We start from the raw sequence: 71,603 nt of genomic DNA, 5'->3' as shown, positions 1-71,603 counted from the left end.
ATCACACTCCAGACGGTAATAAAGTTTTCCGAGAAGTGAAACATTTTATGTTCGTTGAGTTTACCCGAAAACAGAAAGTATTAACTATCTATCGCTATACCGCTAGTTTCCGTATAGCCTGCATGTTGTTTTGTACCTCCAGGTGCCATGCATGAGCGCAGTACCCTCCTCTTTCCCAGGAAAGCGGCACTGCTCCGTTAATTATCACCGTCTTGCGTTTGGCAAGCGGTCCCGTCGTGTTTACCCACTAAAGCCCGCTACTAAACCGGGGCACAGCGACACGTTCCAAGTTAATTAAGTGTAAGAAATGCCACGCATGCCAAAGCGTTGCCTTGCATACATTTCTACTTCTTAGTGTCACTGACGCCCTCCGTAAAAAAATGTCCCAGTTAACTGAATTATAGCGTTTACATTTAATGTATTAATTTAGCAGATGCTTTTATCCAAAACGACATAAAACAGCAGACAACCAAGAATCAGAAAGGCTTAGTTCTAACATGTTGGTGGTCATTCAGAATCAAGGAACTGTCTGTGCCAGGAACACAGCAAAGTGGCCCTATCTACGATAGCATACCGGGCACGGTGCAACAAATCTCAACTATAGTACAGTGGAGCTAAAGAACGGGCCACATGTTTAAAATTACAAATGAAAACTGTAGGCCTAATTGGTCGTAACGTGCGTAAAATGTTAACCAAATCAGCACGGATTAAGATGATGTTCCAACCATTAACAGAGTTTGGTTTGATCATGTAGAGTTGCAAACACGGGGCTCATAAAATACGTAATTTAGTTTTGGCCTAGCAGCCAGTTATACCTGTCGAAACTTTGTTCTTCCCTCACCCTGGCCCAAGGGGACAGTAAACAGCTCTCTCCTCCTCTGGGTCGTTAGAGAACACCGCAGTTCACCGGGCACGGCCAGACCGCCGTGTGTGACAAGCTCCACTTCAGGCTGGATGATGTAGCCATGCAGCTGTGTGATCTGAGACACAGCTGCTGCATAACATGCCAAATTAATTAATCTTACTCCGAAAAACACACCGCGGGATGCGTAAACGGAACAAATTGGTTATTCTGTAAATGTATTTTTAGAAAATATTTCTTCAACCTTACTAAACATTTTTCACAACTTTTCAACCTTAAATTGTTTTGTTTTTAAAATCATGGACGCCACACAATTAGGCTACGTGTTTTTTTTTTCAATCTTCTGAAACTTTTTCCAACCTTTCAAAAGGTACCTTGAATGTAGCCTACTTTTCAAAAGTACATTAAGTATTTGCAATTCGTTACTTCCCATCTCTGACTTCAGGTGTTTTGTGCAACCGGCCACTGGACTTTCAAGTTTCGGAAGACATACTCCATTGTACTTCGTGTGGACGCACACAATTACTTTGCTAAATCACTAAGACTCTACGGAGACAGAGACTAGGTAATCCATGCATCCTTTATTTCATAATATTAAAACATCCAGTTACCTTCCAGCAACAAAGTCAACATGAATGACATTAATCTGTCCCACGGCACATATAAGGCTTATTTATCCAGTCTGCCGTACTCAAGTGTAGGACCAACACCTCTACAACCACTTCCTGTTTGCCCCACTTCCTGTTTCAAAATTTGCATACTGTGATTCCAGTGTTGAAGTCAAGTAGGCTAGAATACCCCTTAATCACTTAATTATATATGCTTAGAGGAGCTATACATGAGTTATATATGATTATCTTACAAACCAGCTTTAGAGACAGTGGAAATCTATCAACATTTACTGGAAAAAGTCTTGTAAAAATGTCAGTATCAAAACAATCATGGGACTAAAGCAGATTAGTTTCGTCCTTTAAAAAAAGGCTAGAGAAGAGAACCACTACAGATGAAGGGCGTGCATCCATGATGCCGTCCCAGAAGCTATGATGAGAGACTACAGATCCATCTCTTCATGACAACACCCAACCACGACCCGAAAACAGTCATCACCACGGTTACACACAGACCAATCAGACATTTATCACAAGTTGCAGTAGAAACTCGCGACGGAGAGAGCAGAGGGGCGAGTCTCCTCCAGTCCTCCAATGTTATGGACAGTTGGTTTTCATGCTGTGGTTGTTTCGTCCACAACAGCCTTGTTCTTGACATCTGCAGAGTTCTTTGGAGCGAACTGAGATGGGAGCCAAGTCCAAAACATGAGGGGTCAGGGGCCAGCGTAGTGGGGACAGGGTAATGGAGGTCAGAGTAGTGGAGGTCAGAGGTCAGGGTAGTCAAGGGGTTAGGGTAGTGCAGGTCAGGGATAAGCGTGTTGAGGATCAGGAGTCAGGCTAGTCGGGGTCATTTTAGGGGATGTTTCAGGGTAGTCAGGGGTTAGAGTAGTGGGGGGGGGGGGGGCGTAGTGGGGGGTCACCAGAAAGGACTCACAGGGGAGGGGGGAGGGGGCTCACAATCAGATGACAGGTAGTTACAAAATGGCTCAAGGAGAGCTGTAGTGCGACAGCATGGAGTGTAGTACCTGTAGTTAGCAGTAGTTAGCAGTAGCACCCCCAGCACCCCCCGGAAGCTCCAGAGTTCACAGTGATACATGCTCTGACTACGAGCAGCAGAGAGCACCTCCCCAACCTAGTGTGAAATAATGTCTCCAGACATAAGGCTTTCTGTAGTGTGAAATGAAGGATACATAACTAAACCATGTTGCTACACACACACACACAATCTTCATACGGTTTATAGAGCAACACGAGAACATCCACATCAAACCCCTACTTGTTTTCTACTACTGGCATATCAAACAAGCACCAAGCTTTGCAGACTCACTTACAGTATATTGGGAGGTCTGTTTGATTGGATGCCTGGTTGAGTACTGTTAAAATTACAGGAATACCAGTTAACAGCTATAGGAGATCACAAGATGCATTCTGGGCAATGGAGTTTTTACCATGCATGCCTCACACACACACTGGCCTTGAACAACAAAATAGAAATGTTCATCCTCTGAAGAGAAAAAAATGGAATGCCAATACCATAATAAAAAATAACAAAATGTACATCAGAACATAGAAAATGATTACCTGAAAATATCTGCACCGTAAAGATGCATTCGTTTCATTTACCCTGAATGGGAACTTAAGATACAGAAATCAAAATTGAACAAAAACGAGCAAAAAAAAACTTCAATCATGTACTTGAGGTGCAAAACATTGGATTTTTCTTCATCAGGTATAAAATAATTCAAAGTCAATCAACCATGAGCATCACAAAGCCTCTCACTGGGAGAGAGAAGGGGGAGGTGAGGAAGAGAGAGAGGGAGAGACAGAGAGAAAGAGACTGCAACCAGATTGTCGCAGGGAGGTTTCCATAGGCATCTATCTCTCATTCCAGCGCAAGGAATGAGAGATAGAAGAACGACAGAGAGAGAGAGAGAGAGAGAGAGAGAGAGAGACAGAGACAGAGAGAGTGTGTAAAAGAGAAAAAGGTGAGTTTAAATTCAAGAGCAAGTGCAAATACTGAGCGGGTCCAATCTCCTTGGCAAAGAGGGAACCGTCCACATATGAGCGCCTGGGTTTGCGGCTTCTTCAACTGGACCCAGCCTGGATCGGCCTGGGCTGCGTCTCAACAGGCTTAAGTGGTCTCCTCTCCTCCAAACTTCATTCCCACGGCGACACCAGATGAAAGGGTGCGTGGACACAGGCCTTGCAGGTCCAGGTTTCCAGTGGTCCAGGTATCCTCCGTCGGATGAAGGGGAGATGAGGGGGGAGGGGAGGGGAGAGGAGAAGGGGAGATGAGGGGGGAGGGGAGAGGAGAAGGGAGTCGCTTAAGACTGTTGAGACCCGTCCTAGCCTGTAGCTGCAGCAGCTTCAGGAGGTGGGGAGCTCGAAGGAGATGAACTGCTTCAGTCTCTCCAGGTACTGAGCGTAAAGCTCGATATCGTTGTGGCCGGCGCCCTCCACCCAGAGGGGTTCGACAGCGCGAGGGCAACGCTCGTACATGGCCAAGCCGTGGGAGAAGTCGATGACCTCATCCTCCGTACCATGGATCACCAGGACAGGCGACGCCACCTTCGACACCTTGTCGATGCTGGAGAGAGAGAGAGAGAGGGAGAGAGAGGGAGGGAGGAGTTAGACATCACCACCGCAACACAGAGAGAGGGGGAGAAGTAAGATCTTACCATGGTAACCCCGAAAGAGGTTAGACCTTACCAAGGTATTGAGAGAGAGAAAGAGAGAGAGGGTTAGACCATATGAAGGTCAAGGTATAGAAAAGGAGAGAGAGGGAGGGAGGTTGCTGAATCAACTGTCACACTGCAAAGACAAAAGACACACAAAGAGAAAGAAGCAGCAACAGAAGAAGTGAACAAGGAGAAAAGCCTGGGAGAGAGACAGAGAGAGACAGAGACAGACAGAGAGAGACAGAGAGAGACAGAGAGAGACAGAGAGAGAGCAGCAGAGATGTTCCAGCCCCCCAACCAGGAGGCAGGCCCCTGACAGCCCATGTGTTTAAGCCACATTAAGACAAATGTGTCTGACTGCAGGTTAGTGAAATATCTAGCTGGCAACAGACAGAGAGCTCAGGGACCCCGGGAGCCCAGCATGGTAGAACTCCTCCATTAAACAAGCCACATTACGCCACCGCCACACTCCAAACTAACTTCCTGGAGACAAAATGGGTGTGTGTAAATATGATACAGTGTCACTACAGAACTCTTCATTTCACATTCACTGGAAATAGCTTGATTGGAGTGCGATAAACACACTTTGTGATCGCCCTTGTGTCGTCGAGTGGAAGAACTGACACGCTGTGCATACTAACTCAAATCTAACTACCTACCATGCATATTAATGGCCCACCATTCATATACTAATCAACCACCATGCACACTAACAACCTACCCAGCAACTGCCTACCATACATGCTAACTGATTACAAGGCTTATGAACTCACGTGTCCCGCCCAGAACCACGCAGAGAGCTGCTGTTGACATGGAGGTTAGCTAGCAGATTAGCACAGGGAGAGAATGAGGGGCTAATTACTCTGCAGACTCTTATCTTACAGGCTTCAGACAGACTGTGTTCAGGTTGATGGCACACGGCACGGCACGCACGCACACACCACAGTGTCAGTCGAGGGACTGTATTGGAGAACTATCAGAGAGATATCTTGGTTGCCAGGGGGATATGTTGGTTGCCAGGGGGGATATGTTGGTCGCCAGGGCCGGTCCTGGCTCGACCCTTGTCTAAGGGTGAGAAAACACACTCACTGTTGTTGCTTAATATTCCTTCCCATGCAACACTGCAGACTGCTAACCTATGGAGATACAACTCATTAAACATTCAAAATCTAAGTGTCCATATACTACGCTCGCACACACACACACCTCTAGCCTCCTAGCAGCCACTAACCATATGCTTGCGCGCACACACACCATTAGAGACAGAGAGAGAGACAGAGAAACAAAGAGGGAGAGAGAGACAGAGAGAGAGAGAGAGAGACAGACGGAAGGAGGGAGAGACAGAGGCAGAGGTCAGATAACAGTAAGAAAGAGTGAGTGGAGAGAAGCTACACATCACTCAATGAAGCACACGCACGCACGCACGCACGCGCGCGGGGAAGAGAATGCTTTTCTATTTCCACTGCGTTGAAGAAAGCCTGTCTGTGGCCATCATTACTCCAGCCCTCATCAGGGTTTCACTCAGAGTTCAGAAACAGTATGGCATGCATCTCCCCCTCTCTCCCTCCCTCTCTCTCCCTCCCTCCCTCCCTCCCTCCCTCCCTCCCTCCCTCCCTCCCTCCCTCCCTCCCTCTCTCCCTCCCTCTCTCCCTCCCTCTCTCCCTCTCTCTCTCCCTCTCTCTCTCCCTCTCTCTCTCCCTCCCTCTCTCCCTCCCTCTCTCTCTCCCTCTCTCTCTCCCTCTCTCTCTCCCTCTCTCTCTCCCTCTCTCTCTCCGACTCTCTCCCTCTCTCTCCCCCTGTCTCTCTCCCAGCCCACCCCCCTCTCCTCTCTTTACAGGCTCTCTCCCCCCCCTCGGAAAATGATCAACCGATGACCCGTCCCTTCCAACTATTGTTCCATAGAATCTTTAAATTGTAGAATCCTAAAATCCTAGAATGTAGAGCCCATGCTGGGTGAGAATATGCTCTTACCAGGCTAGTCAGCCCCATTCTGAGGGAGGTCGTAAGGCCACTCAGACAGAGAGAGATATAGAGGGGTTGAGACCACACACTTAACAACCTCTCCACCTGCATTCTAGAGCCTCTCTCTCTCCCAGCCTCTCTCAGACTGCTCCCTCCAGCCTCTCTCTCTCCTAGCCTCTCTCAGACTGCTCCCTCCAGCCTCTCTCTCTCCCAGCCTCTCTCAGACTGCTCCCTCCAGCCTCTCTCTTCCAGCCTCTCTCAGCCTGCTCCCTGGAGCCTTTCTCTCTCCCAGCCTCTCTCAGACTGCTCCCTCCAGCCTCTCTCTCCCCCAGCCTCTCTCAGCCTGCTCCCTCCAGCCTCTCTCTCCCCAGCCTCTCTCAGCCTGCTCCCTCCAGCCTCTCTCTCCTCCAGCCTCTCTCTCCCTCCAGCCTCTCTCAGCCTGCTCCCTCCAGCCTCTCTCTCCCTCCAGCCTCTCTCAGCCTGCTCCCTCCAGCCTCTCTCTCCCTCCAGCCTCTCTCTCCCTCCAGCCTCTCTCTCCCTCCAGCCTCTCTCAGTCTGCTCCCTCCAGCCTCTCTCCCTCCCCCAGCCTCTCTCAGCCTGCTGCCTCCAGCCTCTCTCTCCCTCCAGCCTCTCTCAGCCTGCTCCCTCCAGCCTCTCTCTCCCCCAGCCTGCTCCCTCCAGCCTCTCTCTCCCTCCAGCCTCTCTCAGCCTGCTCCCTCCAGCCTCTCTCTCCCCCAGCCTCTCTCAGACTGCTCCCTCCAGCCTCTCCCTCCCCCAGCCTCTCTCAGCCTGCTCCCTCCAGCTTCTCTCTCCCTCCAGCCTCTCTCAGTCTGCTCCCTCCAGCCTCTCTCTCCCTCCAGCCTCTCTCAGCCTGCTCCCTGGGAGAGGGCAGAGGTTCAGCTGCTTAGACTAGCACCTGAGGTCCGCTGAGATGGCCTCCTAAGTACTCCACATCTATCTGGAGACAAATCACACGGACAACAAGAAGAGAGGTCCCCTCTCCCCTGAAGCGAGCGCTGAGAGGGAGCGGGTGGGGGACTGTGGTACAGGGGGGTTATCGCAGAGGCGCAGGGAGGGGGGTGAAGGAGACAGAGGACAACCCGTGGAGATGAGCTGCTCAACTTTATCTCTACAGGCCAGGCTGGGGCTGCGAGAGGGATGGTGATGTCACCACACACACACACACACACACACACGCGTGCAGGAGAGGAAAAGGGAAAAAGAAAGCTGGAAGCAGAGGAGAGGATGGAGGGAGGGAGCGATAGAGGAGCGATGAAAGAAATGAAAACAGACATTCAATACCAAAGAAATCATAAACGGCACAGGGGGGGGAGAGAGAGAGAGAGAGAGAGGGGTAAAAGAGAAAGAAAAACCGGATGTGAGGGTGATAATTGCTGCCTTCCTCTCCAAACAGTCATGATATTCACATGTAATCCCTATAAAGGCTCACCACCATAAGGCCCAGAGACACACACACACACAGACCAGACACATTATTGCAGAAGATCCAGTCATGGCAGCCCTAGCCTAGCCGGCGGTGTGACAGAACACCCAGGACCCAGACAGCAGCCAGAGAGCCCAGGGGAAGAGTGAGCACGTCTGGGTGATCCACACCGTTAGGCTGGGTTAGGCTTGTGCTGGGGCCATAGATACCAGGGGACTGTCCTGTTACAGGCTGGTGCTGGGGCCACAGTTTAGAGAGATAGCATACATCACAAGGGAAGACCCTATCCTGACCCCTCTAACTCTCCATGTCCACTAACTACCCCAACAGCCTGTCTGCACTGCCTCCCTCTCCTTCTGCCTGCCTCCCCCTCTCCTCTGAGTTACTATCCCTGCACCTGACTCTCAGCCCTGCAGGGAGAAGATAACCTTCAAGCAACCCCCCACCACCACCACCACAACCCCCCCCTCCCCCCACCACCACCACCACCACCACAACCCCCCCCTCCCCCCCACCACCACCACAACCCCCCCCTCCCCCCACCACCACAACCCCCCCCTCCCCCCCTCCCCCCCACCACCACCACAACCCCCCCCTCCCCCCACCACCACCACAACCCCCCCCTCCCCCCCCCACCACCACCACAACCCCCCCCTCCCCCCCCCACCACCACCACCACCACCACAACCCCCCCCTCCCCCCCCCCACCACCACCACAACCCCCCCCTCCCCCCACCACCACAACCCCCCCCTCCCCCCCCCTCCCCCCCCCACCACCACCACAACCCCCCCCTCCCCCCCCCACCACCACCACAACCCCCCCCTCCCCCCACCACCACCACAACCCCCCACTCAAACCCTCCGCTCCAGGCAGAGCCCGGTATTTCACCTCCACTACCCATCTCTGGAGCTCACACAGAAGATGAAAACACACCTCCACTGGGCCGGGCTCCAGGCCAGCCCCCCTACCCCTCATCACCCACCTGGGCCGGGCGCCAGGCCCCCTACCCCTCATCACCCACCTGGGGAAGGCGTCGAAGCAGTAGGTCTTGCGCGTGTCGGGGAAGGCGACGCGGAGGCCGGACATGAGGGGAGAGTGCAGGATGACAGCGGCGCACTCGTAGCGCGCGGCCAGGTCCACCGTGGGCACCGTGCCGATGCTCTGACCGTACAGGATGATGTTCTCAGGAGTCACTCCGTACCTGGGGGAGGGAGGGAGGGAGAGGAGGGAGGGGGCGGGGGAGAGGAGGGAGGGAGGGGGCGGGGGAGAGGAGAGGAGGGAGGGAGGGGGCGGGAGAGAGGGAGGGGGCGGGAGAGAGGAGGAGAGGAGGGAGGGAGTGGGAGGAGAGGGGCAGGGGGTTAGCTGATTACATCACAAAAACATGTCTCAGTTATCCAGCCTGTTGTCATGGTGAGATGTGTCTTCATTATCGGCGGATCGTTCAGGCTTAGCACTGCCAACTCAGCGACGCTGAGATAAACCTCAGTTTCCAGCCAATATGACTCCTACCTATAAAACTCAGGACACGACACAAGCATGGCTAATCTGTGTGGCTTGTAAAATATGACGTGCTTGTAAAGCCGTCGCAGTGTGACTGGCCTGCGCTGGAGAGAAGCTCTCGCTAGGCTGCAGCCTGCAGGCACTGCTCAGGTCTGCAGGAGGGCGGAGGGCGGGGGGGGTCAGCACTATAAAAGTCCTTTTTATTAGGCGCTCCACAGCAGCCTGACAGACATCAGTCAGAGTTTACACAGATTTCTTCAATCAGTTCTGCCTTATAAAACACAGAGAGGAAAGAGAGAGAAAAAAAGAGAAAGGAAGAGAGGCAGAGAGACTCCCTCCTGCCTCTCTCTTTCACTTCTCCCTCATCCCACCTCTACCCCCCCTTCTCCTCTCTCTCTCCACTCCTGGCAGCCTCTCCAGTATGAACGTACTGTCTCAGGTATGCAGGGTCTCTCTCAGAATGCAAACGCACCAGCTATGTGACCCAGGCAGTGGCAGAGACTTCACCAGACGCAGCCATAACGGCTAAGCCCCCAGTGAGGGAGGGGACGGAGGGATGACATGTTCCCCAAGCTAGGCTCACCCTGCTGGGAAGAGGGGTTCTGTGAACTGGGGAGCTAAACTGTTAGATCTGGGGATACAGGAGTAGTGTGTGTGCATGTGTGTGAAAGAGATCTCTCGTCTCTTTACTGCTTACTATAAGCAGTACATCAAGGCTTCATAGCACCGTTAAAAGAGTAACTATCTCTAACGTAACAACAACCAAGTAACCAGGCCCTCCATGGACCCTCAAGCCCAGTGTTAAACACACCAGCTGAGGGAGGGAGGGAGGGATTGGAATAATCGTGAGTGTGCCCCCCTCCCTCCCCCCCTTCGGCACGAGCCACAGGGTTTTCTTAGCAGAGTTCCAGATCCAGAGTTCCAGAGCCAGCTCTCTCAGCTTTCCAGCAGAGGAAATCTGGTGGCTCGGCCTTGCTGCGGGCGTCTCTCCCGGTCAGCAGGGTGGCTGGGGGGGGGGGGGACGGGCCCACTTCCCTTTTAATATCCCCTCCAAGAAACACAGCAAGACTGGGCCCCGTTTCATTCCACTCGCTGCTGCTCCACAGAGTCCAGACGGTCAGGGTTTTTCTGGCAGGGCCGGGGGGGCAGGATGAGGCCGCAGTAGAGCTTGGCCACCTGCAGGGGGAGCGTAGGGCTGGAGCGCAGGGCTATACAGCCAGGAGGGGCTTCGGGGGGAGAAGAAGACATGGGGTCTGGTGAGAGCTCCTGTCAGGAGGACAGGAATTCTAAAAGGTCTTTGGAAGTGACTGAAAACAGTATTCCCAACCGGGGGCCATGCAGCCTTCTCCTTACTGGAGAGATTCTCTGAGTGAAGAGAAAAGGAAACAGTGTTTAGTGAAAACACTTGTCCAAACATTCAAGATTCAAACGGAAAGCTACAGAGAGGGAAAGAGGAAGTTGGGTGGGCGAGAGCAAGGAAAGGAGGGGGAGTGAGAGAGGGGGGGGGAGAGAGAGAGAGAGAGAGAGAGAGAGAGAGAGAGAGAGAGAGAGAGAGAGAGAGAGAGAGAGAGAGAGAGAGAGAGAGAGAGAGAGAGAGAGAGAGAGAGAGAGAGAGAGAGAGAGAGAGAGAGAGAGAGAGAGAGAGAGGGGGGGGAGAGGGAGAGAGTTTCCATGCTAACTCAGTGTTCTGGCCTGTATAAACACCCACTGGTTAGCTTCCATGGAAACAAGTGGAGCTAGCACGAAATGTCAGCCTTCGACTCCCTCGCCCCAGCAGCGACACTATGGATGGTCAGTTCTTCCACTTGTTAACAGCCTCTCCGCGGCTGCATGGAGAGGCCAGCGGGTTGAGGACGACATTGAAAGCACGTTAAAGAGTTTTATGGTTAGAAAGAGGAAGGCTAGTGGGATAAAGGCCATATACAGTAGTCTGTTTGGAGAAACTGTCCCCTGGAGCCAAAATAAACATTTGCAGATATTTTCTGGACGAAACTTCCCTCCCTTGAGTCTGCCAGCTCCCCCTGAAACTGAACGCCCCCCTCCCAAAGAACCAAATCCTTCGGATTTGGGACGCTTGAAACCGATCATGCCCTTGCAATCTCACAACAAACAGCCCTCCCATCCACCTCGCCCAACTTCTTCAACTCTGCAGAACTAACAAGTCATAAATGAAAAGCTCCAGGTTTTATGAGGTTCAGGAGGGAGCTGGAAGCTGAGTATTTGTCTAAACCCTCACAGGAGAGGGTTAATAATAGCTCCTATCCATTCTTTCTTACAATAGAACACAATAGATTGAATAACTTCATGAATATGTACAGTACTGTGCGAAAGCCTTAGGCACAAAATACAAATTATAAAAAAGTTAAGCAAAAAATAAATAAATGATGATGATGATGAAATTAAAAGGCTAACATTTCCCAACAGTGCAGTTTTTTACAGCTGCACAAATACCGAAAACAAAAATAAATACTTAAGACAATATTCAAGTGAAAAATATACTGCATGTTGGGCTAGGCCTATATAAAAGAGAAAATATGGACAGAAATATACATGCAGTGTATGTGGCTCTGTATATATGCATGTATATATAGACAGCTTTATAGATACAATATTCCAGTCCAGGCCCTTCATCTCGTCCTCTACCCTGGTGTATCACCCCCCAGGGTTAGCTCTGTGAGGAGGGGCGGGGCCTCTCGGAGAAGGGGGCGGGGCCTCTCTGGGAGCTCAGACTGCATTTCCAGATCAGTGCAGATAAAGAGACGGAGGACCCATTGCCATGCAGAGCAGCGTCTCCTGGGATGGAGACTGTGCGACCAGGGGGCAGCGCCCGCTGGTATTCACCGAGCTCTCTCCCTTCAAATGACTGCATTTGAACTTCTGCTGACATTTAGCGAGACCACGCAAAGACATACCAGCCAGCCCCGCGTGCTTTCATCAGGACGTGTAAGTCATGAGGAATGACGGGAGTTATGCTGCAGTGTTTCAGGTAGAGGATCTCTGCTCTGGCTCATGTCAGAGGAAGAGAAACGAGGGTCTTCATCTCTGACTAGAGAGCAGAAGGACCAGAAGAGGATGTGGGGCCAGGCCAGGCTGGTACTGTTCCGCCGCCTCGGGGAGAAAGGGACGAGGGGGGGGGGATGGTTGCCTGGGGTGTGCCGTTTGAACATGTCCAGCCAGACACATCAAGTCCTCTTCACAAACCTAACCAGACTGATGGGAAACACCGCTAGGTGATAAAGTGGACGGCGTCTACATCTAACGAGTTATGAGCATCCCCCCACACTCTCCTCACTCCTGGATATGGGTCTACTGGACCTAATAATGTCTGTCAGTCTCAGCCTTCTATACACCTCCTCCGCCCTCACCTCAATCATTCTCTCCTACACACTTCCTCCCGCTCTCAAACACACCTCCACACCCTTCTCCAACGCACCTCCATCCTTCTCTTCTATGCCCAGGTGGAGGAGCAGGAAGCCTGGTGCACCAGAGTTCAGGTGATAAGACTAAGTTGGAACACTTCAGTCATTCCAAACAACTGGCACAGAGCAGGACGCCCAGTGAAAGCCCATTCAGGGGTGTTAAGCAGGTTTCTCTGCCCTCCAGCAGAGGCCCCGAGGCAGGGTCACGTCTGGTCCCTGTGCTGGCAGCGAGGGCCAGGGCCTGAGGAGACGGCAGCAACATGACTGCGAGAGGATGATTGATCTGATAATGAGCCTAACAGGACCTGACAGCTGGGAGGGATTAGACCCCGGAACAATGGACATTACAGAAAACTTTTAATTCTCTCAATTATCTTTCATAATACCCAAACCCCTAACGGATATGGCTCAGTGTTCACGCATGCGTACTGGAAGGGAGGAGGGTCAAATTAATTAAGTATGATTGATAAAGCTCAGCCTGGAAGGCTTAGGCCAATGAATAATTTAGTGTAATGTAATTAGCTGAATGTTCGCAGCCAACAGCAGGGGCCAGAGCCAGAATGAACTCTAAATGAGTGGCGTTTGCTTTCACACAACCCTTAGTGGTGCACGCCGCTAGCTCAGCGAGGAAGTCAGCTGAACAGTCAGTCCAGCCCTGCAAACACAGACAGCAAAAAGGGAAGGGTAACCTGAGCCCTGGGAGGCAAACTGGGAACCACCAGTATGAGATACAAAAACAATTCCTAATACAATCCTATGTCACTTAAGGATAAAATGCAAAGTGAAAAATGCTAAACTGAGCCATCAGACATCCTGGTGCAAGAGCCTGCTGGGATGAGGATGTTCCAGCTGTCAGACTGCACTTCTGGGTCTGACCCAACAAGCACTCCATTGATTTAACCATTCTTTTTTTGCCACGTCTGTCGACCAATCAGATCAACGAGCAGGGAAGGGTTTGGCGCTTTACAGGAAGACCTTGATGATTATAAAGAGGCATCGCCTGTATCCGGGCAGACTGGGATGGACTGTGACTGACTGATTGTCCTGATCAGGGATTTCCGCAGTGCTGTACCTTTGGATAGATTAACACCCTGGTTGACCCCTCTCTTGTAACAGCTTGCACCTGCAGGCTGGTAATCTCTTCAATCAGGAGGCCTCACACAAAACCACTGCACAGGCTTACAGAACGCTCCGCATCCCTCGACTAACAGCATTTTTCTAAAATTAAAGATCAGAAATATATTTCCTCTGCCACAGAGGAGAAGCAATCAAGGAACTGTGGAATTCTCCTGGAGGAGTCATGTCAAATAAAGCTCATGATTCACGGCGGGACAACGTCCCTCCAATGGAACCCTCTGGATCCTACAACATTTACATTTAGCAGACGCTCTTATCCAAAGCGACTTACAGTAAGTACAGGGACATTCCCCCCCAAGCAAGTAGGGTGAAGTGCCTTGCCCAAGGACACAACGTCATTTGGCACGGCCAGGAATCACGGCTATGAATCGATCTGGCAACCTTCAGATTACTAGTTCGATTCCCTAACCACTCAGCCGTCTGTCTCCCCACTACGGATGGGCGTAATTAATCAACGATCGATTATCGATCATTAAGAATTTCGTCGATTACATTATTTGTTCATCGATAAAACTAATGCGTGTTCCATTGCGTAGTGTGAGTCTTGAAGGAATGTAATGGATTTCGCTATGTGGCAGGATTTAAACATTTTACCAAACGAAGCCAATGTTTGAAAAAAATATAAAAATAACGCCACAAGCCTACTCAGTTACCGGCGAGTTTCCATGTATTTCAAAAGTAAACATGAAGAGGTCACGGCGAAGTGTAGTGTGAGACCATTTTGACTTAAAAAATACTTTGTTCACTGCCAACACTGCAAAGCTGAGTATAAATACAACTCCTCCACGACTCAAATGATGTAGCGTTACCACTTGAAGAACGTACACGGTACACCCGACCCTGGTTAGGGCGGACGAGGGTCAGTTGTGTTTGAGCACCGGCTTCTAGCTGTTGGCTCCGCTTCTAGGAGTTACAGAAATAGTTGCTGTTCTTGTAGGCCTAATACAGATCTCAATGCGGAAACACGTTGTGTTTTTTCTATTTTCACTGCATTTTGATATAGCCTATAAATAGTGTATATTAATATAAAAATGTTAATGATTAATCGAAAATCGATCGTTAATTCTCTCGACGATCAAGACACTAATCTAATGCCCATCCCTACTCCCTACACTAGATAGCCCGCAATGCTGGGTAGGGCCTTGGCAGGAACACCTGCCAGGCAGAATCCTCACCACTCCTACCCTAAACACGACACAATTTATCTGTCAGGGAAATAGGAATTCAGAGGACAGTTCTTCTTGACAATGTACTCAATTCATTTCCTCTGTGAAGTATTTCACTTCTTTTGAAAAAAACAAAGTCTAATCTATGAAAAAGCCTGGACAGTGACGCTATACACCTTAAATGTCACCTGTCCTATACTCACGTCCTTGGGTTACGTGTACACTGACAAGAGATCAATGTCATCAATACCTCAACATTAATTTGCTATTCAAGAGACTCTTCCCCTAAGGTAGTTGGACGCGTAGAGTATATTGTGCAGTGTGGTTAGGCATTACCTTAACGATCTCTCAACAAAAGTAATTAAAACAATATTGAATAAACATGAAGCTGAACCACAGGCACTCGGCCCCCCTGAGGAGAAATGAAATGATAAACGGTGTTTTCACACTTGGTCAGTCAGTCCTCTCAGAGCGCAGCTTCCAGAAGGTTCTCACAATAATGAAACGTTACATGCTTGATGACCTGGAGGGAGGAACCACTATGACACCCTCTCATTGTGACATTTACACAATCTATCAAACGGAAGATTCATAATGAAACGGAAGGAAAGGACATCCTACCGTATAACAATGCATTAGGTAGACTTCTGGAGAGGCGTAGGAGAGGTTATTATTAGGAGTGAGGGAGAAAACAAGTACGTTCATATTAAATAAAAAATTCTCAAGATCGCTACACTCAGAAAATCTTTCCAAGAACACGGTGACATACATTTACACATACATTTTTGTCTATAGCAGACGCTCTTATCCAGAGAGACTTACAGTAAGTACAGGGACATTCTCCCCGAGGCAAGTAGGGTGAAGTGCCTTGCCCAAGGACACAACGTCATGTGCACCTGCCGGGAATCAAACTGGCAACCTTCAGATTACTAGCCCGATGCTCTACCCACTCAGCCACCTGACTCCCACGACCTGTGACATACACGTCTCAGTCACCTTCACATGAAGCACAGATCAGGACAGCAGCACTTCAGCACTCCCTCACACATCACACACTGTCAGAGAAACAATTACTTTAAACGGAAGAAAAACTGCTTTTTTACACAAACCTTGTGTTTCTAAGATTAAATAACTTATAACACAAGAAGCAGGTAAGCTGCGACATTCAAAACTAGGCAATCATTTGTTAAATGCCTTTCTTGAACACCTTGATATATTCCGTCTTGCCAAATTATACTGTAGACAGCTTCAAAGCAACTGATTGTGGTTGACAGTCTTAAAAACTATCTATAAAAGCAGCATGTGATGGCAAACAACTGGTTACTATAGATTAGCACATGACCGACTATACATTGTTCCAACTTCTGTTTGAAAAACAAAGCTTTGGACAATTATTATTTGTTATTAACCATTTGTTTGAACTTGTGTGGGAATCGGGATTTAATTGAAAGTGTTTTAAAATGCGTATTAAGCAAAGCATATCTGAACAACACCTCTGTTGTACCACAGCAACACAGACTCAAAGTACCTCAGTCACAGTTTACCACATGCAGTGTCTGATGGACGATCATCTCAACTGGAGCAGCTCTCTCTCTCTCTCTCTCTCTCTCTCTCTCTCTCTCTCTCTCTCTCTCTCTCTCTCTCTCTCTCTCTCTCTCTCTCTCTCTCTCTCTCTCTCTCTCTCTCTCTCTCTCTCTCTCTCTCTCTCTCTCTCTCTCTCCTGCATTGACGGAAATAAGCATTTGGAGCATCAGGTGATGAGTCACTACAGGTCAGTGTTGCAGGTACAGTTTAAGATCTCCGAAATTCATACCATGGCAAACTTGGAGCTTGTAATCATGTACAGACAGTGTTAATGGAGAGTAATGTTGTTATAGGGTCCGCATTCCAAACAATAACGCTACATTTAATTTTAAAAATCTAATAAAAGAATAATAAAAAGGTGGACCCGTGTATTAATCAACTTTTCTTCAATTAAAACAGTGCGCTTGTGTGGGGAGTATATGCAGGGGTGCGTGACACTACAGTTGCCATGGAAACACTTCCTCGTGAGGAGGATAGGAACAAAGCTCAAGGCAGCACCATTGTCGATGCTTACGTTTTAAGGCTAGCTGTGCATGTCATTACAGATGTATTGCAGAAATTGAACACAGTTCAACACAATTGAACACCGGGTTTCAAACTCACTTGTTTCTCAGCACCTGCCAAGCTGCCTCGATGTCTGCATATAGGTTTTTCTCTGACGGCTTACCGCTACTGACACCGTAGCCTGAATAATCGTAGGAGAATACATTGCAGTTGATCCTGGACCCAAGGCCGATGTAGAAACTGCACATCTGGCCCAGGTCTACTGCGTTGCCGTGGGAAAATAGCAATGTGTACCGACTGTTGGGGGCACACCGTACGAACATGCATCCAACCCGGTTACCCCTACTGGTCCTGGTGTTAAACACCTCGACAGCATCCAGTTCCCGCTGGGAGTACTGCCAGTCCGCGCGCTCGGTTAAATGTAAACTACTGGTCCCGTTAGCATCGGTGTGCACGGAATACGTGGGCTCCGGGGGGAGAAATGCCAGCTTAGCCGCTATACGACTGGGACATGGAGGGCAACAGAACAGCCAGCATAGTTCGCCAAGGGAAAAACCATTCATTCTCGGGCCTTGTTCGGGCATTGAGGCTCGGAATTACCCGATAGATGATTTCCCTTAGAAAACGACAACAAGCTAATACTACTGGCTATATTGTCCGCCTGTTTTCGGGCAACAAAATGCCTAAAGCAATTCTCGGATGGGTAGTTAGATAGCTAGGACCTATCTAACATCGGCTAACTAGCTTGGCTAGCTAGTTTCCTTTCTTTTGTATAGCTTGATGGCTAGCTAGCTATTAGCATGAGAAATTAAGCTCAAACCCAGACAGCCATTGCATTGGTTCAGTTATTGAATGTGTGCCACGAAAACGCTGGAGCAAAATCCATGCAAAAACTGTCAAGTACAAAACAACGCCGGTTGATCAATTAAGACCTTGTCAAACATAAACGTCAAAGTAGCAAGCTTGCTAGCGCAATGTATTCGGCCATAGCACTGATGCCAAATAAAGGATTTCCGGGAATACCGGATATCCTTGTTCGCTGTTTATCATATTGGTCAATTGTATTGACCCTTGTACATTGTAAACCTTGGCTTGTGCATTTATTCTAATTTGTCACACACACATATATAATATGTTATGTTTTGGGGGATATTTGTAAAGGCTATATATACATAACATTTCTTAAATGATATGTTTTCGTAATGTATTTTCTTTATCTTATTATTACCTACTGTGGCTTTTCTTTTACATTTTGTAAGTTGTTGATAGCTTGTGAAAAAAGTTGTAAGTCTGTGTTCATCACGGTCTCTTTTGGTAAATTTCATTTTAGAATAATAGCACAGCTACATGCAGATTCATCCACTTTGTGTCAGATAGGCGTCACAAATGATGCACTGCAGTGTTTTTTTTGTTTTTGTTTTTTTTTTTTACCGCAAATCAGATTTGTCCTGTTAGCGCGTGGCAATTTTGCGCATTACGAACCACCAAAAGCCTCACACATTACTATACCTTAAAGGGACATTAAAGGAGAGCCAGGTGTGGTTGGGCCATTGAAACACTTAATAGTAGGTAAGAAATCTGTGCATACTGCCCACCATCGTAAAATAACCATGTGGAGTGGATACTGGGCTGGATTTATCATAGCCATGAGGACCAGGCATATTGCTAGTTGGTCTGATGGCTCCAAACTGTTTGTGGAAATGTTATGAAAAGACGTGCCTGGCAGTAGTAGACAATGATTGCTCAGACCCTTTCATGTAGTATGGAGATGAAATAAATCTGTTATGAAGCCTGCTGAGAGCAGAATTCTTTTTTCTTTTTCATTTTTACTTAAAAAAAATGTTTTTCACAAAATTAACGTTTTGCTACCACACCTTTATATGTAAAGGAGATTAACAGAGAGGGACAGCACTTTGAACAAACTTATCAGACTTATTGATGACCTGTAAAGTCCTAAAGTCCTGTGTACCTCTGTTAAAATACCACTATCTCAAGTCTTCCTGCCAGACGAAAGCTAGTTCACGCCACTTACTGTGCTGCATTGGGGGGCTGAACAAACTACCCAGAAGAAGCCTAACCAACTGGAAGATGAGGCAAGAGTGCAAACCTCGTCCAGTTGACATTCTAGGCAGATTCACTCAAGTGTTCAAAGTATTTGAAAGCACACAACCTTGTTTCTTTTGGATCAGAGCTCAATGTGAACCTGCACAATTGCCACTCTATAAATAGTAGTTAAGCTGTGAAAAAATTTGAGACAGAAATCCATCTTTAAATCTGTGAAAAGTTTACAGGCCGGCTTCAGACTGGTGTTGTTTCATTTTGGCCACATAAGCAGCTTCCAGTTAAGAACTTCTGCCCTGAGGATGTTGGAGACACAGAGAGGATCTGGAAACCAATCCCACAGAACAATGTCCTCCATCCAGCCGAGCAGCGTCTGCTGTTTCTCTACTGGTGGACCGTAGGCCGGGACAAAGTTGTCCACAGACACTGATCCAAGACCAGTCAGCTTGTTCACCTCCCTACGCTGATATGGTTGGGATTTGGGAGTAGCAGGCTGATCCTGGGCCTGATCCCAAGCTCAGATACCCTCTAGAGTGGGCGTTTCCTCAGATTGGATCCAGCTTTGTGTGTTTTCCAGGCAGGGCTCACAGAGAGATGCTCTCAGCTCACTGGAGGGTGGGGACGGCTAAGCTACCAGGGAATGGATAGTCTGATCAAAACCATGGGGCTGGATAGCACGCCCTCTCTGGAATGCCTGCTCCAGTACACCTCTGGCTGCCAAAGGCTTCTGAGCAATAATCTGACCCTGGGCTTCTTTCAGTGTATTTGTACCATGAGCCCCTGTGTTTATACATGGATGCGTGGTAGTCGTGGGTTAGTACAAAAATGCATCGGCATTTCAAATGTTCAGTTTAATCCAAGCAAGCCGAATGTATATTTGTTCATGCACAAGTCCTTCTTCTTTAGCTGGACAATTATATTTTTTATATTAGACATTCAAACAACCCACCGTATTTGATACAATCACCCAGACACATGCATGAGCAAAATATAACTGCTAATGGTGCAAAAGAAGTCTCTGTCATTCTAGAATAAAGGTTATCATCGGGTCTTTATCCACAAAAACACATTAACTATCATGGCAGGGTTCTCAAATAACCTTACTCTCGACAGTATTCCTAGACTGAATCTACAATGGATACCACAAAAATGCCTGTGTATCCCTTTCAGTCTGCCAGAAACAATATAATGCTGTAAGAACAAGACTTCTATTTCAAGAGGTCAGCTGTTGTTGAAAGTTTTTATTTAGGGTCAAAGAGTTATAACAAGATTGGAATCTAAACCAACACTCAAAAGGTGTAAATGTGTGTGACAGGGAGGGCTAAGAGCTATTTACTGCGACGGCAGACTATCAAAGCTGTATGTTTTATCAGCTGTGAGTCATCATGACCAGGTCTGCCAGGGGCCTTTGGGTAATTTGACCCCTTGAACGTCACCCTCTGTCCTGCTTCCCGCTTTGAGCATCAGCCCTCACCCTATACTGCGTCTTCCTGTCCAAAACACTGTCCACAAAAGCCTGGCCAGCCAATTCCAGAGATGATAAATCTGTTCATTGCTGTAGGCCTGGCCTCGTATCACCAAAGCAGAACAGTGGCCGAGGGGCTGCATGTGGCTCAATAAAACCCAATTACGTAATTGAGGCGAAATCACTCAATGGCTTACATTCACAAGTGACCAAAACTCTCCCCAGGCTAATGTTTGATGAAGTCAAAAACACCAATAACCTTGTTATCTCACAATCACAAAGCTGGTTAGAGAGGCAATGAAGAAGAGCACAGTCTGCTGGTTATTCAACTGGAGTGGATGACTCATTCTTGTTGAGAACACAGGCTCTTAATCTCCATCTAACGTGACCATTGAAACAACAGCAGCGACTTCTTCTAAAAGCCCTTGTGAATTTAATAACAGTGTTTATTTCAGCCACAGAGACAAAACACATCCATCTGAAGCACTTACCCATCAGAGGGCCTCCAGGAAATGATACTTCACACTTGAGAGGAGAACACAAATGTTTTAAAGCTCTCAATCCCACTGCAGTAAAATAACAACCCTCTAGCAAACAGAGGTCAACAGGCGGCACGTACAGCTGTTATCACAACAACACACAACAACTGCCAGGAAACATGACTGGTCGCGAGGGTGTGCGTCTGTGTGGAACCGTAGGACAACAATGGTGGGGCCTGATATACTCGGCTCTGCCTGATGTTATACGTCTATCCATTAATGTCACCATCAGGTCCAGACCCTACATATCTCTCCACACTGGGTTCAGACCCTCATATCCCTACACACTGGGTTCAGACCCTCATATCCCTCCACACTGGGCCTAGACCCCCATGGTTCCAGACCTCTATTACTGCACTGGGCTCAGCTCTCCTGCCACTGGAGGTGACACTACCAGACCACTGTAGACTGGAGAGGAACACGTGTGATCAGCTCCGTTCATCTCTTCACATCCAGAGCTCCTGCACTACTGTAGATGAGTGAGACCATTGTTGTCCTTGGGGACGCCCCAAAGGAGGGCGTCCCCGTTAGGTAGAACAACAACAAAAACTATTTGCATTTTGCACTACATTCAAGTCCTGTAATATTTGTATTTTATATTGTATTTTATATTGTAAATTGGCAACTTATATTTTATTTTATGGCAACTTTTAGTTTATTGTATATTTTATTTGTATTTTATTCCACTTAGTATTGCTAGTTTATGTATCCTTAGTATAGCTAGACCACATATTTAAATTTAAGATTCCTATATGTTTATTGTATGCACCTTCCTGCCAAAGCAAAAATTCCTTGTCTGTGCAAACTTTCATGAGCAAAAAAATCCCTTTCTGATTCTGAACAAATCAATTTCCTCCCGTTCTCCCATCCGACACACTGGTTCACTGAAGGCCTTCTTCCTGTGAGACGGGCAGGGGACACATTGAGCTTCCAATTAGCCTGTGGGAGCGGCTTTCAACCAGCGAGCGACCATTCCCCGCCGCGCAGCGCTGGAGACGGAAACTCATTACCACGTGGAGATATTCATGCTTCTGTACAGCTAAGTGCTCGACCACAACTCTACTAATGGTCGGTGGTAACCGGCTAATTGAACATCCCGAGGAGTTCTCAAATGAACACAAACCCCCCCGAGGTCTATCGTATGCCTGGGAACAGTCAAACTGCCCACCAGGAGAGGATAAGGAACAATGACTACTCTCGTGTTATTACAAGCCATTACTCCCTTGACAGGAGACCGCCGAATCATTGCCAATTAGTCCTGGTAGTCTGGGGGGAAAACAAAGACCCGGAGGTTCTATTCCTGAATCCAGTTGCTTTGGGCGACCTTGTGATGTCATTGGGCACGGTATGTTAGAAGGTTAGCAGAGATGGAGGTCAGTTAAGTGACCAGAGGGAACATGAGACTCACTGCTCCTGAGAAAGATGGTTTTGATAGCTAATCTTCAACCATTGTGTTTGGACAAGGACAGTAACATAACAGATGTGGATAGAACAGTCCTGTTGCTTTATCTGACTCGCTGCCAAGATAGATAACCCTGGTCTGAGAATGTTGGTGTGTGTATGTGTGTTTGTGCATGTGAGTGAATGACTGTGTAAGGGAGGGAGGGAGGGAGGGAGGGAGGGAGGGAGGGAGGGAGGGAGGGAGGGAGGGAGGGAGGGAGGGAGGGAGGGAGGGAGGGAGGGAGGGAGGGAGGGAGGGAGGGAGGGAGGGAGGGAGGGAGGGAGGGAGGGAGGGAGGGAGGGAGGGAGGGAGGGAGGGAGGGAGGGAGGGAGGGAGGGAGGGAGGGAGGGAGGGAGGGAGGGGGAGATATTGTTTCAGCCATATACAGTTTTCTCATTTTTATCAACTAACATTGATCAGAGTGGCTCCACATGATAAAATGTTCAAAACAGTATCACTGGACAAGAAGGAAGGCTAAACAAGCTGTTGGGTGAAGGAAGCTTGGCTGAGGGTTGTTTTGCCAGGATGCTGTTGTCATTGTGCTTGGATGAGAAGCACAGCATCGTCATTTAGGCCTGTCCGAGCACAGACTGCTGCACACAGGCGCCAGTACCAGCCCTGGCAACAATGGCACATGTACACACACACACACACACACACACACATACCCAATAGCACACGCACGTACACGGACAGATTCCATACCTCTGCAGTGATTACAGGGCCCGGAGGCCATGCCGTTTTCACCTCATTTACAACACCGCTACTCGACTCTCCCAAACACACAAGCTCAGCAGCTATCAGGTGATGCCAATCAGACAAGATAGGAGAGCTGGAGCCAAACAATACCACTAGTACATGTAGCTGCAGACTCGCTGAGGAGGAGACGCCCTAGGAAACAACTGTCTCTCTTTCTCTCTCTCCGTCTCCCTGGCCTCTCTCACGCTACTCCTCACGTCCTTCACAAGTGCTCCGGAGCTTAGCGAATGTCAGAGAGGAATTTACAGGCTAATCTGCGTGCGTGTCCTGTCAGGAAGGAATGTAGCCTCCTATTTCAAATGTTCTACCTGACTCTGCGAGGAAGTCGTGCCAACTGAACTTCGAACACTTTCCACATGACATCGCACTTTCAGAGGGGTTTTCATGCTGCATCAGAACGTATCCAATATATGCCGAATATCAAACGTTTTGTTTAATGTATTCATTTAGCAGACACTTATCTGAAGCATCATACACGGGGGGCGGGCCGCATGCTCTCCTAAAGGCCCATGCCCTGACTGTAGAGTTATCACCTGGCTGTTTTCAGAGATAACAGCTTTAGAACTGTTTATCTCAATAGCAACAATGTCCATAGAGAGGGGAGGGTAAGTAGGCTAAGCATCCACATAAGCCTCTTTAACCAAAACAGACACTTATCCATTCTGTGTCAAGTGGTTTTGAAGAAGAGGGCCGGTGTCCAGTGAGCACCGCAGCTGACAGACTCCTGCCCAGACACTCCCTACCTCCTGAAAGAAAGGAAGTGTTCTGAGTCTAACATGAAGTCATTATGATATGCTATCACCGCTACGGGTCAAGTACTTAAGCTTCGGTACACCTCGTTTAGGACAACCGCCACACACCCTTTCACTGGAGCGCCACAGTGAGGAAGGGATAGGTGGTCACCACCCTTACATCAGAGCTCATCCTTCAACTTCTCACTCACACACACACACAGACACACACAAAGACACACACACAGACACACACACAGACTAACCCTGAGAACCCTGGGAGAGAGCCCAACTCAGCGCCTCCCTCACGTCCTCCGTGCTTCCTACAGGAAAGGAGGAGCACACACACACACACCAGGACCACGGCTTGAAGGACACACACACACACACACCAGGACCATGGCTTGAAGGACACACACACAGACCAGGACCATGGCTTGAAGGACACACACACACACAGACCAGGACCACGGCTTGAAGGACACACACACACACAGACCAGGACCACAGCTTGAAGGACACACACACACACAGACCAGGACCACGGCTTGACGGACAACGGAAAACTACAGTAGGATGTAGACTGAAGGGTCATAACGACAGCAGATCTCCTTATCAGTGTCTAGATCTGAGCAGGGCTGGCCGACATCTTCTCGTCTGGAACATTAGGATGTTAAAACATGACCGTTTGGGGGTGAGAGAGAGAAAAAATAAGAAAAAAGGATGAAAAATCACCCAATAACAAGTTTGGAGTCAGATGCATGTGTTTGATTGGAAACCACGTAACCAATAAGAATTTATTGTCACAAGCACAATTTGTTACACAAAAATAATGGACCACATTTACACAGTTTATACAGGTCTAAAACTCAATGTACAATTAACAGACTAACTAAATACCAGAGTTAAATATGCACTCACATTGCACACGATGATATCCTTAAAAGCTACACAGAAACACTTATCGTGTGAAAGTAACACGTGTCCACATAAAAATCACATTATTTACAAAAAAAAACATCTAGTTGAGATTTTAGCAAAAGGACTCCAGATCGACTCCAGATCAAGATCAAGATGATCCCATCATTCCTGCCAGAGACACGTAATACAATCCATCGTGTAAAAGTCCCCCCGCTATAAAGTAGTACTTAGTCTCTGTTAATAGTCAAAAGAAGAACATGGTCAAGTCATGAATCAGAGTGTTAAGAGCTGAAGGATAAGGATACACTAGTGTACTGCGAGTAGCTAGCTCCCTGTGGCGGTTCCTCCCTGGTAGCAGGCTGGTGGGCGGTTAGCTTCATGAAGTGCACTTTACGCCTTAGCTTAGCGGACGCGGTTAGCATGACTTGTGTCTTTTGTGTTTTTTTTTTCGTCGTTTTTTGTTGTTGTTTATACACAGATCCCTTGTCTACGTGAGTCCGTTTTAATCTAGGGTTATACATATAGTTTCTATTTTACACAACAAGCTGGATGTAATACTGAGAGCAGCAGGATTAGGGTTGTACAGGAGCCCTCTGCTCCAGGGACCGTTTGGCTGAACAGTGGAACACAGAGTGTAAGACAAAAGATTGGCAGATTTGAAGATACAATCAACAGGACTTTCACTTCCAGGCGTGATGAGTAGCTCTGGCGTGGCCAGAGGATGGAGGGAGGGAACAGGACTCGCCGTCCTCACCAATCAAACTCCAGCCCTGCCACTCCGGCTTGCTGCTCAGCTAGGAGTCTCGACCTTTCACCTTTCGAACCCAATTGTTCGCTGTTGAAAGAGTGCCTGAAAATGTCCGTCGTTCGCGAGCTGGTGTGTGACAGGCTGGGGTGTGTAACGCCCTCCTGGGAACACAGACGCCACTGCAGGGATGAGGTATGAGAGAGCGAGAGAGAGAGAGAGAGAGAGAGACAGAGAGAGAGAGAGAGAGAGACAGAGAGAGAGAGGCGCGGGCCTTGAAGTCCACAGACGTAGCGTGAGTGTGTGAAGTTGTGTGTGAGGTGTACCCAGTCATTCACCGTACTGTGGGAACATAAACTCTGTGTGTGTATGAGTGTGTGAAGGAGAGAGAAAGATCAAGAGAGAGGGAGAGCACGAGAGACACAGAGAGAGAGAGAGAGAGAGAGAGAGAGAGAGAGGGGATGAAAACTACGAAGGGTGGACACAGAGATCGCCGTCCTGTTCCTTCGCAGTCCGTGCTCCCCCCTGTGAGAACATGTGTGTGTGTGTGTGTGTGTGGGGGGGGGGGGGGTTCTACTCGGAGAAGGGTGGGAACATGCCGAGGTCAGCAAAGTCCTCAATGTTGTAGTTGGCTGCTCCTTGAGAAGGGTCTCCTGCCATGGGCAGCATGTCCTGGAGACAGAGGAGAACACACGGCTTAGCGGCCAGGCTGGGGAACTGTACCACACACAGGCAGTGGACCCTGGGCCTGGGGCAGGGCTCATCACTCGGACATGGCCTCTGATTGGTCGCCTCATCCAGATCACGGCACATAACCCTCAGCTCAGCAGGTGGGCGTGAGATGCCAAGAGGCTGGGTGGGGCATGGAGTGTGTGTGTGTGTGTGAGTGTGAAGTTACCTGAAACACCTCTGTCTGGCTGGGGTTTGTGTGTGAGTGCTGTTCTCCAGGCTGCTGGGCGTGGTGCTGATTCTGCCACTGGGACCACACCTCGCTGGGCCGGCCCTGGAACTGACCCCCGCTCTGGCTGCTTTCCCCGGACACGTCTGGGCATGGGCGGGCCGGAGAGGTAGGTAGAGGGCGGGGTGGAGGGCGGGGTGGAGGGTGGGGAAAGGATCACAGGTCACAGGGGGGGTTAGCAGCTTACACATTTCAGAACACTGGTGGAGGTTTATGTACAGGAACATGTCCTATTGTGTGGAACAGCTGTTATCCACTGCTTGTCAACCCCGCCTGCGTCTATCTCACAGCTGAATCAGGCATGGTGACGGCTAAGGACTGCTGAGACTGACAGACAGAAAGAGAGACAGACAAACAGTAGCCTATAGACATACTATTTAAGAGAGATGACATTGTTCCGACAGGAAGTACTAGACCCATAAGCCTGAGGGAGACATGGGCGTTAGGAATGTTTATGGAGCTGCGAAGCTCTCTCTTCTCTGTACACACCATCAATCCCCTGCCACTCTGCTCCTACAGCTATTACTACAGCCGTTAAGAGGCTTGCTGCATGTTCTCAAATCCATAAATTGAGAAGCCGTGACCTGACCAGTCAATAAATGGTTATCTTGGAGAAGAGGTGAGCAGGGTCAGGCTCTGGAGACTGTGAGGAAGGAGGCTCCTTACATTCATCACAGGTTCACCTCTGCATGCAGGCCACTGAGAGCTTCTGTTCTGTGGCCCAACCCCAGCAGAACACGGCACTGGCACATAACAACAGAAACACTGCACTGGCACATGACAACAGAAACACTGCACTGGCACATGACAACAGAAACACTGCACTGGCACATGACAACAGAAACACTGCACTGGCACATGACAACAGAAACACTGCACTGGCACATGACAACAGAAACACTGCACTGGCACATGACAACAGAAACACTGCACTGGCACATGACAACAGAAACACTGCACTGGCACATGACAACAGAAACACTGCACTGGCACATGACAACAGAAACACTGCACTGGCACATGACAACAGAAACACTGCACTGGCACATGACAACTGAAACACTGCACTGGCACATGACAACAGAAACACTGCACTGGCACATGACAACAGAAACACTGCACTGGCACATGACAACAGAAACACTGCACTGGCACATGACAACAGAAACACTGCACTGGCACATGACAACAGAAACACTGCACTGGCACATGACAACTGAAACACTGCACTGGCACATGACAACAGAAACACTGCACTGGCACATGACAACAGAAACACTGCACTGACACATGACAACAGAAACACTGCACTGGCACATGACAACAGAAACACTGCACTGGCACATGACAACTGAAACACTGCACTGGCACATGACAACAGAAAACTGCACTCCAACACTGCACCTGGTTAAACCAGGTAGAGATAGTGTTAGTAGTTTAACCATTCATTTAACTATTAGTTCACCACTAATCCTAGACTAATATACTAATTAGGTTTGGTGATTCTGAATTGTGTTATTCATTGATAATAGCCTGAAGCCTGCATGATGAGAGCTCTGGAACAGAATATCAATGAGCTTCTGTTATCTTCAAACCACATGCTCAAACATCCCCCGTCTGGGGCTGGTCTGTGAATCTTAAGATGATCAGGATTGGGAAGTTCTCTCAACAGAAACACCACTACTGCTGCTTCAGCCATTTTACTCTGCACAGCCGCCTGGACCGAGAGGATCACTGTGTGTGTGTGTGTGTGTGTGTGTGTGCGTATGGTTTCTACACACACAGCACAACCCTCTGGACAGAGACAAATAAGAGAAAGAGAGAAACAACAAAGTAAGCAGTAATGACTCTGGCCAGAGTGTGTGTTTGTCATCAACAAGAAGCTCTTTCTCAAGGTGCCAACCTCAGGGACAATGGAACAAGGCAGAATGCATTTAAGGATTTTATTTATTTATTATATTTTTTATTTATTTACTTTTACCGCTTTTCTCACACTGTGTAATTACTATTTGGATATTGTTTTAATTTGTATAGTGTATGATTGCCTTGGCAATGACATGCCAATAAAGGCAGCACATTGAAGGAGGGAGAGAGAGAGCATTTGTTTAGAGTGTCCATGTCAGGACGGCCATAACCATCAGCAGGACCTGGCTGGACCAATCCTCTCTTCTGCTGCTGGGGCACAAGGACAAAGGAGAAGGAGAGAAGAGAAGCAAAGAGGAGAGAAGACAAGGACAGAGAAAAGGAGAGGAGAGAAGCAGAGAGGAGAGAAGAGAGAAGGAGAGGAGACAAGGACAGAGAAAAGGAGAGAAAGAGAGGAGAGAAGGACAGAGAAAAGGAGAGAAGGAGAGGAGAGAAAGAGAGGAGAGAAGGACAGATGGGAGGAGAGGAGAGAGACAAGGGGAGGAGAGGACTAGTGTGTGTGTGTGTGGACTCATTGTTGCCTTGTGTATTACGGGCCACCTCAGTGTTGTGCAGGGACACTGGAGGGCCAGTGTCTGTCTACAGGATGACTGGGACGTGACCAGACTTGTTCATACATGATACATGTTCTAAAAATGGAAAGCAGATTTTCTCCCATTCTCACAAAACCATGACTAAACATGTCTGACCATGTCAACTTGTCTGCTGTGATATACAAGCTATCCCCCCCCCCCTCCCCACACACACACACACACACACACACACACACACACACACACACACACACACACACACACACACACTGAAAGAGTGACATTTCCTGAGATTCCTATTCTTCACTGACAAAAGAAACACTTGCTGACCCAAGAACAGATAGAAACAGGAAGTGTCTTACCGAACGCTGTGCTGCGGTTGGTCAGTCCTGAGTAGGCGTTGCCGCTGGGGGAGGAAGTTGCTGGGGAGGACAGGGGGCTGTAGGAGGACGGGTCGGCTTGGTAACTGTGACCAGAACCAATCCCGAACGGGCTGGACTGGGCCTTGCTGGACTGGAGGGCAGACAGAGATAGCAGGAAGGAATTCAGAGACTGTGTGTATTGGCTTGTGTGTATTGGCTTGTGTGTTTTCTATGTGTGTTTGTTTCTACATAGTGAGGGTGTGTGTGGGTCTGTGTGTGTGTTTCTATGTCTGTGGGTTTCCGTGTGTGTTTGTATGTGTGTGTGTTTCTGTGTGTGAGTGTTTCAAGCTGGCCCCGATGAGACAAGATGGATGAGGCTGTTAAGAGACCATATGCCCGACACACTCACACGCTCGCACGTGTGTGTGTCACACACACACACACACGGCAGGCACAACAAGCCCATCAGTTACCATGGCGCTCACGCCACTGAGAGTCGACATGGCAACCATGACAACCACAGGGGGAGACAGGGCGTGTTCATTAAGCAGGAGTGTCTATCTAGTGCATACTAGATAAGACCTTCCACACTCCCCACCCACTACACTACAGCACTACGTGGTGTGAGAGAGAGAGTGTGTGTATTTGTGTGGTTGTTGATGTATGAGTTGGAAAGAGAGTGTGTGTGTGTGTGTGTGTGTGAGTGTGTGTGTGTGTGTGTGTTACCTGTCCAGAGAACGGCGGTCTGTTTCCTGACCAGGCCACCTGTCCAGGGTTCAGCTGTCTAGAGATCTGGGCTAGGTTCTGATTGGACGATCCTGACGGCTGGATATCATTAACCCCCGGGACATGGATGACAGAGGAACTGCAGAGCATGCACGCACACACAGAAAAAAACACGCACACACACACACATATCTGAGAGTTAGAGTGTGAAATATGATCCTATGTTGGCCCTGCAGCTTTCCCTTCAGACACATTCTGCTGTCATATCAGAGACAAACAACAGCTTCAACTGCTCACATCTGTCAGCATTCTCACACAAACACACACACGCATGCACACATACACACTAACACCTGCAGCATTGTTGTTCAACCCACACGCACACACACAAACGCACACACACAGGCGGTACCTGAAGCTCTTTCCAGAGTGTCCCGGCTGGAAGGGAGAGCCCTGGGAGTAAAGCTGCTGACCTCCTGCAGTGGAGGATGGAACCATCATCTTCTTCTCCCCCGCTGCACACACACGCACAGACACACCCCCACACAGACACACACACGCACAGACACACACACGCACAGACACACCCCCACACAGACACACACACGCACAGACACACCCCCACACAGACACACACACGCACAGACACACACACGCACAGACACAGCCCCACACAGACACACACACGCACAGACACACACACGCACAGACACACACACGCACAGACACACCCCCACACAGACACACACACGCACAGACACACCCCCACACAGACACACACACGCACAGACACACCCCCACACAGACACACACACGCACAGACACACACACGCACAGACACACACACGCAGACACACACACGCACAGACACACCCCCACACAGACACACACACGCACAGACACACCCCCACACAGACACACACACGCACAGACACACACACGCACAGACACACCCCCACACAGACACACACACGCACAGACACACCCCCACACAGACACACACGGGGGAGAGAGAGAGAGAGACAGTTGAAGAGAGACCGGCTCAGTTGGAGACGGGACCACCACAGTACACAATCACTCAGGTCTGGAGATAAGAGGAGCAGGAATGTGCAGTTTGTCTGCAGCCAGAAGGGGAGACGTACAGTTGGAGATGCCTGTGTACATCTCGGCGAAGCGCGGGTCTCTCTCCTGTGAGAACAGGGCCTCCGTCTTGTCGATACTCTTCCCCGTCTCATGGACACCACCGCCCACACCGGACACCGGCACCTGGGGAGGGGGGGTGGAGGGGATGGGGGTGGGTGGAGGGATGGGTGGAGGGGGGTGGTGGGTGGGTGGAGGGGATGGGGGTGGGTGGAGGGATGGGTGGAGGGGACGGATGGGTGGAGGGGGGCGGGGGTGGGTGGGTGGTTGGGGGTGGAGGGGGGGGGATGGGGGGGGTGGAGGGATGGGTGGAGGGGAGGGATGGGTGGAGCGGGGTGGTGGGTGGAGGGGGGGGGGGAGGTGGAGCAGAGAGAACTGATCAAAGGACGCCCTCCATCATCAGCCTGGACAGCTATGGGGGAGTGTTAACCATGGATGGAGGAGGAGGAGGGGGGTCGCCGGATGGTGTGGACCCAGGGTTCAGGAGGGTTACCTGGGACAGGTCGTAGGCTGTGAGTCCATCTCTCTGGTGAACCTCCAGCTCTGCTTGTTGCTGCTGCTGAAGCTGCCTGCAAAACACAGCAACAAGACGTCAACACCTGTCACACACACACATACACACACACAGGAATGTACACACAGGCCCACACACACACACACACACACCTGTCACACAAGAATACATACAGCAGGAATACACACACACAGGAATACACATAACAGTTTTATCATGTTATATTAGCACAGAGCCATACCTGTTAATGTCCCTAATATGATGGTAATTTGTGTTTTTAAAGACTTGCAGAAGTGCTAACAGCTATTGTGCACCATTAGTAACCTAGCAACAAAATGTTGACAAAAACAACTTGACATTTCCTTATAACCAAAGAAATACACTGCTGTGCAATCATGTTCCTATATTTGATGCAAAGAATCAAGACTTCTGTTTGTGAAATATCGTTTTTTTTATTTAATAGGCTTAAAACTCTACATTATGCAAAACAAAGTTTTGTAGCTGTCTGTGTAGCATCCTCTGCTGTGCGACACTACTTCGTATTTGTTTATAGTCGTTATTTCGGACATGGTTGACGGAAAAAATACGGTTGGCTCCTAGCGACTCGCTCGAATAAATACAAATGAACGCCAAGCGAATGGGATTCCAAGGGAGGAAAGGAGGGAGAGTGTAAGTGTGGAATCGATCGCGGGTGACCAGGTCTAAAACAAGAGTCATCTGGATGACAGTCTGATTGGACCACAGATTACTTTTACAAGGATGTGTCCACAACGGTCCAGGTTACCACGGAAACACCAGCCTACCCATCCTCATGAGATCCCCGCCTCTAACAGCCATGAAAAATTATTATAAAAATGTTTTTTTTTGTTTTTACTTATTCATTCTTGTCCCAAGCCTGGACCGTGTAAGTGCACCCCCCACAGAGGGATTTATAATTTGTTGTTTCTGTGTGAGCAGGCTGGCTGAGGAGGCACCGACCGTGGACATGAAGAATGACTTGATCAGGATCTCGCTGGTCCTATCTCTCCTTCTCTCCACACAGCAGACTGGAAGATCTGGGTGTTTATGTAAATGTGTCTGTGTGTGAGTTTGTGATGTTTGAGTGTGTGTGCATGCATGCGAGTTCATGTTTGTATGTGTGAGTGTGTTTATGTTAATGTATGTGTGTGTATCTGTGAGTTAATGTGTGTGTGTGTGTGTGTGTTGGTCCTGATAGGAGAGTTCTGGAAGCCTTGGGGTGCAGTCACAACAGAGGATGATGGGATGCGAACAGTTGGAGGTGTATAACCACGGCAACTGGCTCACAGCTTGCTACCCTGGCCTTCCTTCCCCCTCTTTCTCTCTCTCCCTCTCCCTCTCCCTCTCCCTCTCTCTCTCCCTCCCTCCCTCCCTCCCTCCCTCCCTCCCTCCCTCCCTCCCTCCCTCCCTCCCTCCCTCCCTCCCTCCCTCCCTCCCTCCCTCCCTCCCCCTCCCTCCCTCCCTCCCTCCCTCCCTCCCTCCCTCCCTCCCTCCCTCCCTCCCTCTCCCTCCCTCCCTCCCTCCCTCCCTCTCTCTCTCTCTCTCTCTCTCTCTCTCCCTCTCTCTCTCTCCCTCTCTCTCTCTCTCTCTCTCCCTCTCTCTCTCCCTCCCTCTCTCTCTCTCTCTCTCTCTCTCCCTCTCTCTCTCTCTCTCTCTCCCTCTCTCTCTCCCTCTCTCTCTCTCTCACACGGCCAGACCCAACACCCTGAGCGCAGGGACGAGCTGGAGGGTTGCCTTGGTAATAGTTTGGAGCCGCCATGTTCCCAGTAGACAGTATAGCAGTCTGCTCCAGCTTTACAGATGGCTCAGTTTGGGAGCGGGTCAACTCAGACCGAGATGAGCAGAGAGAAAGAGAGGGACTCAACCCGAGCTCTACAGCCAGAGCCATGGCTGTGATGCGGTGATGTGATGGGACTGGACGGCTGTCCCTAAAAAGCCAATAGCTCCAGCTGAGAGTCATAATATTGTTGTTACCAACCGTGTGAGCAGCTAGTGAAAAACCAATTAGCAGAGTTGTCACACCCAAACTGATTAAACAAACAAGCTTCTGAATAACAATGTTGCCACTGAATGAGGCTCGACAATACAACCTATATCCTCTGCCTGTCTGTCTCTCTTTAAACCTGTCTGTCTCTCTGCCTGCCTATCTATTGGTCTTTCTCTATATAGACCTGTCTGCCTGCCTGCCTGCCTGCCTGCCTGCCTGCCTGTCTGTCTGTCTGCCTGCCTGCCTGCCTGTCTGTCTGTCTGCCTGTGTCTGTCTGTCTGTCTGTCTGCCTGCTTCTGCCTGCCTGCCTGCCCGTCTGTCTGTCTGCCTGCCTCTATCTGCCTGCCTCTGCCTGTCTGTCTGTCTGTCTGCCTGCCTCTGTCTGCCTGCCTGCCTCTGTCTGTCTGTCCCCATCATGCAGCTAAAACCTAGACTTCCAGAAGCACAAAGACTTCCAATGTCTCTGCTGGGCTGCAGCAAAGTAAACCCAATCAGATATATTAGGGGAGGAAGCCAGTGGAAAAACCCTGGTGTGTGAAAGCAGGCAGTTAAACAGCAGCCGGTAAAGGAGCAAGCAGAGAAGGAGCACTCTGAGCCACAGACACACACTCACGGGTGCGTGTCATGTGTCATGTCAGGTGAGCGTGCAGGGAGATAAGTGACATTAATACTTTATGTGGCCTCCATAAATCTCAGACACATTTTGTTGCTCCTGAGACATCACTTCCTTGGATCTCACCTCAGAAAGAGACAGCCAGACAGAACACTGGCATCACTACTCCACACACACACACACATCACATACACACACCTCTACATATCCACATACACACACATATCCCCCAACATGCACACAGGCAACCCCATGACATGTTTATCCTGCTAATCTGATCCACTGGCAGTAACATGATGTTGCTGGCTCCTTCACTTATGATGGCCCGGGAGGAAATGGGAGGAAAGGATGTTTTAATGCCTGTTTCCACCATCAAACACACACGAGAACTATCTAACAATCTCACTCAATCGGAGGACGGAACTCTTCCAATGTTCCGGAGTGTTCTTCAGTGTTCTGGAGTGTGAGAGGGATGTTGGTTTTGGAAGCATTAAGAATGGTGTATAAATTGAATGCTGCTAGTTGTTGATGTATGTGGGCTACAGCCGTGTTCTGATTCTGCCATCCTGTCGTTTGCTCCACTTTTCCTCTCTGCTTGGGCACAGTGACAAGATCAACAGGGACACCACTGCCCCCCTATGTCAGAACCATGGTACTGCAGGTCTGGCCAACAGCTGTGTGGTACCAGAGGTCTTGCTCTGGGCATGTGGTACCAGAAGTCTGGTTCTGGTTCCGGGAATTTGGTACCAGAGGTCTGGTTCTGGGCATGTGGTACCAGAGGTCTGGTTCTGGGCCTGTGGTACCAGATATCAGGCTGTGGCCCAGGGCCTGTGGTACCAGATATCAGGCTGTGGCCCAGGGCCTGTGGTACCAGATGGACCTAAACAAACCCCCGTGTCTGACAGGGGGGGCCAACAGAGACAGCTTGGCTCCATCATCTCAACACCCTATTAACAAGCAGCCCTCTCTCAATAACAGCAGGGAAATATGAGCCGCATGTCTCCCAGACAGGAGCCCATTCTGCTTACAGTTCCTTGGCTGTACAACGTAAATATTATTCTCCTCCTGGTCTGCGGAGGTGCAGCCTGAACGGTGTTACCACGCGTGTGTCAGAAGTCTGGAGGGTCAAACCAGTGCACAGGCTCAGGAGATGTGCTGGCGGAGGTAGTGTGTCTGTGTGTTAGCGGCTGTGTGTATGTTAGCGTCAGTGTGTGCGTGTGTGTGTATGTGTGAGTGAGACATACTTGACGTTGGTGTTGGTGCAGATGATGTACTCGATCTCATCGGAGTAGGGGTTCTGGAAGGTGAAACTGCTGGTCCGGATCAACATCCACTCACGGTTCTTCATACGGAACCTGTACATGACCGACAGAACCTGCCCCTTCAACTTCACCACCTGGACACGGAGGGAGGGAGGGAGTCATATCAGAAGCATGAAGTGACAAGGTGACTCACGAAGCAGACAGACAGATCATGACGAGAGAAGAATAACCTGAGACTGAGTTATCGCCTCGTTCCCCCCAAACTTAGTGCCTTTGTTCCCGTGACAACAGGACAGCGCACAGGGATGGAGCTCATTTGGTAGAAACAAAAGAACAGGATCGCTCTCCTCATATTGACATATTATCACCCGTCTATTTCAAGGTGATGAGGAGAGAAGGCTGGAGGAATGGAACCATCCACACAATCATATCGTTCTATTTAATTAGCTTACTTACCAAACTAATACCTTTAGCTTGCTCAGGAAAGACATCACATTCCTGCTCCTTACAGCCTTCTCATCTCCCATTCACTGTATTTCATCCTAATCAAAGTGATGTGTCTCCTGTCAGCACAGGTGAAGGACAGGCAGAGAGGATGCCACTTCAGACTTACAACCCTCTCTCCTCCTTCTCTGCATCTCTCTCATCTCTTTACATTTATCACCTGCTCTTCTCCTCCCCTCTTCACTGCATCTCTCTCATCTCTTTACTTTTATCATCTGCTCTTCTCCTTTTTGACTCACGTCTCTCCTCCTTCCATCTTCCCCTCCCCTCTCTTCTCCTACCTCCACTCTCCTAATATTCCTATTCTCTCTGTATCACCAGCTGTCAGCCTGAGTGATGGCGCGGCTCTTCTCGTCAGAATATGAAATGACTGATCTGGGCTGCAGGGCTCAGGAGAAGCCCTCAGCGACACGGGGGACTGGCTTTCCTTCAACAGGAAGCAGGGCGCGGAACGCAAACGGAAGACTCCCTATGGTTTCCTTTATTGAACTGTGAACGCTCTGGGATGGAAGCACGCCCAGGGAGGGGAAGGCATCCTATTGGCTAGAGTGAGTGACCTCTGACCCCCGGGCAGGAAGAGAGGGGGGCAGGCTGTTGTTATTGGCTGGGAATTATCTGATGGCCCAGAGTAGGACGACTGTGGTCATCATCCCTGTACCTCTGATCCACTAGCAACAGACAACCTTCCTGCCTCGAGAGAGAGAGGGAGAGAGAGAGAGAGAGAGAGAGAGAGAGAGAGAGAGAGAGAGAGAGAGAGAGGGAGAGGGAGAGGGAGAGGGAGAGGGAGAGAGAGAGAGAGAGAGAGAGAGAGGGAGAGAGGGAGATAATTTGATGTCCTGGCCTCTATCTCTCCATATTTCATTCCATGTTGAGGATGGGTGTGTCTCTCAGCCTTCGGCCGGCTTATCAGAGGGATTACTGGAGGAGTCGTGTCAAAAAACCAAATGGTTTTCTACCCTGCAACCCTGCGTGTGCCACAAGCCTCTTACACCTGAACTAATCAAACACAACAGACCCACAGCTGACAGCCATAGCTAAGCTGTCTGCCTTTGTGTAGGTGTGTGTCTGTGTGTGTAGGTGTGTGTGTAGGTGTGTGTGTGTGTGTCTGTCAGTGGTTCTGAAGGCTCCTGCTGGGTGTGTGCTGTCAGAACATGACATGGGGGGAGCAGGGTGACATGCAGGGAGACAGGCAGGGACACATGCAGGCAGGGAGACAGGCAGGGAGACAGGCAGGGAGACAGGCAGGGAGACAGGCAGGGACACATGCAGGCAGGGTGACATGCAGGCAGGGAGACAGGCAGGGAGACAGGCAGGGACACATGCAGGCAGGGAGACAGGCAGGGAGACAGGCAGGGACACATGCAGGCAGGGAGACAGGCAGGCAGGGACACATGCAGGCAGGGAGACAGGCAGTCAGGGAGACAGGCAGGCAGGGACACATGCAGGCAGGGAGACAGGCAGTCAGGGAGACAGGCAGGCAGGGAGACATGCTGACAGGGAGACAGGCAGGCAGGGAGACAGGCAGGCAGGGTGACATGCAGGCAGGGAGACAGGGAGACAGGCAGGGAGACAGGCAGGCAGGGACACATGCAGGCAGGGAGACAGGCAGTCAGGGAGACAGGCAGGGAGACAGGCAGGGACACATGCAGGCAGGGAGACAGGCAGGGAGACAGGCAGGGACACATGCAGGCAGGGAGACAGGCAGGCAGGGACACATGCAGGCAGGGAGACAGGCAGTCAGGGAGACAGGCAGGCAGGGACACATGCAAGCAGGGAGACAGGCAGTCAGGGAGACAGGCAGGCAGGAAGACATGCTGACAGGGAGACAGGCAGGCAGGGAGACAGGCAGGCAGGGTGACATGCAGGCAGGGAGACAGGGAGACAGGCAGGGAGACAGGCAGGCAGGGACACATGCAGGCAGGGAGACAGGCAGTCAGGGAGACAGGCAGGCAGGGAGACATGCTGACAGGGAGACAGGCAGGCAGGGAGACAGGCAGGCAGGGAGACATGCTGGCAGGGAGACAGGCAGGCAGGGAGACAGGCAGGCAGGGAGACATGCTGGCGTACATGCCTGTTGGAGTGTTTGTGTCAGTGAGAAAGGTGTGAGTGTGTGTGCGGGTGTGTAGCTCCTGTGCGCTCAAGGGAAGCCTCTGGCACAGGGCCAGAGGAGAGCGTATCAGACATGTGTAAGGGAACACCAGAGAACACAACCATTCCTGCTGTCACAGCTGGGAGGTGGAGCAGGGGATGAACTGCTGGAGCTCACAAGACACCTGGAGAGTGTTCCCATGAACGCCAGAAGGACACATCTCAACCTGGGCTCTGGCTCCCCTCCCTCCCTCCCTCCCTCCCTCCCTCCCTCCCTCCCTCCCTCCCTCCCTCCCTCCCTCCCTCCCTCCCTCCCTCCCTCCCTCCCTCCCTCCCTCCCTCCCTCCCTCCCTCCCCCCTCCCCCCCTCCCTCCCTCCCTCCCTCCCTCTTTGTACCTGTTGGAAGCTCTCTCTCAGGTGGTTCTGGTCCTCGGGGTGACAGAACTCCAGGATGTCCTTGCCCAGGAGATCCTACAGCGCAGGTACACACACAGTAACACACAGTTATGCACAGTAACACACACAGCTACACACTCACATCATAACTCATCACGTCTAGGAAAGCACCACAGGCTCCTCATCCCTAAGAGGTCACAGGGATGCTAAAATGTGACCACGGAACCAGGGCTGGCATGTCACACCCAGCGGGAACCAGGGCTGGAGCCGACAGGACTTCAGTGTAACTGTCTGTGGTCTAACCAGGGCTGATGTGATCTAGTCAGGACTCAAACACAGGGCACTTTAGAAAACCTGAGAGGAACTAGTATGAGCCAGCTGCGACTCAAGCAGTCGCCTTTATTGGAACCTTGTAAACAGTTCAATCTCACCCAGGAGAAACCGTTTATTGTCAACTCGTGTTGATGTGAAATGACAAATCCTCTAGGCTCAGAGTCCTTCTGACATGGAGTCTGAACAACGTCAAGAGCCCCCTCACTTCTCCTTGTAAGGAAACATCCTTTCACAAGACGTTGCAGCTTCAGTTCTTGTAGCAGAACATCCCTGCTCCGATACGGATCTAACGACCTGCACAACATAACTCACAACATCTCACCAGTCTGATACATGTATCTTCAAGTGTGTGTGTGTGTGTGTGTGTGGGAGAACAGAGGGGGGGGGGGGATGAATGACGTCCTCTCCACAGCATAACGTATTTTCTCACGGTCTCACGCACGATGCACCTTCCAAGTCAGGCGAACTGAGGAATGCAAGCTAATCCCGGGATTACATTTCTGGAAGGTTCCATTCTGATTTATGCTTCAGAGCCGCGGGGCAGGAGGGGGGCCCACCTGAGGCTGGTAGCCAATCACGTTGATGCAGCGAGGGTCTACGAAGGTGATGACGCCGTCGGAGTTGTGACGTGACAAGAACTCTGTGGGCACCGACAAGCCGTTCATATCCATGGAGACGGGAGAGCTGGTCACCTGGAGACAAGCACAGATGGAACATCAGATTAACCGTGAGATCGATGCGGTTTAACTAACTTACTGGCTGATGAATCTGCAAGCTCAAAGATCACAGCAGGCTTACAGACAAGCTTGGGGTGGAACAGGTGTACTTTAACGAATGACTTTCAGGCACGGATTCAAATCAATTCCTCCTTTTTCTAATTTAGGAGGATGGGGGAGAGACATGACATGCGGGAGGCGGGGGGGAGACAGACAGGTGAGATTAGAGATGGACGTACGCTGTGAGGGGACGCTGTGTAACCATGGTGACGTGAGGGTTGAGGGAGGTCAGGTTGCAGGTGGATGAAAGGAGGGGGGCAGAGGGTAAGAACTGTTCTGAGATTTGCTAGAGACAGATCCCTGATCACCTCTGCACTAGGGTCACACACGTACACACACACACACACACCCACACACACACATACCTGCAGTCTCCCGATGGCCACCAGGCAGTATTTACTGGTCTGACCAGCCTCTGTGTCTTCTTCTGGTATAGTCATACCTGGAGACAGGAGAGAGAGAGGAGAGAGGGAGGGGGAGAGAGAGGAGAGAGGGAGGAGAGAGAGAGAGGAGAGAGGGAGGAGAGAGAGGAGAGAGGGAGGAGAGAGACAGGAGAGAGGGAGGGGGAGAGAGACAGGAGAGAGGGAGGAGAGATAGAGAGGAGAGAGACAGGAGAGGGAGGAGAGAGACAGGAGAGAGGGAGGGGGAGAGAGAGAGGAGAGAGGGAGGGGAGAGGGAGAGGAGAGAGAGGGAGGGAGGGAGAGAGGGAGGAGAGAGGGAGAGGAGAGAGGTAGAGGGAGAGAGGGAGGAGAGAGGGAGAAAGAGAGAGAGGGAGAGAGAGACAGGAGAGAGGGAGAAAGAGACAGTGGAAAGGGAGGGAGATGAGAAAGGGAGGGGGAGAGAGACATGGAGAGGGAGAAAGAGAGAGACAGGAGAGAGGGAGAAAGAGAGAGACAGGAGAGAGGGAGAAAGAGAGAGGAGAGAAGGAGGGGGAGAGAGGAGAGGAGAAGTTCGAGAGAAAGATGGGGATATTGAGAAAGAGAGGAGAGTGGGCGAGAGAGAGACCGCGGGATACAGAAATTAAAGAGAGGGAAAGGGAGATACAGAGAGAGAGAGAGAGAGAGAGAGAGAGAGATACAGAGAGAGAAGAGAGAGAGAGAGAGAGAGAGAGAGAGAGAGAGAGAGAGAGAGAGAGAGAGAGAGAGAGAGAGAGAGAGAGAGAGAGAGAGAGAGAGAGAGAGAGGAGACAAGAAGGGAGACGGGGACCCAGTGAGCCAGCGTGAGCAGAAAGATCCAGTCTCCTCAGACGAGGTGTAGCTGTGATGTTTCCCGTGTGAACAGCCGGGTGTTGAGAGGAGATGGCCTGGCTAGCTCAGGCCTCACTCCCCTGATCAAGTGTTAGGGGATAGTCTTGTTTACTCCTTCCAGCCAAAACACACACCAATCACAGCCATGCTGGCTCTACACAACTGAAACGGAACAACACTACACATCCGTGTCTTGTTCCTCCAGACAGAGAGAGATAATGAGCGTTAAGGAGAGAGACAACTCCAACAATTTGTTATCAGTTTTCCCATAGTAATTCCTGTCCTGTTTCCTTGACAGCGTGAAATCTTGTCATAATGGGGTGTGTTCCTCTGAAGGCTCATGAGAGGAGGGGGGGGGGGGTGGACGACACAGCTTTCTAATGGAACTCAGCATGTGGGCCTGGGGGGACACTACACAAAACACTACACCAGGACTCATCAGAGCGTGTGCGTGTGTGCGTGTTCAGATTCAGACAGGCCAACAGGCCAGACAGATAGACGGGGATTCAGACAGACAGGCAGACAGAGATTCAAACAGACTGGAACAGAAAGAGACAAGGATTCAGACAGACAGGCAGACAGAGATTCAAACAAACTGGAAGAGAAAGAGACAGGGATTCAGACAGACAGGCAGAGACAGGGATTCAGACAGACAGGCAGACAGGGATTCAGACAGACAATCAGAGAAAGAGACAGGGATTCAGACAGACAGGCAGACAGAGATTCAGACAGACAGAGACAGGGATTCAGACAGACAGGAAGAGAAAGAGACAGGGATTCAGACAGACAGGCAGACAGAGATTCAGACAGACAGAGACAGGGATTCAGACAGACAGGAAGAGAAAGAGACAGGGATTCAGACAGACAGGCAGACAGAGATTCAGACAGACAGAGACAGGGATTCAGACAGACAGGCAAGGATAACGAGGGCAGCCCTATCCTTATCCTCCTCGTTACAACCTCCTTCCACTCGTCTCACACCAGTCCCTGTGCTGATTTCATGAGACACATCCAGATGGATGGTCCTTCTGCGTGTGTGTGTGTGTGTGTGTGTGCTGATAGTCATGCGTGGGACAGTCCAGAACATTCCAACGTTCTATTTTAGGGGACTGAAACATGTGTCAGTGATTTCCACACACGTGGTGTGTGTGTGTGTGAGTGTTTGTGGGGGAATGTGCGATACCTGGATATGTTCCAGCACTGTCCTCAAAGCTCTAAGCTGGATTTCATGCTGTGTGATGGTTCATCCCCCCCCCCCCCCCCCCCACCCCCAAGACACCTGGTCTACGCACAGGACTGATGGGAATTCCAGGCTGGGGGTGTAGGGCCCATTCCAATCAGTTACTCTGTAAACACTGGGTTCAAAACTCAGTGTCTCAATGAGGGTGCGTGTCTGAGGTGGCAACAGACTCCAGTTTTTGGACTCCAAATGTCCCAAGCCTGACTGAACTGTAATCACTAACACACACTCTGAATCCTGCTCTCCCACACACTGGGACTCACCATCACACACACTTTGAGACCCTTGCAGGTGTGTGTGATGGTTCAGATGGGAGCGACCTAGAGTCCAGGTCACACACACACACACAGACAGCCTGTCCTGTCTGGTGAGGAGCACTCACCCTGGAGGACAGGAGGGGAGAGAGGGGGCGGGGGGAAGGAGAGGAAGGGGGAGGAGAGGAAGGGGGAGGCGAGGAGGGGGAAGGGGAGGAGGGGGAAGGAGAAGAGGGGGGAGGGGGAAGGAGAGGTGGGGGGAGGAGAGGAGGGGGAGGAGGAGGAGGGGGGAGCGGGAAGGAGAGGAGGGGGGAGGAGGAAGGAGAGGAGGGGGGAGGGGGAAGGAGAGGAGGGGGGAGGAGAGGAGGGGGGAGGAGAGGAGGGGGGAGCGGGAAGGAGAGGAGGGGGGGGGGGAGGGGGAAGGAGAGGAGGGGGGAGGGGAGGGGAGGAGGGGGGAGGGGAGGAGAGGAGGGGGGAGGAGAGGAGGGGGGAGGAGAGAAGGGGGGAGGGGGAAGGAGAGGAGGGGGGAGGGGAGGGGGAAGGAGAGGAGGGGGGAGGAGAGGAGGGGGGAGGGGGAGGAGGGGAGGAGAGGAGGAGAGGAGGGGGGAGGGGGAAGGAGAGGAGGGGGGAGGGGAGGAGGGGGAGGGGAGGAGAGGAGGGGGGAGGGGGAAGGAGAGGAGGGGGGAGGGAAGGGGGAAGGAGAGGAGGGGGGAGGGGAGGAGAGGAGGGGGGAGGGGGAAGGAGAGGAGGGGGGAGGGAAGGGGGAAGGAGAGGAGGGGGAGGGGAGGAGGGGGCGTAGGGGGGAGAACACTGAACTGAAGGAGGATTAAGAACAAGAAAATACTTGTTTGCGGGTCATCTAGTATTAAAGAGGACGTGTGTGTGTGTGTGTGTGCGTGTATGAGCGTGTGTGTGTGTGTGTGGATACCTGCAGGGGGCCATGCTTTGATGTAACCAGTACAGTGCACCACCGAGTACTGGGCCTCTCCTTCCTTAGATGGCCCCAGGCCATTCCTGTCAGAGAGAGGAGGGCAGATGTTTACAATACACACACACACCCACACACTCCCTACCACCCAAGTTCCATCCTGTGTCCTGCTTAGTGTCAGAGGTGGTCCATAGCTGGAGAACAGAACAACCATCTCTCACCTGGCTGGACGTGACAGGACAGGGAAGGACAAGGGGCTCCACCAGGGCTCAGAGGGAGAGACAGGGAGGGAGAGGAGGGAGGGATGGAGAGGACAGAAGGGGTGGGGGTGAAGGAGGGGTGGAGATGGAGGTGTGGAGGTCCTGATCTCACCTGTATCTCTTCCTCATGTTGGACAGGCGATTTAGAGAGATGTGGTCCAGGGGAGCACTGCCACACCTGGGGACAAACAGAATACCCTTCATTATACCCACACACACACACACACACACACACACTCACACACACACACTCACACACACTCACACACACACACTCACACACACACACACTCACACCCACACTCACACACTCACACACTCACACACACTCACACCCACACTCACACACACACACTCACACACAAAGTAGGCGCACACGCACGTACGCACATGGATGCTCACACACACACACACACACACACACACACACACACACACACACACACACACACACACACACACACACACACACACCCTGGTGCTCCCAGCCCAGGAGAAGTCAGACTGAGTTTCATTTGCTCTGTTTGTGTTGCCGAGCACCATGGAAAGACCTTAGGAACAACAATCAATCTGAAACCAGAGTTCTGTTATTGTACATCTGGTGACTGGCTCAGACTCTGAGAGAAACCATTCTGATAAATAAACCGCGATAAGAGATTTGTGTTGCTAAATTGAGAGAATACTGATATGGCTGAACTTTAATGGGTGGAATGTGAACCAGTCCTTGCAGGAATGGACAGACCCCCCCTCCCCCACACTGATCTAGTGAACAAAAGGTGAGGTTACACAGAGAGAAGGTCTGGATCTAATATCCACTTCCTTAAAATGATGTGTGGAAACATTCCTTTTCCCTGTGCTGTGATCCACGCGGCCCTGGGTCTGAGTGTGTGTGCAGGTCAGCAAGTGCGTGTGTGTCTCTCTCCAACAGTGAACTCCGCACGCCGTTCCAATTTACGAAAGGGCCTTCTCAAATAGCGTTCTATGAGACAACACACATTCCTGTGTCTATTCCACCAGAGACACATCTGTGAGGAGGATGAGGGGGGTATCTCCCCTGACTGGACCAAACAAACAGCTACAGCCCACTCAAAACAGAGCCCCATATGCCATCAGGAAATGGAAACATTCCAGGAATGGTGTGTGAGGTTTTCCTGGGCTAAAAATACAAACGGATTTGATTCATCAAAGGAATGTCACGATCAAAACACTGTTTAGCAAGACGATGAAACAAACAAAAGTCTTCCAATGAGAACAGAGTGCGTGTGTAAGTGTGTTGTGTAAGTGTGTGTGTGTAAGTGTGTTGTGTAAGTGTGTCGTGTAAGTGTGGTGTGTGTGTGATTGTGAGTATGCATTAGAGTGTGAGTTTGTGTGTGTTGAGCGTGTGTGTGAATGCATATGTGTAAATGTAGATAGTAATGTTTGTGTGTGTGTCTAAGACGTGGATATTGTGGAGCATGAGGGTGGATGTATAGAGGAGTGAGAAGGCTGGACTCCAACAGACTGTAATGATTATTGGAGTCTCTGCACCTGCCGTGCATAATTATCTATGAAGCGAGGCGACATCAATCATCTAACCAATAACTCTGGGGAATAAAAATATGCATGTCCTCACGTTGAGATGGGAAGCATATGGCTGCGTCGCTGGAGGGTGTGAGGTAAGTTCTGGATGCACGCACATCCCTGTCTCCACACGGGTGCCATCCATCCCCGGATCACAGCGATCGCAGGGATAAGGTGTGTGTGTCACGGCTGGTTGGAGCGTAAACCAAGGTGCTTGGGACGGCTGTATAACTCAAACACACCTTCAAGGTCTGTGTGTGTAGCCCTGGACCTGTAGCTGTCAGAGGGGGCACTAACTGGACAGCCTGGGAGGCACCCAGATGTGGACCGAGACTAACACACACTTGCGCATGCACACACCCACACACTCACACACACACCCACCTACACACCCACACACACACCCACACCCACCTCATCCTGCAGATGAAGGATCTTCTGGAGCCCATGCACATCCTCATGGAGGACTGCTGGCCCTCCTTCTTCACCGTGCCGGTCTTCAGGTCCAGAATACGCCCTGCGGACACACACGGAGCACATCAGGGAACGTCTAGCACACACACATTATACATCTTAATACACACACGCGCGTATACAGGCACACAGTTACACACACACACACGTACGTACACAGTTATACACACACAGAGTAGACACACACAGGTATATACACATGTACACACAAACACACATATTCATCTACACGCAAGCGTAGAAGAAGCTCGTCCTCTACTGTGGACTCTACGTTCCCTGTGATCTGGGTCCGTGCTATCATTCAGAGAGCCCACAGGCCCGCTAACAGCACTCAGGGAGAGAGACGGAGAAGGGAGGCTGGAGGAAGAGAGGCTATGGGAGAGAGACGGAGAAGGAAGGCTGGAGGAAGAGAGGCTCAGGGAGGGAGACGGAGAAGGGAGGCTGGAGGAAGAGATGCTCAGGAGGGAGACGGGGAAGGGAGGCTGGAGGAAGAGAGAGGCTCAGGAGGGAGACGGAGAAGGGAGGCTGGAGGAAGAGAGGCTCAGGGAGAGAGACGGAGAAGGGAGGCTGGAGGAAGAGAGAGGCTCAGACAGACATTCTTCACTAATCTAATCAAAGTACAACAATCTGATAGCTTCCTCCTCTTAACACTCGATAAGCAGCTGGGGAAGGAGAGGATGAAAACATCCCAGATGAACACACAGCGGAGCAACAACGTTCGTGTTGCCAAGGAGCCTCAGACCGTGTGTGCGCGCGCTAACTCCCTGCCCCACTGATCCATGTGTGACCTCGGCTACCCGACGGCTGTTTGCGTGATGTCAGTACTCAGTCATGTCCACTAGCAGATGAAGGTTGCTGATGTTGGCACGGCGACAGAGAAGATGACTGTGAGGCTGCTGGGATCTCAAGAGAAGAGTCAGACCAGAGGAAGCCCAGAAGTCAGGGAAACTTCTGGACCTTCAGGAGCTTGGGATGGGAATGTGGGTGTGAAGATGTGGGCTGGGAATGTGGGCTGTGGATGTGGGCTGGGGATGTGGGCTGGGGATGTGGGCTGTGGATGTGGGCTGGGGATGTGGGCTGGGGGTGTAGGTGTGAGGATGTGGGCTGGGGATGTGGGCTAGGGATGTGGGCTGGGGATGTGGGCTGGGGGTGTAGGTGTGAGGATGTGGGCTGGGGATGTGGGCTAGGGATGTGGGCTGTGGATGTGGGCTGGGGATGTGGGCTGGGGGTGTAGGTGTGAGGATGTGGGCTGGGGATGTGGGCTGTTGATGTGGGCTGGGGGTGTAGGTGTGAGGATGTGGGTTGGGGGTGTGGATTTGGGCTGGGGCTGTGGGCTGGGGATGTGGGTGTGAGGATGTGGGGATGTGGGCTGGGGCTGTGGGCTGGGGCTGTGGGCTGGGGATGTGGGCTGGGGCTGTGGGCTGGGGATGGGGGTGTGAGGATGTGGGGATGTGGGCTGGGGCTGTGGGCTGGGGATGTGGGCTGGGGCTGTGGGCTGGGGATGGGGGCTGGGGATGGGAGCTGGGGATGTGGGTTGGGTATGTGAGCTGGGGAGTTCTGGCTGACCCAGGTAAAGGTGATCAGCAGGAGGTTCTGCAGTGTGATTCTCCAGGACAGTGAGGCCTAACCCTAACCCTCTGGGGCATCACAGCAGACCAAACATGTCTTCCATGGCCGCCTGCAGCTCTCATCATGAAGCTGCCCAGAGAGACCTGGGAGGAAGAGAAAACCTGTCTGGGAAGACGGCTTCCTGGAGCCAGGCTTCTAGCAGGGCTCTCTGCTGGGGCTGGAGTTCTGAGGCTGGGGCTATCGGGCAGGGGCTATAGGGCTGGAGTTCTGAGGCTGGGGCTATCGGGCAGGGGCTATAGGGCTGGAGTTCTGAGGCTGGGGCTATCGGGCAGGGGCTATAGGGCTGGAGTTCTGAGGCTGGGGCTATCGGGCAGGGGCTATAGGGCTGGAGTTCTGAGGCTGGGGCTATCGGGCAGGGGCTAGAGTTCTGAGGCTGGGGCTATCGGGCAGGGGCTATAGGGCTGGAGTTCTGAGGCTGGGGCTATCGGGCAGGGGCTATAGGGCTGGAGTTCTGAGGCTGGGGCTATCGGGCAGGGGCTATAGGGCTGGAGTTCTGAGGCTGGGGTTGGATGGGCACCTCACAGCAGAGGAGGGTGAAACACTGGTATGACTCCCCACTGAGGAATGTAGCACAAACACAAAACAGACCTGCCACGCTAAACAAAAGTTCAGCCACATCATAATCGATTCCCTTCTGAGACACCAGAGCAGACACAGTATACATACCGTCGCCCACACACACACACATACGCACACATACGCACACTGTGGAACACAAGCAAACAAGTTCCTTAATGCGTGCGTGAAGTTTCCTCTGTTGTGATTGGGTGATGTCATGTTCTAATGAGCGGTCAACTTTAGTTTAGCTTCCAAGATTTCAGATGAAGGATGGCACATATGCAACACACGCACAAACACCACCCACACACATACGCAGGGTTGAAATTGCAGTAAGAGGCTTACGTAATGAAGTTGTACCAAAATCAACCATAGTTTATTATGGTATGAGGAAGACAGTGGCTGGGGATTAGATACGTGTGTTCCTTAATGAGTGCGTGTGTGCAGTGCGTGTGCAGTGCGTGTGCAGTGCGTGGGTCTGCTTTTGTCTCAGTGTGAACAGTTTACTCTGGAACCAAATGTCTGGGAATAACCCCAGGACAGAGGGGGAAGATAAACAGTGTAACACATCATCACAGTCCCCCAGCTGAGGTCTCAGGACCTGTCTCTGCGTCCGGGTGCCAGGCTAGTTTGGCTACGCGTTTGTGTGCGTGTGTGACTGGATGAGAGTAAACATACAGAACGCGGAGTCCCTGTGGGCATCAGGTTCGTTTGTCTGAGATCTAACTGATGATTTCAGGGAAACTGGCAGGAAATGACTGGATCAACACATCTGACCCTCACCTACACCCACAGACACATAAACGAGGGTATGAGAGGAGAAGAGGAGAGGAGTTTGGTAGAGAACAGTAAAGAAAAAAAAAAAGGTTCAGAGCAGCCCAGTGTGTCTCCCACAGACAGGAGAAAGAGAGAGGCAGGGTCTGGAGACAGGCAGGGTCTGGAGACAGGCAGGGTCTGTAGACAGGCAGGGTCTGTAGACATGCAGGGTCTGTAGACATGCAGGGTCTGTAGACAGGCAGGGTCTGTAGACAGACAGGGTCTGTAGACAGGCAGGGTCTGTAGACAGACAGGGTCTGTAGACAGGCAGGGTCTGGGGACAGACAGGGTCTGTAGACAGGCAGGGTCTCTAGACAGACAGGGTCTCTAGACAGGCAGGGTCTGTAGACAGACAGGGTCTGTAGACAGGCAGGGTCTGTAGACAGACAGGGTCTGTAGACAGGCAGGGTCTGTAGACAGGCAGGGTCTGTAGACAGGCAGGGTCTGTAGACAGGCAGGGTCTGTAGACAGGCATGTATGGATGGATTCCTGCTGGAACCTCAGCTGGCATGGAGGCCCAGTCCCTGCATGCTCAGCATGCCAGCCACCACAACCCTCCTCCCCACACACACACACACACACACACACACAACCCAGCTCCCCATACACAAACACACACAACCCTCCTCCCCACACACACCAGTCCTCCACACACACACACCGCCTCCCCAAAGCAACAACAACAGCAGCAGCAGACCCCCATCCCCTCCCCATCTACGTAGCTGTGTTGTTGAGGACTGCTCTAGTACTGCTTTCCATGCAAAGCAGAGGAGTAATGATTTGCAGAGACAGGGGAGGATGTAGTCCTTGGTAAACAGAATATTTAGTCACGGTTAACAGCAGACGGCATGGCCCTGGGCTGTTTTCCTACCTTCGCAGTCTCACAGCTAAACCAAAATGAATACCTACGTGTCATTTCATATTAACCAGACATCAACTGGCCCAAGGCCTACACACGCCTTCAATCTACAGCTCTACCTATAACCCTGTCGCTGCCTCTCTCCATCCATCTGCTCCCTCATACATTTCTGATACATGAAAACTTTCTGTTGTACCCGTTCCCTGGCTATACTATATGTCTTTCTCTCTACAACTCCTTCTAATGAAAGAAACCCACCAGAGTGGAGAAACAGTGTCGTGAAGCCAAACTCATACCTCTCTCCATCTCTCTTTTTCACCATCCTTCCTTCCTTCCCTCCTAAACTCTATCCATCTCTCCATCCATCTTTCCCTCTCGGTGCTACAGAGTAGAGAGAGAGGGAGACCCACGAACCCAACAGAGTAGAGAGAGAGGGAGACCCACGAACCCATCATCCGTCACACGGAGGAGTCTCCTCATATGCTACTTCCCTGGCCCAATCCCTCATCACTCTTCCTTCATTATGTATGCTTAACCAATCAGCAATCCGGGCCTGCCAAGAGCTCATTGGGCATGCGTGGCCTGGAAGGAGAAATAGGTCTGGCAGGCTCCCTCCATCACTGGGAGGGATGGTGCTTCTCAAAGCCTCATCAGGACAACACCTCCTCGTTTATCTGGAACTACCTGGCAGACCACACATGGAGGACGTTGGTGGATCCATCAGGTTCTGGGTTGGTGGAGGAAGGTCTCCTGGGTAAGTAGCAGTTTGTCAGAGTTTGCTCTTGGTGAGGGGGAGCGGGTGTGTTTGGGTGAGGAAGGCATGGGACTGCTTCCTCCTGACAGCTGCTTTAACAGGAGGTGAGAGCGTGTTCCATCTTCACAGGGACCAGTAGGCACAGTGACACCTACCAATGCAGCTAAACTGTGATCTCTACTAGGAGCTACAGTAGGGGTGGGGGGGAATCGATTCACATTTGTATTGCGATTCAGTCTTCTAGCGATTCTTGTTTGTTCGTTTTTTAATTTTTGGGATTACAAATGGCAAAAAAATCATGAATCGATTTTTAATTGATTCGTGACCCCAAGAATTGATTTGAATTGTGAGATACCAAAAGATTGCCGGCCTTAAACTACAGTACTGTGCAAAAGCCTTGGGTCCCAAGATTTTCAAAAAAGAAAGCACAACCGCTTTTAAGAAATAACAAAACAAAGGTTTTCTCAACATTGCACTTTTACCAAAGGCAGGCTAGGGGAACTTATATTAATGTTAAATAACTTCCTAAAGTGAAGTTCATGTCATGGGACCTTTAAGACAATATTCATGTAACGATTCTTGACTTTTCATAGTCCTGTACCTGTATTCTAGTCTGACCATGACATGACTGTTGCTGACATCTCTAGCTGCCTCCATCACCGTGGCTATGGTACAGACAACGACAACTGGCCGACAGAAAACAACAAGCACACTGGCCTCGCTCTACCCTGTGTTCCCTCTCTCTTGGCAAACACTGGCATTCCACAGACTCGCATCGCGGAAACACGCACATACAGACATCCCCCCCACTAACACATAAACATGCCTCCTCCCCACTCACATGCACCCCCCCCCCCCCACACACACACACACACACACACACATACATACAGACCCACTCACACACACAGATACACTCTGGTTTAGTTCCACAGAATTCTTCTGAAATACACATTTCACAGTGTAGTGGAAGGACACATGAATCACTTCAAAGGGCAGATAATGTGGTGCGTGTGTGTGTGTGTGTGCTGTGTGTGTGCGGTGTGTAATGTGGAGAGATTATATGCATTGTATGGATTACATGCTCACATAGGGTAATCTCTGTGTTTTGTGGCTGACTAGCGGGCCAAGACTATAAACAAACAGAGAGACATATAAACAAACTGAAAAACTGACAGATGGATTGAAAGTCAGAGACACAGACAGAATGACAGACAGACTGGAAGAGACACAGGCAGAGATCTCTACAATAAGAGAGACTCAGTTTGTGCAGAAGTGAAGGAGAATAGCTGTGTGTGCAGCTCCCTCTAGTGGACGCGTTCATAATGTCTGCCACACCTCACTGTGTCTGCACAGAGCAATGCAGCCTGAGTATAAACATTCAAACATGAACACACTCACACACACATTCAAACATGAACACACACACACACACACACACATTCAAACATAAACACACACAAACTCAAACATGAACACACACACACGCACACATTCAAACATAAACACACACACACACAAACACACACACATGAACACACACGCGCGGGAGCGCGGCCCTCCTACCCGTCATGGAGTTCTCAGAGGTGCTGAGTTGCTCCCGCAGCTTGTCCACGTCGTCGGGGTGCACCTGCTCGTACAGCGTGCTGCCAAACCACTCGGACTGGGTGTGGTTCAGCACCGGCGTCACCGAGTCCGACACGTAGATCACACGGCCCGTCTCCGCGGCAACCACAAACAGGAAGCCGTCCGCCGCTTCCAGGATCAGGTGCTTCAGTTCCTGTTGGTGGAAACAGAGATGCTCGTAAAAGGAGAGGAGAGATGAGGAGAGAGATGAGGAGAGAGATGAAGAGAGAGAGATGAGAGGAGAGATGAGGAGAGAGATGAGGAGAGAGATGAGGAGAGAGATGAGGAGAGAGATGAGGAGAGAGATGAGGACAGATCGAAGCATCAAGGAGGGAGAGACGAGAAAAGGAGAGATGAGTAGAAGAAAGACGCGTAGAGTGTACTGACTTTCCTAGTCATCTATAGGGTACTTGTTCACTTGTACAGCAGCAGTATGTGAGACAGTTCATAGTAACGACCGACCACGCTTGATTACAGTTCCACACTGGTTTTATTTCTTAATGCGCACATCCACTCTTAAACATATGATAGCCCCCTACTGGTATGTGTCAATGCTAAACACAATACATCACATTGAAGATGTATCTCTCCCTTTGTGATAAGACACATAGGGAGAGATGCAGAAAGGAGAGATGAGTAGAGGACAGAGGCGTAAAGGTGGATAAGACACAAAGGAGAGATGCAGTAAGGAGAGTTGAGTTGAGTAGAGATGTGTAAAGGTGGATAAGACACAAAGGAGAGACACAAAAGGGACAGATGCAGTATGGAGAGAGATGAGTAGAGGAGAGATGCGTAGAAGAGGATAAGACACAAAGGAGAGATGCAGTATGGAGAGAGATGAGTAGAGGAGAGATGCGTAGAGGAGGATAAGACACAAAAGAGAGACACAAAAGGGAGAGATGCAGAAAGGAGAGAGATGAGTAGAGGAGACAGCATGCTGTGGCATGGAGGCCCTGATGAGCCTGTCTGGGTGTGTGGCTACGACCGGCACCTGCTCAGTGAGGAAGGAGGGTTTGTAGGCTCCGTCTGTGGACGTGTTGCCTGTGCCCCTCATGGACTTCATGTGCGACACGGCCATGCGCAGGATGGTCAGCTTGTCGGGCTTGCGCGCCAGAGCGCTGCAGGTGGGCACCATGTCAGAGAGCTCGGTGATGTACTGCGTCATCTTATTGCGACGTCGGCGTTCTATCTCGCTGTGGTTCTCTCTGGAACAGAGAGGAGGAGTTAAGACACCCAGGACCGTTCTGCTAGACGAGACAGCACCCTGTCACACCAGGAAGTACACATTGGAGACCGTGTAGAAACTGTCCAGTCATACCAGGAAGTACTGCTATTTCTCTACACACTAGGCTACTTCCTGGTCCACAATGTTTCTGTTTTGTCATGTGACGTGATCTAAGAGAAACACCACACCTTCACCTACCTATGGATGGACAGGGCACATACTTTCTCTCTAACTGACCTCTATGTGGTCTGTTAACCTAGCAGAAAGGCTGACTAAGAGAACTGTTAGCATAGCAGTGAGTCTAGTGTGACGGGTGTTATAGGGTTAGGTCTCATTCGGCTGCCTCCGTAGGTGTCTGTGTTCCTCTGAGAATATAAAGACACAAACATTCATGTCCCAAGATGCTCGATTATGGAGTTCGGTAAACATCAATTTTTGTCTCTATCTAATTCTGTGACCATTGATTTCCACGAACATTGGATTCTGACTGTAGATGGCGCTGTTGTCACTCTGACACTTGAACTCGATTGAACTGACTACCAGCTCAGACTGTGAGAAAATGAAGGTGAAAGCTTTCATTCACATTACTAATCTCATCTGCTTGTCATATTTGATTAATTGTAGTGTAGTTGAAGATGACTTTACATACAACTTCAGGCAACTATATATAAAGGGGCCATCAGAATATGTGAACTCACTGTTTTACATGGCTGGAAATGCTTGACACACCAACCATCTCACGTGACTTGGCGGTTTAACCAAACGACGGATTGGCACAGATAATGCTTTGTAAAAGATCATTATTATTTCTGAAATGTATCGGTAATGTTTGGAATTAAATGATTTGGTCATGGCTGCCTAAGTAGGCTCTCCTGCCAAAGTAAATTCCTTGTCTGTGCAAACTTTCATGGCGAATAAACACCAACTGATTCTGATCACTGTTACTCCGACGTCGATTTTGTTCTCTAAAAACGCGAATTAATTGTTACAAGGGGTCTCTCCCAAACTAGATTGGCTAGCTTAATAGCAAGAGAAAGGGCTGGCCGTTTGTGGACGTGTATTAACACACGGACGGTGAACACATCAACAACGTTTGAGCTAGCTCTGACTTTTACAAACACGCTCACTTTTTCTATCTCACCATTTCTGCTCGCCATTCCGTTTAATCGAACTTCTGGATTTAAATTCACACTTTAATGTCGATTATATGGGCATTTGGGCACCGCTTTGTGACAACATTTCTCTAGATATACTTAGCTTGGCTGATAGAAATTGTGCATCGTACAGTAAGTAGCCTACGTAATCACGCAACAACAACAAAAAACACACAAATCATCTCCTAGCTAGCTAACGAGGTCCGTTTGCTGGCATTGCCAGCCTGGCATTGTGTCCTTGGGCAAGGCACTTCACCCTATACCCCATATTTTCCCCATATATTCCCCATATTATGGTTCACATAGTCCAGACTGTGTTAGCTACATTAGCTATGTAGCGTTCTGCTTCAGAGTCTATCCAGACTGTCATCTCAGCTCTAACTGCTGTTTGTCTCTGTCGTGTTTCAACAGGTGTGAAGTGTGCAGGGTTTCATCAAGCTGAGGGGGTGTGAAGGAGAGAGCGGTGAGCAGGTGTGTGCACCCTGTCTGACGTCCTCTGGCAGAGCTGTAACCTAGGCCTACCTGGCATATCTCTCCTTATCACCTGGAATCTGATCATCATCATACCTGTGAACAGGAGAGAGGAGAGAATGTAACACAGGTCAGCACACAAGTACACAATCCTAAGCAGCAATATGGACTGTAGTCTTAACTGGCTGGCTCACTATTCTGATTTTATCTGTTTATCGCTAGATCATGAGGATGTCTGTTACATGGTTGGGCTTATGCTCATGGCATGCAGGGGAAGAAACCTGTCCTACCAGGTTGTCAAACAGTCCTGACACAGTACTGAGCCTGTTATGCTTAAAGAATGTAGCGATGAGGAGAGCATGCGAAGCTACACGTTTCTGTTTCTCTCCAGTGTACAGGACTGACAGTGGACAGAGATCTAAAACAGCCTGTTATCCCTCCACAGCCTGTACCAGACAATGGGGGGATGATCTATGGAGACTGAGTGGTCCTGCCGTAATGCAGATACTGAGACCAATCTTAAAACAAGGTGTGGTACAATCAGGGTGTTGGTTGTATGAACCAGTGGTTCTCAATCCTGGTCCTCGACCCCCCCCCCTGCCCTGCATGTTCTAGATGTTTCCCTGGGGCATTACCAAGCTCTGATAACGACCCAATCATTTAAATCAAGTGTGCTGGAGCAAGGACACGTCTAAGACATGCAGGGCAGGAGGGGACGAGAGAAAAGGATTGAGGACCACAGTCTCTAGAAAAGCCAGTTTGAGGTAGCAATGTGCTTCTCATAACAGACTGGTGGTTCCTCCTCTCGCCAGCAGTGGGCGCTGTCTCCTCGCCCCTGCTCAAGTTAACAGAGCAGGGCCTGCGCAGCCAGCCAGGGCCAAAACGGACACACATCATCCTCCTCTAAAAGAAACCGTGAAGAACCACATGTTGAAAGAAAAATATGTGAGTGAATGCCTGGGATGAAGTTGATGCTGTAGAAACAAACAGGTGAGAAAAAGCCCAGATGATCAAATCAAACACACTTAAAGTCAAACTACGGCTCTGGTTTAGTCACAGCATCTCCACACTGAGTCTAAGTTCAATAAACAGAAAAATGACTGTTGTAATTATAAAACCATATTTATACAAAAAAATTATATGATTAGGATGACTGAATCCTGCAGGCTCACTTGAGAACCATCAACAGATGATGAACACTAAAGCTTTCTAACTCAACTGCTGTTCATACACAGAATTCTCCTTAGGAATGGAGGAACATACTGTACTGAGGACTTTTTTTTCTCCCCCACTGCTCTCACCTTGAAAATTTGCTAGGCCCCTCTCCATCTTCGTCGTCAAACTCCATCCTGCAAGAGAACACACAGTCCATGAGATGGCCTGGTCCTCCACTGGAGGACCGTTACTTCTTCTGTGGTTGAGGGACTGCAGAAGTCTCATCAGATTGAAAGCTGACTCTGGGCCCCTGACAGGAAGTGAAGACGTGTTCCATACAGGAAGTTGTAGCTCAGTTCTCTGCTGACACTGTGACTTAGTGAGGGACTGTTTTTGTCCTTTCCGTGGTGCTGGTCTATGATGTTTGCCTCCAGTCACTGAGGGAGGAGAGAGTGAGCTGACTGCTTTACTCAGTAGCCTCTCTCTCGGAGCTCAAACGGCTTCACACCAGCTGCCAGGGGAAGTGATGAAACACCGGAGCGTTTCTCTACCCTGGAAAGCTTCCACACGTGTCAACATGACATCAGGACGGTTGCAGAGAGCTGGAATACACGTTCTGTGAGGCAATGCCTGGTTACCATAGCTGCCAAGTCACAGTGATGCCTGGACTACACTTCCCCCGACACATTCTGTTTGGAAGAGGAACCAGGAAGGGAAGGTTCAAAGCTTGTTACCGCAGCTGTCTGGGTGATTTGCTGCAGCGGCGCTTCCAATTTTTACTCAAGGTTGCTGATGTAGTAGATACTAGATAATGAGCAGATATGTCTATGCGTTACCGTGGCAACAAACGACAGCATACGTGAATGTGTCACAGTTGTCCCGAGGACGTGCAGCCTGGAAGTGGGAGTGTGTGTCTGTGTGTGTGTGTGTGTGTGTGTGTGTGTGTGTGTGTGTGTGTGTGTGTGTGTGTGTGTGTGTGTGTAGGGGGGGGGGGCAGCGTAGGAGGCTTAGAGGTGCCAACTATGAAGGAGGCATCTTTCCATGGCCGGCCAGTAACCAGGACAACGGTTAGGACTGTTGTCCTGCTACTGTGTTGTGTAGGAGTACAAACACACGCATGTCGTGTACACGCACAAAAATAGACAAATACAGATTAATAAATACATAACATACACTGTCCACATTTCCAGGGTGCTGGGTATGTGTCTGTTTGGTGCATCAGTGTCTATAGAGGCACAGTGTGAGTGCATGGGAGTTCATCACCCAGCCTGACATCTCAGGCATCACACAGCCTGTCATACTGGTGATCTCTGGCCATGAGCAACATCACGTTTCAACTTTATTGTGCTGTTTGTAACAAGTACAGGTACACTGGGATTCACAGGTACACCGGGATAATCTTTGGTCTTACTCATCTTTCCTGAACCTATGATGAATCAGCATGATAGTTAAGATGTTGGCGATGTGAGGATTTAGCTACAGCGTGAATACTCACCCTCCCGACCTCCGCTTGCCCCCGCGTCCAGCCAAGGCTCCTCCCATCCTCACCTGGCCTGCCCCCACCACCGCCCCGGGCATGGACACTGCCCCCGGCAACTCACTGCCCATCTCTGCAGGAACATGGAGAGCAGGTTATCATCAGCAAGAACATGGAGAGAGAGCAGGTTATCATCAGCAGGAACATGGAGAGCATGTTATCATCAGCAAGAACATGGAGAGAGAGCAGGTTATCATCAGCAGGAACATGAAGAGCAGGTTATCGTCAGCAGGAACATGGAGAGAGAGCAGGTTATCATCAGCAGGAACATGAAAAGCAGGTTATCATCAGCAGAAACATGGGGAGCAGGTTATCATCAGCAAGAACATGGAGAGAGGTTATCATCAGCAGGAACATGGGGAGCAGGTTATCATCAGCAGAAACATGGAAAGCAGGTTATCATCAGCAGGAACATGGGGAGCAGGTTATCATCAGCAGAAACATGGAAAGCAGGTTATCATCAGCAGAAACATGGGGAGCAGGTTATCATTGGGGTTAGCTAGCCGAGGTCATCCAGTCCGGTTGTCGGAACACGTCAAATACAATTTTAAAAAGTGTTGATTTGAGTGTCAGTTTTACTCAGTGAGTGTCTACTGTTGTAAAAACTACTGGTGTCTGGTCAACACTTTCATATTTGCTGTGCAGTTTATCAGCGGTTAGCATCAGGCTAGCGTTGGATTATCAGTCGGCATATCATTAAACCCTGTATGTGAGATTCGCACACCTGCAACCAGCTGGGAAAGACACGCAGCGTTATGTAAGGGCTGAAATCATCTCCGGTGCCCACACCATCGATCGATACTGCTTGTCAATACTGAATCCAGAAACCCTAATGTTGTTAACACGATCCTGTTCTGATGCTGCGGTCATGGTCAATGAACTCATACAGTTATACCTACGCCCGACCACACGTGAATATACCCGTTTGTGGCTGAGTCGGAAAGGGTGAAATTCAATGTTGCCCACTTCTGATTCTCAACCACCACATTTTTGGCCTTCCTCCATCCCCGTCTCTCTCCCGGCCTCCAAACCTCTATTTCTGGTCTGCTCACTTACCCAGATAGATGCTATGGATAGGCTAAACAGACCCTCTGGTGTGTCCCAGTGAAGCAGGCTTCCCAGTTAATATTTGATACCATGTTCTTCTCTACCTCTATCCTCTCCCAGCCTCAGGAAAACACTCTGCAGTGCCAAGTCAGACCCCAGCAAAGAGCAAGCCTGATATCATTCATTCATGAAGCCAGCCTATACAAACACAACTTCTTTACTCATGAGACACACACTGTACAAGACTCTTGCAGAGCAAGCATTACTATTCAGAATGAGTAAACCTTGTATCCTGACTCTCTGTTGTCCAACCTGAAGGAATGTGGCCTTTATTGGTTTGAATAGTAGCTGGTGTTACAAGTCTGCTTGTTATCTCTGGAGGTTTCTATTTCTCCATCAAGCAAAAACACTGGAACGGTTAATGATATACATGACTCTCTCTCTCTCCCCCCCCCTCCCCCCTCCCCCAACCCAATCACAGCCACATCTTCCGTCAGTTATTACCAAGCCCTGAGGTCAACTGCATTAATCAAGAGAGTTGTGGGACCAGTATTCAGAGTTTCTCCTTTTCAATCAGTCGTCTCTTTCAGACTGGGTTGTTTCAGCTCTACCCCCATCGGTCCTTCTTTCTCTCAGCCGCTCTCTCCGTCAAAGGGCCTCGGGACATTTACTAGTCTGTAATAAACTGAAGTGAGCTGGAATACACACAGCACAACACAAGCACGCACACAGGCAGAGAAATACAAAACTATCTGGTGTTGTTTCAATCCCCTTAAGCATGGAAAACCACTTCTCAAAGTAAGCTTTTAACTTATCGATGTCCTTATCCATATTAACCATATGCTAGGTCTAATTCAAAAAGGATACCCTGGTGCTACAGTCATTTAAATCCCCCTTGTTTTGACAGACTGAAAAACCATGCCAGGTTAAAACAACTAGTGCAATAACAAAATCTGAATCTAAATACTCTCTTGGAAGTCACTTTGGATAAAAGCGTCTGCTAAATGCATATATGTAAATTTAAATCTAAATATCATGTCTTGACTTGTTAATAAACGTAAAATTCCATACAGGATGCTAATAGATACCCTTCTCCAGGAGCGAAAAGCATGAATGCAAAAGTAAAGTCAGTGTAAGGTAAGTCAAGCAAAGCGTAAAAGCACACTCTGCTACCATGTAAGTGCCACATCACCGCATCCGAGATGGAACATTTAAGGTGGCGTTGGAAACACTGAAAGGCTATGTTGCAGCTTCGTTTTTTTTCCTGATCACTTCTGAGCCACACATCCAGAGAAAGATCACGCTAACCTTATTAGATCATTGCACTTCTCACACAGGCACAGGGCCAATCGGATCGCCCCCTGATCGGGATAATCCACCAATGACAGCGCACTCCCCCTACTCTCCCAGCAACTCGTGTATACGAGGCCCCGATCCAGAGTCATCTAATGCGACCGTAGCTGTTCAGAGGAGAGGGTGGGACTGATCCCAGATCAGTAGGGAGCAGAAACATTTGACCTGTGTTAGGAACAGGATCGTGTCATCATCGGATGCAGAGGCTTCAGATAGGCCTTCGCTGGTCTAATCTTACTGCACGCTTCCTCTGTTCAGCCACAGCTTAGGGCATCGTTTAACCACAACAAACATGGCCTTGAAGCTTATTATATAATCCCCCAAAAAAGTGTTGTTGAAGGGGTTTAGATGAGATGGGGGAGGCCTCTCTGTGTTTGGTCGTATTGGTATGGGAGATGTGGGCCTTGTCTGCACCCTCGCTCCCCTCGGAGGCAATGAGAGGCCGGATATACTGGCGTATTTTTAATGGAGGGTCCTTCACTGTTCTTCGGTGGCTGGCATTCTCATCTGCTCATTGTTCATTCAGCCTAAGGACTGTGTACGCGGCCAAGATGGTAATAACACGAACATTCTCACTCATTTTTCATCTTAATTTACATTACCAATGAAGTGAGAGAGAAATGAGAGGAGGGAGGGTGGGGGACGAAACAAGTAGAAAAATAAAGTGGGGTGGAGGAATTGTGGTGGAGAAGGAGATATATATATATATATATATATATATATATATATATATATATATATATATATAGGGAGGGAGTACAGAAATGAAATAGAAAGAAATGGAGAGGGAGGGACAGATGGCACAGAGTTGCCTACTGTGATAAAGCAAGATTGTAATTAAGTGGTATTAAGTTCAAATATAAAATGATTGCAGTTGATTGTTCATGTGTAACAGATGACTGTTTACAATCATTATGTATTGCTGATATTATTAACAACACTACAACTTAACTACTTCTGAACACTTTAGCTTATACCACTGTCCTGTAGAAATGTACAATGAAGTTCTGTGTAACAACACTTTGTTTAAGTGTTGTAATGTATATCTTCCATACAGGAACAGACAACCCTGTTGAGGCACCACGAACTGAGGTCAACATTATAACGTTTAGCTTAGCCGACCGAGCCTGCTTACTGTAACACACTATACATTTGCCTGCTCCTAATAGCTCCAGCAACAACTAATCTAGCGAACATGTTGTCCAAAAACGTCAGAGCCATACAGGGAAGTTATTTGGTGTGTAACGATGTAACGGCCTTAGCGGGAAAGCTAACTACAGTGTTTCCGTGCCCTGAAGCATGGTCTTGAATGCTGCCATACCGTACACGTTTATACATATTGACAACTGACACAGATAAAGCCAGCTAGATGTTAAAGGTGTTCAGCGAATAATTTACAGACAGCCAAAGTGCTGGGTAATTAGCTACCACACTCAATATGGCATTAAGCAAACTCCAGTGTCAAAACCATCGAATCAACAGGCAAGGGACAGTGACATCAAAACAGTGACACTTGAGGTCCACCATCATAAAAGATGCCTCGACACGAAAAATGTATCGATATCATCGTGTACGCTGTAAGCAAAGATATGCTAGAAAACCTTTGTATCATCGAAGAACTATTCAGAGAAATCAAAGCACGTAGGCTAGCTGGCTGCCAGGAACGAAGAACGACCAGCATCTCGTTTCGCCTTGAGATTCGGAAAACCTCTACATTTCAACCACTGCCATTAGTAATATGCTTTTTTTTGCACATAATATATGAAAATACAGCTTGGTCACACACGGTGACTGAAACAAAAGCATGTATTGGTCAGCTATCTAGAGGGAGCAGGAGTGCTCGGTGGGGGAAGGGGATGCTGTGGAGCTCGCGCTGAGCCTGACGTCGGCAGCTCTAAGCGCCTAGGATTTTACCCTCCTTTTGCTTAACGTCAAAAAATAACATTCGCGCTCTGTTAATATCCCGTATTATATCAGAATAAAAAACGAATTATATTGCTTTCTTGTGGTGAAATCCAGACTTACCCGATGGATTGACCGCGGCTGGAGTTGCCATGTTGCCTCGATGGAAAAACAAAATGCAGCGATGAAAATGACGCACAATACGGCTCAAGAGCCCCGGGAGAGACAATCTACTCAGGGGTCTACTCAATCTACTCACGCGAGGCTCAGTTTAGCCGCCTATAGACTCTCATGCATTAGTCCCGATTTTAAAAAACCACACAATTAATGTTACGAAAAGACTTCTTTCTAGATCGCCTCGGCCCAATGCATATAATAAATTCCGTTCTCTTAGACTAAAACATGCAAGATGTCTGAGAGGTAGCACCGCGAGACTTCACTTGAATTAATTAATGCTTTATTCTCTGCTCAGTGAAATTAGAGTTTGTAATCTATCAAGGTAAAGCATTGATATAGCGTATTGAAAAGACAACAATAGATTCATGTTGTATCGAACAATTCTACTAAGTTGCATAATTAACTACGTAATTACATTTCAATGAGATTACAAAATATACAGTTTTAACACTTGGACACGGACACCTTTTTTGGAGAAGACTTATTTTAGAGATGAAATCAGCATCTGTAAAATGATTGTAAAATATAATCACAAAAAGTAAACACGTCATCCAATTTAAACCCACGAGAAAACAAGGAACACGCTAAGTTCGACCGGGAGGAAGCTTAAGTAAGGGGAAGAACCATTCTCTAAAGACAGTTGGACAAGCAGTCAGTAACACGAGTTTATAGTCATTAAAAGCTATGATAATATAAGGTATTTCGATGGCAGTTACAGAACGTCACATAAAGGAAGCATTCAACTTTTGGAGTGTAAGTTTACAAACCATGGACTGGACTTATACCACAGATATGATCACGTTAAACACTTTCACACTGAAGCACGTAAAAACTATTTCACAGGTGCACGTTAAACTATTTCACAAGGAAACTCCATGTGAAGACAGTGAACTCAACGGACACCCTTGTAATTAGTGCTTAAGTTCTCCTCATTAGCTGTTTATGTGTTCATGTCAGCCTCAGGGTTGACTCGCTGTAAACAAAACGGCTCATTTGAATGTGTCTCTATTCCCCATAGCGTACCTAGCAGGGGGGAACATTGGAGGGCTGGTCCGTGTTTGCCTAGGGGGAGGAGTTTCGTGTTGCACCAGCACTTTGCTGTAATTCAACCACTGTCCATTGTGACTGGCTGGTTCCTCCACCAGCTGCAATGGCTTGGGCCTTTTCCTCTCTATGGGGTCATTCAGTAGGAGGGCTCTCATGACCAGTCAGACCAGTGATTTTGGTCCAATCAGCTCCCTGATACAGCTCTCTTTGCCCAGTTACCCAGACATGCATTAAGCCTAGTCCTAAAATAAGAAAAAATCTCCATTGAAAATATTGTTGGTCTAGGACTAGGTTTAATCCATTTCTGGGAAACTGGGCCTTAAGAGTTTAGATGGGAGGTGAAACACAGGGTTGGAAACGCAGATGGAAACCAGAGGAGATGATATTGATCTTTACCAAGGAGGTCTATAATGCCAAGTCTACAATTGTAATTTGCTTTAATAAATAGTTTAGTATGCTTGGATTAATAATGAATGACCATAAAACAAACTAAAGCTTCAGCCTCAGTAGCGATAGAGGACACTGACAGAGAGCATCACAACAAGGAACAGTCGTTGATCATTAAAGTCTTGTGTTGCACTTTACTGTACATGATTGTATTGTTATTTCAATCAGTTTAAGAGAAAAACAGTGTTAAAAAGTTCAGGACGTTTCTTGGAATGTGTTATGTGTGTGAGGCCAACGCGTGGTAACAGATTTTCGACACAAAGATATGCACGGTCACCGTGAGCTGCATGGCAAGCGGTACTGCAGGTGTTGGAGACAGAGAGAGAGATGAAGAGAAAGAGAGAGACTCGATACAGGGATGTTTAATTGTTTATGTTCGTGTACTTTGTCTAGCTGCCATGGGAAACTGCCCAGACGGCATGCAGTCTCCTGTCATGTTTGTCCTTGACCAGGCTGGTTCTGGGGCCGCCCAGCACAGGCCTCCTGCTTGTCTGTGACATGGTTGACAGCAGGCTCGCTGGGCAGGGCAGCATCAACCTGCACAACACCCTCCATGGATGTTTTTCTGTTTACTTTCTGTTCTTCCATCTTTTCCTCTTTAACCCTCTCTCCCTCTGTCTCCCTTTCTCTCCCTCTACCTCTCTCTTTCTGTTGCTTATCTCCTTCTCTTTCTCTATCTCTTTCTGTTTCTGTATCTCCCTCTCTTTATATATCTATCTCACTCACACACACACACACACACACACGTATACAACAATTTGTTGAGAGAGGACATTTCTTCCTTTGACTTTCTTAGACTGCAAGGAAGACTGTCACTCAGTGTTGAAGACAAGGAATGTAATGCACAGCAGTATTTAGTTTTGTGGTGTGTGCTTGTGTAGTGAGTGTGTGAGTGTGTGTGTGCTTGTGTAGTGTGCCTGTGGGGCTCAGTGTGTAGGGAGAGGAAGAAAGCAGCCAGCAATGCCCCACTCCTCCCTCTTTCTCTCTCTGTCTTTCTCTCTCTGTCTTTCTCTGTCTTTCTCTCTCTCTGTCTTTCTTTCTGTCTCCATCTCCTCCCTCTTTCTCTCTCTGTCTTTCTCTGTCTTTCTCTCTGTCTCTCTCTCTCTGTCTTTCTCTCTCTTTCTCTCTTTCTCTCTTCTCTCTCTCTCTCTCTCTCTCTCTCTCTCTCTCTCTCTCTTTCTCTCTCTCTCTCTCTCTCTCTCTCTCTCTCTCTCTCTCTCTCTCTCTCTCTCTCTCTCTCTCTCTCTCTCTCTCTCTCTCTCTCTCTCTCTCTCTCTCTCTCTCTCTCTCCCTCCCTCCCTCCCTCCCTCCCTCCCTCCCTCCCTCCCTCCCTCCCCCTTCCTCCCTCCCTCCCTCCCTCTTTCTTTCGCTATCTCTCCCTCTTCCTCCATCTCTCTTCCTCTCCCTCTCTCTCTCTCTCTTTCACCCTCTCTCTATTTTCTCTACTTGCTTTCTCTCTATCTCTCTCTCTCTGCATCTCCTCATTCATCCACCCTTCTATTCCCTAACTTCTATCTCTCCTCATTTTCTCCTCAATCCTCTTACCTCTCCATCTCTCGGATTATCTCCCTCACATTTCCTTTGCTCCCTTTTCCTCCTCTTCGTCTCTTTCTCGCCTTCCTTCTCTCTCTCTTTCTCTCTCGCTCACATTCTCTCTTCAAGACTCATGAGCATATATACGCACTCTCTCTCCTTTTCATTTCTCACTCATACACTCACTCACTCACTCTCTTTCGCTCACTCCTCACTCTCTCTTGGCGACTCCTGAACAGACCCAGGGACTTCTCTTACCTGACTGAGCGTCAGGGATGTGAGTAGAGCAGGTAAGATCATCCGATACCTATCTTTCTCTGTCTCCTTCATCGCTTTCCCTCTCCCTCTGTTTGCATCTGGCAGCAGTCTACAAGTCCTCCTGTACTGGTTCTGCCTGTGATGTTGCAGGGTGTGGTGGAGAACGGTGTGTGTGTGTATGTGTGTGTGTATGTGTGTGGGGGGGGGGGCAGAGTGTGTGTGTGTGTGTAAGTGTTTGTTTTTGTAGTAGAAAAGCTTATTAGAGTCTGTAGTATCAGAGCCTCTGAGGGGGAAGTGTCTGGTGCATATGTGTCTGCTCCTGTCTTCAGTCAGCCAGGACCAGAGAGGAGTCAGGAGGCAGATAGTGCCTGGTTCAGAGTAGCTGTAGATTGCTTGTGATCTGGAGGATAAGACGTTGTCAGCTCTGGTTAACTTTGATCATGTCCGTCCTGTTCTGTTGCTCGCCCCTCCGCTTGCCTGGCACAGCATGTCTGTTTGCCGTGAGCCCGGGTTTGACACCAGAACGTTTTGTTTCGGAATTGGAAAATAATACGGTGGAATGTAGGACATTAATCCTCTTATGGCAGCTGTTGCCAGGATAGACACTGAAGAACGGAGGAGAAGACTCCGGCACTGACAGTCCTGGAAGGATCGAAGGCAAACGGGGGGGAGGGGGGGGGGGGGTGAACCTTTCTTTTATCACTGCAGTGTTTGTTCTTCAGAGATGTATCTCAAAGAGGAGACTTACATTACATTTACATGTTGACTTGAAAATGTATGTTAGTACAGACCCACAAGTCCCTTATCTCCAATTAAACCTAAAAGCGCTGCAGTGGAACAAACTAATTTAATGGAACAGGAGACATTAGAGAGAATTCAGTCAAATTGAATTATTGTATCCTATTACAAGTTGCTTTTAGGCACACGTAATTCAGCTCATAATGGATTTATAGTGTTTTGTGTAATATGTACAGTATGGGTTTCCTTTTGCTGACAATGTGTTTGCTTCTATTCTGTGTTTTGCACACTGAGAAACACAGGAAACTAACAAACACTGCAAAGCTTTTCTGAAAGCGTAGGACGTTTGAGTTTAGAGGCGTTTTCTAGCATCATATAATGAGTGTTTTTGTCTGTGCTGATCGTCAGAGGATTGTGCAGTGTGGAGATCTGGTTCAGTGCGTTCCTCCAGTGTTGGTCCCTGCACTATTAAACAGACAGGCCGCCTTTGGACCACAGCAACAGCAACCCTCATGATCTCCAGATCATTGCGGCTGTGTGCAGATATGGCTTTCATGAGTCCTGCTTGGTGATGGGTCCAGCTGGGTCCTGCTGGTTACTGGAGGGGCAGAGGAAACAGCCGTGTGATCTGTGGAGATCCAGGGAGGAGGGGGCAGGGTCCTGCTGGTTACTGGAGGGGCAGAGGAAACAGCCGTGTGATCTGTGGAGATCCAGGGAGGAGGGGGCAGGGTCCTGCTGGTTACTGGAGGGGCTGAGGAAACAGCCGTGTGATCTGTGGAGATCCAGGGAGGAGGGGGCAGGGTCCTGCTCCGGCCTGCCCCAAGAGGGGGTCTGATGTCTGGGGCTCCGTCAGCAGGCACGGGGGGGGGGGGGACTGGGGCCCGGGAGAAGCTCTCCAGTCGTGAGGCTTTTTAATGCTGTTCACTCTCGTTTTTTTGCTGCTAGTCAGTGTCAGTGTCAAATGACGTTGTGTCCCTGGGCAAGGCACTTCACCCCACTTGCCTCGGGGGGAACGTCCCTGTACTTACTGTAAATCGCTCTGGATAAGAGCGTCTGCTAAGTGACTAAATGTAGTCAAATCAAATGTATTTGTATAGCCCTTTTTACAAGCAATGTCACATACTCCCATATAATTGCCCCTAAACCAAGCTAAACCCTCTAGGAAGACAAGGAAAAACTGCCAGTAAAACTGGCACACAGAAATCCAATGTTTAACTTGGGTCAGAGTTGGCAAACCGCAGTTTAAGCATTGTGTGTCTTATTGCTCATTTTAGCTTGTTTTACCACAACTGTTATTTTTGTGGCTAGTTTTTTAAATCAACACTGATTTAGGTGTTGGTTGCCATGTCATGAGACTTAGTTTTACACAGTGCACATGACAAATACACCCCCCCCCCCCAACCCCCCCCTGCCCATGACCGTCAAATCTGGTTTACTTGTCTGTTTTAATTTCTGTAGTGTTTATAGTATTTATAGTGTTTACTGTGTGTGTGTGTGTGTGTGTGTGTGTGTGTATTGCATGGGTGTGTGTGTGTGTGTGCGTGCACAAAAGCCCATGTGTGTGCATGTTTAGCAAATCAAACATGATTTCCTGTGAGATAGCTCATGCATAAAAATCTAGATTAGAACAGCAGCCTAAGGCAAAGCTGGGTTTTTAAAGCTGTATCCTTGAAACAATGTTCTTCTTTATAGACAAAATTCTCCTCTCATAAAACGGTGGCTGACTGGAGGGTAGATGAAAAGCCTTATGAAGCAAAGTAACCGAGGAAATCCATTCCCCTTAAAACCTTTTGGACTTTTTTTTTAAAACATTCATTATTTATGGTGGAGTGTTGAATCGTTCCTCTCTCTGTCTCCCTGGACCAGGTCAACGCATGTTTGGCAACATCTCTAGGCATTGCTCCCAGGGCTGGCTCACAGTAACCTCGCTGGCTGGCACACAGGGCTGGACAAGGCAAGGAGACAGCAGCCTTTTCCAGACTAGGATCGATGGCCTTTTCGGACATATTTTCCATGATCAGTTTTCGGTCTTGAGGTACCTTAATGTTCCTTTAAGTGAGGATGTTAGTAAAAGGGATGTGACTCTGGCCAGCTTTCCTCCAGGGTCAGGGATGCCCTCTGTGTCCTACTCTGGCAGACAGCCGGACGTGGTTAAGAGTATCACACCATCAGCCTCCACCTGTGTGTTGTAGAGCCGACATTTCTCCAGGCTGCATGCTGGCTGACAGAGTATGTGTCACAGGACAGACAGCTGCTCACTGGAGTGTCAATGAGAGTGTGTGTGTGTGTGTTTGTGTGTGTGTGTATTTTTGTGTGCGTGACCACATCTCCTGCGGTTCAAACTCCAAATTCCCCCTCAAAACCGTAGGTGGACGTTATGCTGACAAGGTGGATGTTTGTTGTCGTCAGGCTTTAATGATTCCCCCTCCAGCTTCTCCTCCTCTGGGGACAGCTGGGGACCGGCAGAGACATCGGCACATCACAACACTCAGGAATCAGACGAGAAGCCTCCTTCAGAACCTGTGGGTTCACTGCACCACGCTGACCACTGTGAACATGACATCACTTCTGTGGCCCACCAACACCCTCGCTCTCCACGTTGCATCAGCAGGTCCATGTCATTTGTCTGCAGCTCCAGTGGAAAACTCTGTGGTTGTGTGGGTCGGGGGAGCCGACCACCCTGAAGTATTATGGAGTTACAATGGTTCAGGGCCCGGTTCCTCTGCTGCCTCGTACCAGGCAAACAGGAACAGGCTTTGTTATCTTCACCCCCTCTCCCCTCCCCCTCCCCCTCTTCACCCCTGCTCCCCTCATCACCCCTGCGAGAGAGAGAGAGAGAGAGAGAGAGAGAGAGAGAGAGAGAGAGATAGAAGAAGAGAGGGAGAGAGAAAGGGTAGTGTAAACAGAGAGAGCGGTGTAGGTGCTTCCACTCTTTGGCTTGGTTATCCTCCATCTGCCCTTCTCGTTCTGACGGGGTGGACGTGTAGAACAGATGTGTAATCTCTTTCACTCTTTCTTTGTTTCTCTCTCTTTCTCTCTCTCTTTCTCCATGACCTCCTGTTGGAGAAATCGCCCTCCTTTCTCTATCTTAAGTATCTGTACCCCCTTTCTCCCCCTCCCACTTCTCTCTGCCCATATCCCCCTCTTTCTGGCAGATGGGTTGGGATGAATGGAACCAGCAGGCAGAACTTTTACCAACATAGAAGACAAGATGAACAGAAAAGAGCAAGAGAGGGAGAGAGAGAGTGAGTGAGTGAGAGAAAGAGAGAGATTAAGGCTGTTGCAAATAATTCAATCTAACATTGATTGTGGTGACACAGACAGAAAGCTGAGTTCAGACGATTAAAAAAAGTTTTACAATTTCATTTCAACGTTAACAAGCACATGGATTTTTACCGGGGGGGCCTTTTGTTACCCTGCACTGTGTGCTTGATTATATTGAGCCTGTGGAAACAGTCTTTTCAAACCAAAACTCCACTCTCCATATACTCACTGATTACACAGGACAGCATTTATCACAGTGTGTGTGTGTGTGTGTGTGTGTCTGTGCCTGCTTAAAGTAAAGCTGTCCACATGATTGCAGTCTGTTAATCATAGCAGTCAATTATGGCGAGTCTGTGTGTGTCACAATGTATTAGGGTCTAAATGATAACACCAACGGCAGTCGTTTATCTTCCAGCACAGGACCTCTCAGTCTCTACTGTCTGCAGTCTGCTTCTTTCTGTCTGTCTGCCTTTTTCCGCCCAGCCTCCCTCCTGCCTGCCTAACTCCCCCATATAGTACTGGACTATCGTGAACATAAAGGCCACAGATGAATGGTGATAACTCAAAAGAACCTGTTTGGAACTTAGCCACAATGCCATGCCAGTGCATTTTGTTACTGATATAATTACCCAGCTTGGTGTGTCTTCCTCATTATAAACATATCGTAAACACCATTCATCATTTTCATAACTGCTCCTCTGAAGATCAATAACAGGAGTAATTTATTAGCCTTGCACAGAATCTCGCGGCTTACCCTATTGTTGTACGATAAGTGTAATGCTTTTGATGAGGTGCTCCGTTCAGCCATATTATCCACTTCCCCCATGACTGGGTGAGGGACAGGAGATCTTTCAGCAGGGATATCTGGATGGAAAATACCTTGGAATAACAGATGAGCAGCTTCGTACTTGAGCTCATTATCATGATTCACCCTGCCTCTGGTAGCTGGAGAATACCTTCTGATGCTGGGTGATTTGTATGCATGAGGTGGTGTGTGTGTGTATGCGTGTGTGTGTGTGTGCGTGCGTGTGTGTGTGTGTGTTTGTACAAGAAATATGGAGAAATGCACCAAATGTCATAAATCGCATTAAATGTTTCTGACACATTTGTTTATTTGTTCTCATTCGAATATCCTGTAAACATTTTCCTGGAATAACTAATCAAAACGACACCCTTCAGAAGCAGCCAGTCCATCTTAATGGCCACAAAGCTCCTGGTCTTAAAGAACATTTGTTTTATTTTCAGTAAATGGCTAATGACAGGAATCTCGTGCTTTGCATGATTGATTGCATGCAGATGTATCAATCAAAGCTATAACAGTTGTATTTAAGTGCTGTGGAAGGGTGAAATGCAGAGCTGGTTCAGAAGCTGTAGGTTCACACTAGGCTGTAATTTTCCATTAAATTGCTAATAAGGGTAACCAAGGCTACAATAGCTTGAGTCCAGAGACTGAGTGAGTGAGAGAGAGAGGGGGGGGGCGTAAGCAAAAGGAAAGAGTAAGGGTGAGAGAGAAGAATAGGAACTACTAGAAAGACACAGAGAAAGGTTGTCCCCTTAGACCAGAATCTAACGGCTATTTGACAATGTGGCTAGTAAAAAAAAAGAAAGACAGACCGACAGTTCCTTGAATCTGATCTGTAGAACGATGCACTTTAGATCCTTCCTCTTCGGCTGTTCTGTCTCAGCACTATCTGTACGGTGCTTTGGATGAATGTGGCATTGTGACGGGATGTAGAATGGAGGGATAGATTAAGTATCGAACATGATTATTTACGCCGGGGATCTCGGCCTCTTTCCCTCTCTCCCTTTCCCTTCCACCCCCCCCTCTTCTTTCCCTCTCTACCTTTCCCTTCCACCCCCCCTCCTCTTTCCCTCTCTCCCTTTCCCTTCCAACCCCCCCCCCCCCTCTTTCCCTCTCTCCTGCGCAGACAGGATCTGTGATGTCGGGTGAAAATTACTGCACGTTGTGTGCTTGTCACAAGTCTATTTGTATTGGGGGGGTGACGGGGGGTGGTAGTTGTGGGGGGGAAGTCTTTTAAAGGGTAAAAGGTTTATCCATTCTTTGTGTGCTGGAGAAACTATGGGAGGGTTATTGGGCTGTTGGCTGTCTGTCTCCCAGTCTCTGAGAATGTAGAGAGAGGGTGAGACAGGTTCGGTGATGGAGAGAGGGTAAGAAAGGTAGTTGACTGGGTGAGACAGGTATATGGGGTGTGAAAAGTAAAGAGTGGGTTAGATAGGTAGAGGGGAGGAGACAAGTACAGTGGGTGAGACAAGCACAGTGGGTGAGACAGGTAGGAACGGGTGAGACAGGTAGAGGGGGTGAAACAGGTAGAGTGGGTGAGACAGGTAGAGGGGGTGAGAAAGGTACAGCAGGTGAGACAGGTAGGAACGGGTGAGACAGGTAGAGTGGGTGAGACAGGTAGGAACGGG

The 71,603-nt window shown here is 49.3% G+C and overlaps 2 protein-coding genes and 1 long non-coding RNA gene across 4 annotated transcripts; 1 reads left to right on the top strand and 2 right to left on the bottom strand.

The window, feature by feature from the left end:
* Window positions 1–1,423: 1,423 nt before the first annotated feature.
* Window positions 1,424–17,889, bottom strand: abhd17c (abhydrolase domain containing 17C, depalmitoylase). The gene is made up of 3 exons (XM_084682939.1): window positions 16,965–17,889; window positions 8,577–8,756; window positions 1,424–4,057 (listed from the first exon to the last, which is right to left on the bottom strand). Exons 1-3 carry the CDS (start codon window positions 17,447–17,449, stop codon window positions 3,838–3,840), a joined length of 885 nt encoding a protein of 294 aa, XP_084539065.1. The 5' UTR covers window positions 17,450–17,889; the 3' UTR covers window positions 1,424–3,837.
* A 6,738-nt stretch (window positions 17,890–24,627) lies between these two features.
* Window positions 24,628–62,119, bottom strand: arnt2 (aryl-hydrocarbon receptor nuclear translocator 2). 2 transcript variants are annotated; one of them, XM_084681719.1, is made up of 20 exons: window positions 61,833–62,119; window positions 57,366–57,480; window positions 56,017–56,064; window positions 54,767–54,811; window positions 52,857–53,070; window positions 51,806–52,019; window positions 45,564–45,666; window positions 43,702–43,767; window positions 43,330–43,415; window positions 40,026–40,102; window positions 39,442–39,576; window positions 38,552–38,626; window positions 35,546–35,697; window positions 31,663–31,738; window positions 31,172–31,295; window positions 30,442–30,544; window positions 30,030–30,168; window positions 29,304–29,454; window positions 26,426–26,571; window positions 24,628–26,199 (listed from the first exon to the last, which is right to left on the bottom strand). In XM_084681719.1, exons 1-20 carry the CDS (start codon window positions 61,861–61,863, stop codon window positions 26,101–26,103), a joined length of 2,199 nt encoding a protein of 732 aa, XP_084537845.1. In that variant the 5' UTR covers window positions 61,864–62,119; the 3' UTR covers window positions 24,628–26,100. The 2 variants fall into 2 exon arrangements, with proteins under 2 accessions (XP_084537845.1, XP_084537846.1); XM_084681720.1 differs by lacking the exon at window positions 54,767–54,811.
* On the top strand, window positions 54,583–56,965 carry LOC146246568 (uncharacterized). The gene is made up of 4 exons (XR_014732214.1): window positions 54,583–54,845; window positions 55,107–55,244; window positions 55,528–55,705; window positions 56,033–56,965. It is a non-coding gene; the product is annotated as an uncharacterized LOC146246568 (long non-coding RNA).
* Window positions 62,120–71,603: the final 9,484 nt, after the last annotated feature.

Source organism: Hypomesus nipponensis, chromosome 19 (assembly GCF_054491055.1).
Source record: "Hypomesus nipponensis isolate SF chromosome 19, ASM5449105v1, whole genome shotgun sequence".
Classification (NCBI taxonomy): Eukaryota; Metazoa; Chordata; class Actinopteri; order Osmeriformes; family Osmeridae; genus Hypomesus; species Hypomesus nipponensis.
The sequence above is the reverse complement of the archived record's forward strand: the minus strand, read 5'-3'. Positions and strand labels throughout refer to the sequence as shown.

Coding starts and splice junctions, on each gene's coding strand:
- abhd17c (XM_084682939.1), bottom strand. CDS start 17,449: ATGCCCGAACAAGGCCCGAGAATGAATGGTTTTTCCCTTGGCGAACTA. Junction 8,757..16,964: donor TGGCAGGTGCTGAGAAACAA/GTGAGTTTGAAA, acceptor TCCCTCCCCCAG/GTACGGAGTGACTCCTGAGA. Junction 4,058..8,576: donor TGCTTCGACGCCTTCCCCAG/GTGGGTGATGAG, acceptor CTCTCTCTCCAG/CATCGACAAGGTGTCGAAGG.
- arnt2 (XM_084681719.1), bottom strand. CDS start 61,863: ATGGCAACTCCAGCCGCGGTCAATCCATCGG. Junction 57,481..61,832: donor AGCCGCGGTCAATCCATCGG/GTAAGTCTGGAT, acceptor ATGTTCCTGCAG/AGATGGGCAGTGAGTTGCCG. Junction 31,739..35,545: donor TGCACCAACACCAACGTCAA/GTATGTCTCACT, acceptor TGTGTTTTGCAG/GCAGCTTCAGCAGCAGCAAC.